The 72,089-nt window shown below is 37.1% G+C and overlaps 4 protein-coding genes across 8 annotated transcripts; all 4 read right to left on the bottom strand.

Moving 5' to 3' along the window:
• Positions 1 to 13,125: 13,125 nt before the first annotated feature.
• Positions 13,126 to 37,678, bottom strand: ppp2r5cb (protein phosphatase 2, regulatory subunit B', gamma b). 5 transcript variants are annotated; one of them, XM_007230735.4, is made up of 16 exons: positions 37,568 to 37,678; positions 36,094 to 36,153; positions 33,793 to 33,955; positions 25,843 to 26,042; positions 21,169 to 21,279; positions 20,985 to 21,077; positions 20,748 to 20,878; positions 20,609 to 20,668; positions 20,381 to 20,489; positions 19,531 to 19,584; positions 19,068 to 19,238; positions 17,961 to 18,088; positions 17,586 to 17,687; positions 17,422 to 17,494; positions 15,933 to 16,049; positions 13,126 to 15,682 (listed from the first exon to the last, which is right to left on the bottom strand). In XM_007230735.4, exons 1-16 carry the CDS (start codon positions 37,601 to 37,603, stop codon positions 15,548 to 15,550), a joined length of 1,743 nt encoding a protein of 580 aa, XP_007230797.2. In that variant the 5' UTR covers positions 37,604 to 37,678; the 3' UTR covers positions 13,126 to 15,547. The 5 variants fall into 5 exon arrangements, with proteins under 5 accessions (XP_007230797.2, XP_007230798.2, XP_049339024.1 ...); XM_007230736.4 differs by lacking the exon at positions 15,933 to 16,049; XM_049483067.1 differs by lacking the exons at positions 15,933 to 16,049; positions 17,422 to 17,494.
• A 3,589-nt stretch (positions 37,679 to 41,267) lies between these two features.
• hsp90aa1.2 (heat shock protein 90, alpha (cytosolic), class A member 1, tandem duplicate 2) lies at positions 41,268 to 49,328 on the bottom strand. Its single transcript, XM_007230732.4, has 11 exons — positions 49,166 to 49,328; positions 45,761 to 45,910; positions 45,232 to 45,598; positions 44,813 to 44,946; positions 44,329 to 44,658; positions 44,055 to 44,220; positions 43,713 to 43,903; positions 43,038 to 43,185; positions 42,681 to 42,949; positions 42,247 to 42,580; positions 41,268 to 42,116 (listed from the first exon to the last, which is right to left on the bottom strand). The coding sequence occupies exons 2-11, from the start codon at positions 45,908 to 45,910 to the stop codon at positions 42,007 to 42,009; spliced, it is 2,199 nt and encodes a 732-aa protein (XP_007230794.3). The 5' UTR covers positions 49,166 to 49,328; the 3' UTR covers positions 41,268 to 42,006.
• A 175-nt stretch (positions 49,329 to 49,503) lies between these two features.
• Positions 49,504 to 54,169, bottom strand: hsp90aa1.1 (heat shock protein 90, alpha (cytosolic), class A member 1, tandem duplicate 1). Its single transcript, NM_001291257.1, is given in 11 exon segments — positions 49,504 to 49,870; positions 50,243 to 50,576; positions 50,682 to 50,950; positions 51,046 to 51,193; positions 51,288 to 51,478; positions 51,626 to 51,791; positions 51,895 to 52,194; positions 52,307 to 52,440; positions 52,530 to 52,896; positions 53,029 to 53,181; positions 54,047 to 54,169. Coding segments are annotated over 10 exon segments (2,172 nt in total). The 5' UTR covers positions 54,047 to 54,169; the 3' UTR covers positions 49,504 to 49,760.
• A 9,375-nt stretch (positions 54,170 to 63,544) lies between these two features.
• Positions 63,545 to 68,734, bottom strand: mgat2 (alpha-1,6-mannosyl-glycoprotein 2-beta-N-acetylglucosaminyltransferase). The gene is made up of 2 exons (XM_007230734.4): positions 68,534 to 68,734; positions 63,545 to 65,271 (listed from the first exon to the last, which is right to left on the bottom strand). Exon 2 carries the CDS (start codon positions 65,017 to 65,019, stop codon positions 63,673 to 63,675), a length of 1,347 nt encoding a protein of 448 aa, XP_007230796.3. The 5' UTR covers positions 65,020 to 65,271; positions 68,534 to 68,734; the 3' UTR covers positions 63,545 to 63,672.
• Between the last annotated feature and the right edge of the window lie 3,355 nt (positions 68,735 to 72,089).

The following is a 72,089-nucleotide window of genomic DNA, read 5'->3' as shown; positions in this document are numbered from 1 at the left end:
CGCTCTGTTGTTGGGCAGAGTTCAGTGAACAGACCATCTCTGTGTCCTCAGGCTGCCTCCCTTCGGCACTGGTCGAGTGGCATGCTGCCTTTCAGACAGTCGCTCCAACCTCCCCTGTTGATTGGATTAGCGAAGGAGACACTGCAGGAGCTTTAGTGTTCTCCTTTCGCCTCAGATCATCTATGGCTCACCTTCCATCACCTCAACTGACCTCACGAGGCCAAACACACTGGATTCTCCTGACCTGCTCATCGTGCAGTATGCCGTCCTATCTTCCTTTTCCTTTTTCTGACCTCGACATCCAGTAAAAAAAAGATTTTTGTCCCAGTTACACTCTTAAAAATGTAGGTACCAGCAAGGGTTCTTTGGAACAATGAAAAGAATAGTTGTTCTCAGTCATGTTAAAGTCCTCCCGTCTCCTGGAACACCTGATGAACAAATGGTTCATTTGAAGAAGATTAATTCAATTAAATCTCTGCATAATTCAATCGCTAAGATGTAAACAAAGTCCTTCAGAGGGATCTGATGTGAAAAGCTCCATTCTAAAGAAATTTAACAGGTCAGAAATGTTCACAAAACGATGATAGACACAAAACACATAAGGCATTTTAAAAGGATAGTTGGGAAAAAAAAAACAGCTAATGTTAACAAATGCTGGATTTAGTATGTGGTGGCAATTAAAAACTCATTAAGAATGTCATGGGAGCAATGTATTTAAAAACAGATGGTAATGAGCAACAAAAGGCTGAAAAGGTAAGTGGTAATAAAAAACATGACTGGGTATAAAAAGAGCATTTAAAAATATATAGTCTCTCAGAAGCAAAGATGGGCAGAAGTTCATCAACCTGCAAAAAACTGCATTCGAAGATATTCATAAATGGAAGAATTTGGACATCCCATTACCTGCAGAACATAATATCAACAACAGATCTGGTGAAATCCCTGTGAGCAATGCCCTCAGGCACATCTTGATATCACCAAGTTCTAAATGGGATGATGTTTTTCATAAAATGGTAAAATGTCTCACTTTCAACATTTGATATGTGTTCTACATTCTATTTTAAAATAGTAAAAATATGGGAATAAGAGATTTGCAAATCAATTAATTTTGTTTTTATTTACATGCATTTCTATTACTAAAACAAAAAAATAGTTAATCAAAATGCTCCACCACTGGGGCTTGTGCAGGAGCTCAAGAAGCCTTAGCCAAGGCAGAAAACCCAAGTTAAGGAAAGAGGCTCAGAAACCTTAAGCAAAGCAGAAGAACTAGAGGTAATAAGGCAAGAGGCTTGGAAGCCTTAGGCAGGGCAGGTCATTGAAAAGCGTCTCACAAGTCTTATGCAGGTCAGAAAACCCAGAGGTCATGGGCAGGGCTGGAGGCTCAGCATCAGGTGACTGCCAACAAAGGGGCTGAAGCAGATGGGACCACTAGCATGGTGACAGGTGAGCTGGCACTGGAGCTGGCACCGGACCTGACGATTCTGAAACCCTGGTCAATTGGCTAGAGGCTCTGAGACAACAAACAGAAACAGACTGGACATCAGGCAACATGACAGGAATGATAGACTGTGAGGTGCCTGAATATCACTTGTCTGTAAATACAGACAATTCAAGTCGCTGGGGTTGTTGCTGCAGTTGGTCAGGTTTAGATTCAGCAACAGTAAGTGCTGAAAGAATGAGGTCAGCTGACTACCTGAATATACTGAATATAGACCAGGTTATTCCATCAATGGATTTTTTCTTCCTTGATGGTCACGGGAATATTCCAAGATGATAATGTCAGGATTCATGGGTCTGGAATAGTGAAAGAGTGATTCAGGGAGCATGAGATCATCATTTTCACACATGGATTGTTCACCACAGAGTCCAGATCTTAACCTCATTGAGAATCTTTGGGATGTACTGGATGGAGAAGGCTTTGTGCAGTGGTCAGACTCTACCATCATCAATGCTGCTGCAAGATCCTGGTGAAAAATTAATGCATCACTGAATTGAAATAAAAATTTGTGACATTGCAGAAGCTTATTGAAACAATGCCACAGTGAATGTGTGCAGCAATCAAAGCTAAAGGCGTGTGTTACCTTTTTTTGGTGGCAACTTTTTTTTTTTGGCCAGGCAGTCTAAATTGTGAGGGTGTGCTGCTACACATATAGATTCTAAAGACCTAAATGGTCTGCATTCTTAGATATCTTAAAATTAGATTTAGTGTTCTGTTTAAGTTGTAAGAGTTATTTTAGTAAAACTTGCTTTCATGGTTTAAGAACATTGGATAATTGAGTAAAAGTGTACAGATAATATATGGCATAGTTGCATCTTACAATGAGGACTGAAGTGTAGGCCTTTTATGTCAACAGAAAAGAGTCCAGTCTGGTGGCTGATGTCCTTTTGTGTCCTGCGGGTTTCTCTGGTTAAGAATAACTTATGCAGCCCTTCACTGTGGCTATTCTCAGCTTGGGTGCTATTCACATGCTCACATCACTCCTTTTCTTCTGTTTCTTTATGTGTCAGATTTTCGGGCCTGTCATTATGAGTGTAGTTCATCAGTAGGGGCAAATCTATGTTTATATTATACAGTGTTACCGTTACAGTGAACAGACATACACAGTTCTGTATGTCATCAGTATGGAACCCTTTAATAACCTAAACCTAAATGGGGACTGAACATAATCACTTCACTGTCAAATGTCAAGTGTCAGATATAGGGCTATGAAGCCCACCAGGATGGGGTTGTTGAGTGGCGGGACTGTGTTTTCTGTCCTCTGGAGTGAGAAAGATCAATCCAATACCCTTGGGGTGTGTTGGAGTGGTGCTTAGGATCCAGACTTGGGCCCAATCACATTTCACTCCTTGGCCCTACCACTTAGCCCTTCGCCTCTGTTTTGTGTGTTTATGCCTAGATAGGTAGGGTAGGGTGTCTTGATTTTTGTTAGGCTCGAGGATTTAGTGTAGCAGGAAGTGTTGGGGCTACATGACCCTTCAAACAGATATCAAACAAGTGACCAAAGACACCCACAAATTGGAGTATAAATGCACTTTATTACCATAGTTTCAATGTTTTATGGCCATTTTCTTCATAACAAGCATAAAACAAATAGCTAGAAGTTTAAAAATAACTAGCAGTTAACGCTGAGTTGCTGAACTTTAGCGCTCCACTGCTATAGCTATATCTGTATGGGGTGCTTAAAGGGTTGTCCCAAGGTTTTCACCCCTTCCTCTCTTTACTCTGTATCAAAGGGGAAGGATTAGACTCAAAATTAGGGTGTAATGGTACAACAGAGAAGTGGAACTGAGCTTTACTCTATCAACATCAATAACTGACTTCAGTAATGTTCTTGTGGCTAAATGCAATCAAATCTCAGAAGAGCAGAAAGACAAACTACCAATTAATACCCCTGATTTTAGAAGAAACGTTGGATGGATTGTAGGGTATTTTAGAGACGTGATATTCAGTCGGTAGAGAAAACTCTGCTGAAAGAATCATCACCATTAAGTTGAGGACTCGTGTCCCTAGTTGACTCTTTTTCCGCAACATTTTGCGTCAGTGATGATGAGAGAGGAGTGCACCAGCAGCATGCTGGCTTGCTCTTTAAGAAAAGTCACTGGCTTTGTTCTTTTTCCCCCCTCCTCTCTCTCCAGCTCTCTCTCCTCCCTCCCTCTTCTGCCTTCACCTCAGAAGAACCGCGCCAGTGTCGGGCCCAAATAACCATATCTAGGAGCCTTATCACATAAGCAACAAACAGAAAGTAGGTCAGGACAAGCTGAACTGACTGTGGAGCAGGGCTTGGTAAAAAGAAGCAGACCACTTTTTTCTCTGAGCAGCTGGTGGTGGCTGTTATAGGGCCAGGTCATACAGACCTGTGGGTGTGGAGAGGTATAGTGAAAGAAAAAAGAAAGAAAGAAGGTAAGAAAGAAAGAGAAAAGAAAGATGAAGAGAGAGAGAGATGGGAAAAGAGGATGAGAGAATAGGGACAATTATATGATGGTTTAGCTTTAACCTGAACTAGCTCTTCCCCAGAGCCACAGTGACTCATGCATCTTCTCCTCCTTCACTTTACTTTTTTTACTCTTCATCCCACCATCATCACGCCCCCCCACCCCCTTCCCCCCCTTTTAGTTCTGGTTAATGTGCACGTGGAATATGAGAAGTCACGGGGTGGAGAGATAGAAATAGAGAGCTAGAGAAAGAGAGAGAGAAAGAGAGTGAGAGAGATACAGACACAAAAAGGGAGGAAGAGGGCGAAAAAATGAAGGTGGGGTAAAGGAAAGCGGGGTAGAGAGATGAGGTGAAGAAGAGAAATGGAAAGGGGCGGAAAAAGAAAAGAAAAGAGACAGAAGGAGAGAGTGAAGATAGAAAAAGAGAGAAATAGAAGGAGGCAGAAAAAGAGACAGACAAATATAAAGGACTCAGGTGGTAAGAGAGGTAACAGAGAAACAGAGGTAAATTGGAAGAGAGTGAGAGGGATAGAGTAGAAAGAGATGGAGGAAGAAAAAGAAGGAGAATGGAAAGAGAGAGAGAGAGACATAGAAAAAGACAGAAAGAGAGAGAGAGGTAAAGAGGAAGAGAGGGAGCAAGAGAGAGAAAGAGGTAAAGAGCACCGAACAGCTGATATGTGTTGGTGGATTTGCTTCAACATGATTGGACACATTCGCAATGAGGTTGATGCTTAAAAGTTCTGATGCTTGTTACCATGGCAATAAGAGCTGACACCATCCCGGCGTGATGTTTTTTAGGATACAGAAGCTCCAGGTTTGGCGACGAGGCTTTTTAACTGCAGTGGTACCGAAGCAAAACGCAAACGAGAGAAAAAATGGAATGAATGCGGTGAAAAAGAAGAAGGGATGCAAGGAGGAGGGCGTTTCAGCTGTCAGTGCATGAATTCAATGAACTCATAGACCCAGCTGAGGACTGAGTCAGAAAAGGGATGGTGGGGGGGATTGGCTGGTAGAAAAAAAAAAAAAACAGTCATAGAAAGAGGCTGAAAGAGAAAAGAGGGTGGTAGCGGGGAAGACTGAAGCAGTGCAGATGCAGACTGAAACTAATATGAAGTGCCTTGGTGTGTGTGTGTGACATCCGATTTTCATCACGGGAAGAGTGCGCAGTATCTTTATCCATATGATAAACATTGATGTTTTTTGTTGAGGGCACTGAACACTTGAAAGGACCTCGATGAAGAGAGATTGATCTGTTCACATAAAGGAGCTTTTCTCCCCTCAGAACAAGCACATTTGTCTTCCCTGCCTGGAATTTTCTACTCTGTAACCATAAATCATTTCCCACACATGTGGATAACCCATCACTAATTGACTGTGACCACTGCCTCAAATGTGTTTATCTATGCAAGAGAGGCTTGCGCAGGATTTGTCCTGCCCTGAACCCGATTAGTGTTTGACGGCTCCTCTGAAGAGGCGGCCTACGGTGCTTCAAAAAAAAAAAAAAAAAAAGCAGACGGAGTAATAGACATGCCCTAGTTTGTCAACAAAATCACACTCTAATGAATGACGCACAAGTTTGAGCATTCCTGGATTCAGAGGCATTAAAGATTGATAGAGAGCAGCGAAATAAGAGCGAGCGAAGCAAACTCACAGCAGAGTCCATGAGTGGGCTGTTCATCTGTTCAAGGAGCTTATTATAATGTGTAATGCCATTGTTACTGAAACAGTGTGAACATATGCAGTGAGATCAGCTTGCCTGTTTTTGATTATTAATATAGTTAACAGAAAGCATGCCTTTGGTTTATCAGTTCATCTTTACATCACTGTGACCCAGCAGTCTCTGTTCCAGCTGGTTGTGCAGCGTTCAGTCAAGTAATGAGATAAACAAACACTTCACCACAATTGTCTACTAGTAATTAAAGGAACAATCAGCTAGACCTAAATGAGAACAAGTGTGTAAAAAGAAACATTACAACAGAATTTTAAAACACTGGAGAGGTTTTTTTTTGCCCCACCCACCCCTTTTCAGACACAAAGCTCACAATCTGGGTTACCAGATTGACACAGACAGTGGCAAGCGACAACGAGTGATCAGTAAATGTATATATTTGCAATGTTTTTATTGTTGCACATTATTTGCACATTTCACACTAACAAATGTTTTATATTACTTAGTTGGCTTGGCTATGAAAGCTTACTAAAGCTCAGTGATTATCTGTTTAAAAGAAAATAGTCAGCTTGAGTGTTTCCATGGCTGCAGCCCACTGTTTGTGTACTGCTGTGTTCTATACCTGGCAAACCGAGGTGGAAATGGGTCTGGGTGAAATAGCAGTAAAGCTCTGGAAAAATTTGAAAGAAATTGCAGGTAAAGATGCTGCTGCAAATGCATTTGGTGTACTTGCAGTGACAAATTTTGCCACAGCAACCCTACATCACTTCCTGTTAGTTCAAAACAGGTTAGTGCCTTATTATTTTGTTTACTAATATATGCTTACTAATACTAAACCTGAACTATTAAGATTAATACATCATCGCTGTCCTATAAAAAACACTTTTTTTTACCACCATTTTGTCGTTTTTAAGTTTACTACATAATTGAACAGACAAACTGTCTCTTATACTGTGCCAAAATTTCTTAATGAACGGACCAATAGAAACTCTTTAAAACTACCTGAAATAAACTCTTTTAACATTGACTTATATTGAAAGCTTACATGTTTTTTTCTCTCTCCTGTTTTGGTTGTTGCTGTTTTGGATATTAGTGTTTTTCATTGGACAGCAACGATATAGTCTACTAATAGCTTACGGAATTAGTGTGTAGTATTCAGTTTGAAATCTCTTTTCTACTGTAATAGCAATGTAGCAGACTCCAGAGTGGTGGTGCACTGTTCTACTGTGAAGCAACACCTAAACAAATACAACCTTAAAGGAAGACCCATAAAAAAAAAAATCCTGCTTTTCACAAGAAATTCAGCACCAGCACTACGAAGAATGTAATCTGGACTAGAGTTTACATTCTCTACCTAAACTGAACCCAAGGACAAAATTTCCCACCGTTTTCTCTGGCCCTGTCAGGTTGGGAGTCAAGAAAATTATCTGTGATGTAGACCTACGTTTTTTTTAATGTGATTGTTTTTATTATACAGAAAGCTATGGTGTGATAATCACAATATAGCAAAGTAACAAATAACACAGTGATCTTAAAAAACTTAGAATGATAAAATCACGCAGCTCTGGCTTGCACAGTGTGCACACACAAGCTCCTCCTCTTGCCTGCATTTCACTCAGTCAAACAACTCAGAATTGCAGATAAAAAGGTCAGTTGTCACCATCTAATGTCAGGTTTAATGTGTGCAGATTCGATGTGGTTGACCTGGATATTTGGGCCCAATGTAAGCTCACATAGATAGAAAAAGAACTTTCTTATGCAATCAGTAAAGGTATGTTTAAAGAAAAAAGGACAAAAACATTGAAGAACTGTAAAGCAAATATACAGCTCGGGAAAAATAAAAAAATAAGAGACCACTTTGATTTGATTTTAGCAAACCAAAACCCCCTTGCACCAGGAGTGGCATACAGTTATTCAAAAGCATTGTGTAAGACTGGTGGAGGAGAACAGGCCAAGATGCATAAAAACTGTGATTAAAAACCAGGGTTATTCCACCAAATATTGATTTATGAACTCTTAAAACTTTATAAATATGAACTGGTTTTCTTTGCATTGTTTGAGATCTGAAAGCTCTGCATCTTTTTTGTTATTTCAGACATTTCTAATTTTCTGCAAATAAATGCTCTAAAGGACAATATTTGTATTTGGAATTTGAGAGAAATGTTGTCTGTAGTTTATAGAATAAAACAACAATGTTCTTTTTACTCAAACATAAACCTATAAATAGCAAAATCAGAGAAACTGATTCAGAAACTGAAGGGGTCTCTTTATATTTTTCCAGAGCTTTATGTATGATAACACTTCGAATGTGTGTTGTATTTAGTGCTTGAGGACAAAAAGCCTTATTTTTTTGCTAAAGTATGGAAAAGTATAGATTTTTTTAACAGAAATCCTCTTGTAGAAAATATTATACCATCTGTAAAAAGTGGATGTGCTTAAACACACCTCAAAATCCACAATGAACTACCTTAAGAGGCACAGGCTGAAGGTTTCTCCATAGCTTTCAGCTCATTGACTTAAAAAAAGGCTGAAAATTCCTCGGCTAGACCTGAAAAGAGCAGCGCAGCAAGACGACTCATGTATTTTCACAGAACTGGAAGGGCTTTTCAAGGAAGAATTGATGAAAATCCTCCAAACAGTACTAGAAAGCTTCTGAGCTGCTTCAAAAAGGGGGGGGGGGGGGGGGGGGGGGGGGGTGTTACTAAGTAAGTGATTGTTTACTGATTATTGTCACCACATGACTTTAGCTTTAAGACCTTTCCCATGTTTGGAAAAGTTAATATAAAAAAAAAGAAAAAAAGAAAGATATGATCTCTGTTTTTATGTCTTTTGGAAATCATGTTATCTAATTTACTTGGCGTATGGTGATATTAGGATTATATTTTGTTTATGTCTACCTGTTCCAGAAAGTCCTATTCTTTTGCCAATGATTTTCTACAGGAACTGAACGAGCTGTGTGTGTGTGTATGTGTATTTGCTCATCTCTGTCAGCATGTAAAAATCCTAAAGTAGCTACATGCATTTATTAGAAGGGGTGTCCATAAATATTTGGACACAGTGTAGTAGTCAAATGTTTACAAAGAACTTTCACAATTGTTGCAGCCCAGCGTTGCTGAGAGTCTGATGTTTAGGTTAAGTTAAAAGGGTTAACTTTACCTAGCGCTTATCATTAACATATAAAAGATAATACATAAAACAGCTAAAAGGATTAACTCAATAATTATTACTCATAGATTACAAAAAGCTTAAAAACAGAAATTTTAGTTTATATATTAAGAGGATGTTAAAAAATTATTATTATTATATACTGAACATTTGATTTGAGGTGCTTCACTCGCCAATGCATTTTTTGTATATTTTACTAAGCAGAGCAATATACGTCACCCGATCTCCAGCCATACAGTCTGTAGTTTCTGTATGTGGAAGTGCCTCTGGGTACAGCAGGAAAACGGATCTTAAAATGATTGTCCTTGTGAGCTTTTACGATGGTAAAGGCCACTGGATGGCAGCACAGGGTAAACAAGGCACATCACTGGTCTTAGGATAATCATGCATCTTTTCTTCATAAAGATTTTAATAATTTCTAACGGGATTAACCAGGCCAATAACCATTTAAATAGTCTAATGGTTTTTTGAGATGTAATGGGATCTTATAGAGCCATTGCCCTTTCTTTTTTACAGGCACAGTATGGAGTAAAAGCAGGTAATGGTAAGAGTGAAACATGTTGAAATATTGATGGATAAAGTGAATGTGCTTATAGTCACTCAGCATCATTCTTAAAAACACATTCACTTTTGCGAATCACCAGCAGTACAGAGGAGGACCAAATGCCACCAGAATACAGGTAATATTGTTATTTAGAGCATGTATTTGCAGAAAATGAGAAATGGCTAAAATAACAGAATAGATGCAGAGCTTTCTATGGAAGCCCATTCCCGCCACCTAAAAAAAATAAATAATCCAGCAAAATGTTTTTTTATTATTATTAAGTAAACTGCTATCTCAATATTTTGAGATACTAAGTCAATATTTTGAGATACTAAGTCAATATTTTGAGATACTATCTCAATATTTTGAGATACTAAGTCAATATTTTGAGATACTAAGTCAATATTTTGAGATACTAAGTCAATATTTTGAGATACTATCTCAATATTTTGAGATAGTATCTCAATATTTTGAGATACTAAGTCAATATTTTGAGATACTAAGTCAATATTTTGAGATACTATCTCAATATTTTGAGATACTATCTCAATATTTTGAGATACTATCTCAATATTTTGAGATAGTATCTCAATATTTTGAGATACTAAGTCAATATTTTGAGATACTAAGTCAATATTTTGAGATACTAAGTCAATATTTTGAGATACTATCTCAATATTTTGAGATACTAGTAGGCTGTACAGAGACAGAAGCAGGTGAGACAAAGATGCAAAATGGATTGAGGACTACTTCAGACGTGGATTCACAAATCATGAAATATTGGAACTTTTAGAGGAATCACACAATATCAAAATAAGCCTCCGGATCTTGGACGAGGCTGAAGTTAGCTTCTTATTCGCCAGTGTCTTATTCAGATTTCCGTTCCACCTTAAATGCTGGCTGAACATTCATGCGGCCGCCTGTAGATGTCGCATTTTAACAGTAAAAAACAGCATGTAAGCAAAGTGCTGTGAAAACGCTCTGAATAAAGGGGAGAACACAATGCGAGGGACAGAGTTTAACTCTGAGTGAAATATAATGTAAATAAAATTAAATATGAATTAAAACGTTATTGCTCTCACTTTTGGCCTAATTCCCAGGTCATTATCTACAGGTGGCCGCATGTATATTCAGCCAGCATTTAAGGTATCTCAAAATATTGACTTAGTATCTCAAAATATTGACTTAGTATCTCAAAATATTGAGATAGTATCTCAAAATATTGACTTAGTATCTCAAAATATTGACTTAGTATCTCAAAATATTGAGATAGTATCTCAAAATATTGACTTAGTATCTCAAAATATTGAGATAGCAATTTACTTAATAATAATAAAAAAAAATTGCTGGAGTATTTTTATTTTTTAGGTGGCGGGAATGGGCTTCCATAGCTTTCAGACCTTAAATAATGCAAAGAAAATATTTGGTGGAATAACCCTGGTTTTTAATCACAGTTTCATGCATCTCGGCATGTTCTCCTTCACCAGTCTTACACCCTGCTTTTGGATAACTTTATGCCACTCCTGGTGCAAAAATTCAAGCAGTTTAGCTTGGTTTGATGGCTTGCAATCAACCATCTTCCTCTTGATTATATTCCAGAGATTTTCTATTTGGTAAAGTAAAAGAAACTCATCATTTTTAAGTGGTTATTTTTTACAGACCTGTAGTGTTGCTGTTCCCGGCTGAAAATATCAACTTTAGCTTTATTAGCTATAAGTACCTGTGTCACTCTCTACTCTCTACGTATGTTTCAGGGGAAAAAAAAACTTTTAAACTGTTTTAAAGTCATTGTCATGAAATCATTACGATAATATCACACCTTTTTGGCTTATGGCAGTTTTTATATTAAGTCACAATACAAATAGAATTAGTAAAGCTGCCATTTGTATACAGATGTGGAAAAAAGGCACAGAAACAGACTATTATTTTTTTTTAAGGACTGAATGGCTGCAGGCCTTCATTCTAAAGAAGCAAAAGAACATACAACTCTTAAACTTTAAACGGTACATCTGCTGAAGCTTGATTTTCTCCATTCCATCTTGATTAGAACAGAAACGTACAGCCACATACTGTCTCAACATCAGGTAACAGCTTTGGGTACTTGTAGTATCCAGCATCAGGACTAAGAACCACCGTTCTATGACCTTGAACCAAAGAATCCTTTATTGGCAGCTTCATTTTTAAGACCTAAGAGAACCTAAGTGGATAAGTGTCTGCAACCATGTGTTCATTCTATTCTCCAATTTAATGTACAGTTAGGGTTGATGTCTTGCCCTGTAATAAAACTATATTTTGTCGTCTTTCCTCACGTCTCATAGCAAAATCAATTAGTCATGGTAAGGGGACAGTTGGTGGACTAAGCTCCACAAGAAACTCCATGGGTTTTTAAAGGGATTAAGGTCAGGGCTTTGATCGGGCTACTCAAGGACATTTCCCTTTCTGTTGTTTAGCCATGCCACTGTTGCACTTACACCAAAGGTCACTGTCACTACAAACTGCGTTCTCAGATCCAGCACTACACCCTTACAAACAAATGTTCCTACATAGTTGGCTAGGCATATAGGTCTAGAAAATTCTGTCAATCACAAAAATGAATTGATGTAAAACTCAGGCAGATATTTAATTGAATACAGGTGTCTTGCCACAAGAGGGCGTGAAATGGCTTCACCTGCTGCCCTATAAAAAGCCTCTTCTAAACTACTTCCGGGGAGTGCACCTCTTGGTGAGAGATTGTTGACCGCTAAGCATTCCTCTATGATTTACGTATACATTTTGACCAGTTGAAAGACTTTTCCACCATCTTAGCCATCAGCCTACATACAGCAAGGGTTTCCCAAGAAAGAATATTGCGACACTTCTTTGGCCTGCCCAGTCACCAGATTTATCATCAATCAAGCATTTATAAGATCAACTGGGATGCCAACTTCAGCAACCTTCTATGTGGGTTATGGGTATGTGCCATACAGTACCTGTCTGCCTCCATCCCCAACCATATCTTGTTCTGTATCCAGGCTAGAGGCAGCCTAATACGGTACAGGAAACACTTTAAAGCAAATTTAAAATATCATAAAATAATAGCTCTACATTATCATTGCTGACATGGGCTTGGAATACTGGACAGAATCCATTTTTACCTAGAACAGGTGAAATAGTGCCAAAGCCACTGGCTACAAAACAAGCCCAAAGCATGAACATTTCATTCATACTCACTCTGGCTCAACATAATGAGGTGTAGCACCTACAATTTATATAAAATCTACATTTTCCATGTCAAACATTTACATTCATTAAACGTTATGAAAATGTATCAGTTTATTAAAGCCTCTCTATGCCGGATCAAAGCAACTATTTAAAGAAGCCTATAGCTGCTGATTGTTGAGACAAGGTATCAGTGTTAAAGACAAACTGTTATAACTGTCTTTCCTGTTTTAAGCTTCATTTGAAAAGCATTCCTGATAACTGCAGTATAAACAGGCAGTAAGAGGAATGGTAATTATGTATAATAGTTTGTTACAATATACCTTTTTTTCTATTGTTTCAGAAAACTATGGACTCCTGCACACCTGACTGTATACATGAGACATCCAAAAGTAGATCACATTTGCCAAAATTTTGCCTTAATATAACATTGGCAGGATGTAAATTATAAACTGATTCAGTCTTGCTCTTTTCAATAAATGCCAAATGACACCACCTACTGTTGTTTCAGGGTATAAAAACAGCAACTGGATCTTGCACTGATGAAGAAATAAATTATACATTTTGTTGACAAACACAAACACACAAGTATAAGTCATTGTGTTTTCTCTCTGAATGAAAATATAAATCTCACAAGTTTTCTTTATTTACTATACATATAGATGTACACCCACTCAGCATTGGTTAAAAGCGCACACAAACACTAACGTACCACAGATCTCATGACAGACTGCTGAAATAAAACGTTCTAAATTACAAATTCATAAAAAAGTGCATCTAAAGCTAAACCTAGATATTTCTAATGCAAACATGTACAGAAGTCTGTCACATCATCCACTGTCTGTTTCCTAATAAGCTTTTATCTGTACATGAGAATTTGTACAAAAGATCTACCATTTAATAATAGATAGATAGAACATAAAAGTACATATGTACAACTATACATGAAACAAGTTAGTAGGGGCGCATATTAAAAGAACACTTTGCAAAATGTGTATTTAATTAAAATAACAGAAAAATAGCCTCCAGAGATTTTTCATTTTAAGCCATTTAATCCAGGAAAACGGTCACCAAAACAAGCTGCAGTGTGCAGAGGAAGGGATGAAACGGGCTTCAGTAGTGCTAAAATACACTACATCTTGTAAAGCACTAGTGTAAGTATGGAAACAAATTAAATGCAGTACCCTTTAAAAACAGCTGAAAATACCTGGAGGAACACATGAATTATTGGCGATTGTTATTCTTTAAGACAATAAAAAAAAAGAAAATGTAAATCACGGTAGCTCTATTTACAGTCTGCACATTCAAATTGAACATTAACAAGCTAATGCAGGCAAAACAGAACAGAACAGAAAACAAAACTTTGAAAACGTTCAAGCATTTCAAGCACTTCACACAGACATACAAGACCCCCAGACAATAAGGAGCTCCACCTCAGCTCCAGTCACTTAACAGAGAATGGAAGTTCAAACAATGGTTCAGATTGATGACTACCAAAAGAAAAATGAAAGAAAAGTCAAAAGGAAAAAGAAACTAAAGGAGAACAAACACCTCTGTTAGAACAAAAGACGAAACATGCTGGAAAAGCTTGACCTGCTGTGCCCCTATTTCAACAGTCCCCCCTCAAGTTTCATCAGGATGTGCTTTCTCTGTTGTTTGTAGAGTTACTTCTGCATCCAGGGTCATGGTTTGATCCTTTGAGCCACTATAACAGACCAGCTATACAACTTGATCCAGCAGCTCTTGGTGCACTCTTGTAATGGTAAATTGCTTAAGAAGACTTTTGGCTATTAGGTAAGCACAGTTACAACCCTCTGCGCTGACTTTTTTTTTTTATATAAGTCCTCCAACATGTAAAAGGCACTCTATGCAAGTAAAGGCTTTTGTTTTTGTTTATCTGGACGCAGGTAAAACTGGACACGCATAAAGCACAAGTCTAAAAAGCATGAAAGTATACAAACTGAGCTTCAAACACTGTGATGGGAACTTTAACATGACTTTTTTTAAAGCCTCAGTGATGCTAAGAAATGGTTTGAGGTCAAAATGTATTGCAGTTCAGAATCTATACAGTCCAAGATTGTTCGGGTAACACAGATCTTAAGAGTGCAAAACATACAACAGCAGAGGAGGAGAAGCATCAAACTATTTACCATTGTTTGAACATCCACACTCACTCTGGGTGAACATATTGCCAGCTGTAATGTGTAGAATCTAAAACTTACATAAAAAAAAATTAAATTGGCACAAAACCTACTTCTTACACAGAAATTCTCTCTTTTAGAGATTCCTCATGGACAGAAACCTCCAAAACAGGCAAGCTTGTCTGAAAAGAAAAAAGTTCCACTGCCAGTGACACTTGGCTGGCTTACAGTCCCCATTGCTGGAGAAGATAACACTCAAAACAAATGTCACACATAAAATGACACACACCACCAGTCCGTGGGTCGAAGCTGGAGGCAATAGCAGCTGTGTCCTAGCATTGAGGAAAAAACAATATTAGAGATGTACACACGCTTCCACCCAAAAACTGTGCTTCCCGTCATCAAACGAACAGAGGCTTCCGCTCAACTTAACACAATGGTCAGCAGTTGTACTGCAAGTGCTCCCTTGTCAAAAACAACCTGTTCATGTTTACCACCCTAGCACCTACATTTTAATCATGAATAATGACAACTACTGGTGAGGAGGGATTTAAAAAAAAAGCGCCAGTGCAGGCACATGTCAAGAGAGGACGGGGGGAAAAAAAAGAATATTGTGGAGAAGAAAAAAAAAACACAAAAAAGCAAAAGCACACCTGAGAAGGTCTTTATAAAAGAGAGAGAGAGAGAGAGAGAGAGAGACATGACAGATGACCAGCATAGGGGTCTGGGCAAGAGAGGGTCACTGAGGCTGTTCATGGGAGCAGAGCTGGCTGTTTTCAGGGCACACCAAGGCTGTCCTTGCTGCCGCTGCCATCAGTGCTATACTGGGGCACTTTGCACTGGGCGTGCTGTGCCTGGCCACAGGAGCCTGGGCTGTGTCTGGGCTTCTATGATCCTTTAGTGTCCATCGTGAGTGGTTATCATTTCGTCCGCCCGCCGGTGCGTTTCTAGAGCCTTTACTGTAGACATGTCCTGAGGCAGCTCCGATTTGCGGCGCATCAGGGGACGCTCTTTCCTCTGGTCCCTCTGAATCTAAAACACAAAAACATTCATGTTTGTGACTCAGCGATTAAAAAGCGTTAACAAGAAAGTAAGAATAAAAAAAGTCACAAGTCATATCATGAGATTTGCCAAAATACAGAAATAATCCTGCCCTCTAAAATACCAAATCACACATTCTGAAGCTCCAAAATAGTCATTCCTTAAACAGGCACGACCATGAGACCATATAAACAAAACCACAAAAAAAAACCCTGAATTAAAAGTACACTGGGTAAATTACCGGAGTAGCTTCCTCTTCTACTGTCTTTTTAAGCATCATGACATCATCCATCATTGTACCATCTGTTTCTATCTCCATTGGGCTGCTCAAGCTGGAGGAGTCAATATACATGAGGAACTATATAAAAAAAAAGCAAACAAAAACAAAACAGAAACAAATGAATAAAATTAACAAAATAATTATAATCCTACATTATACTAAAACAGATGGTATGTTATGAGCTTCTTCTATTTTTTATTTTAAGACTACAAAACAAAACTTTGCAAGTGTTTGTAAGTTACTAACTGAATTTAAACTTGGAGCTGGTTTACACTTTTCAGATTGATATTAAATGGAGTGTCTGCCATCTTACAGCTTCAAGAAGGAGTTTCAGAAGCTACACACACACACAAAAGTAGTGACACACCTGGTAATTCATTGTTTTTTACAAAACAAAAAGGTATCAAAAAAAAAAATCAGCTTTTTTTGGAGTAACTGTCCATTTTGTCAAGGGAAGGATTTTTGTTAGGTACAGGAACACAGTATACATTCAATAACGAAAGCATTAGTGAGGTCAGGATGTTAAATGATCACCACTCAACCTCAACCCAATAAAATTGGATGAAGCACTATCCTTCCAGTAAACACAGTTCCACTGCATTATACCTTAATGTTTTAACCCACTGCTAGCATTCTCCTTTGTATATGCTAGTGCACAGAAAACAGTACAGCCCACTTAAATATTTTGTCTGTTCTAGTTTAAATGTTAAAATCTTGTATTTGGATTGTAACCGAGTCCTACTGTTTGCTATTCCTAATAATTGACTAAAGCCTAGGCAGATAACATTGACAGAATTAACATCCCCTCTTGCGTTGGTTTCTTCTCAGGTATTTTCAAGCTCAAGAGACTCCCATTTTGCTGGTACTGTTAGGGCCCTATGAAATCTTTAATTTTAATCTTTAATTCTCTTTAAGAAATTCTGTTTTTTTTTCTCAGCATTTTCAGGAAATTCTAGGCTACCCAAATATGTCAAAGAGTAACTACAATCCAAGTCATTACATTTTTACATTAACAGCTGAAATATATTTGTGCTTTTGAACCAAAAATTGGTGGATTAGCTTATGGCTGATGTTTGATAACTGATGGATGTCACTGGCTGGTTTTATAAATAGGTTCTGTGGTTTGATGTGATATTAGGATTACGGTTTTAGTTCACTTCAGTCTTTAGGTATTGACCTCAGAAAACCGGAATGCAACTAGCAGCTCATTGCTAACTAACCGCTGTACTCAGCGGTAAGGTTTGGTGGGTGTTAGCTTGGATGCTCACTGTTTGAAATAAAGTTAGATTTTATCTAATTCTGTGCATCTGCGTTTATATATGAATTCCAATTTTGCTCTTCAATTATTTTTTTTTCACATAGCTGGCCCTTATACTGGCATTTAAAAGCTTAGTAAATGACAAGAGAAACAAACTATAGCGTCATATTAGGAACCAACTCTAGACCCCACCTGTGGGTTTGACTTAGCAAGGTTCTCTATCTTTATCCATGCTTCCTCACGCTCTTTCCATTTCATCTTCTCTCTAAAGGACAAAAGGAAAAATATAAGTTTGAGGATATGTATATACCAAAAAAAAATAATAAGGAGCTCAAATTTAAGGAACATTTTCATACTTGTTTTTCTCTGCTCTGAACTGTTGTGTGCAGTCATCAAAGAGCTTCTGATTCATCTCCATGAAGAGCTTCAGCGCATTGTATATTAACCCATGGATTGTCCTGAAGAAAATAGTTCAAGAGAAAACTTAAAAGGTTGTAATGCAACTTAACACCACCAGCACAACTTGGTTAAAAAAATAAAAAAATAAATACTAAAGTAAAACCAACAATGTGGCTTATTGACTAGGTGATTTATGACCACAGTAGCTGAACTTTCCTATATGTTCTTTAGAAATTAAGTCTACAGAGGATTCAACTAAACATTTCTGTCTTCAAAAGAATACTTTGACACCTTTCTGATGAATTACGAAGTGAAGTTAGAATCTGACTCACTTGTTCCAGTGGGTTTTGGAGTTCCGGTAAAGAGAGGGGAACATGATGGGTAAGATCTTGGCTGCATTGTCGCTGATCAGACTCATAATGTACTCATTGTTCCAGTAGTACAGAGCCCGTTCTGCAACCTGTTGTAATACAGAATTTCAAAGTCTGGCAAACAATTTGGAATGTAAATTGGGACTGTTGATCCGCAAATGGCCCTTTATAGCTAAAAAAAAAAAAAAAAAAAAAAACCTTGGTGGTCTAGGAATACACATTTAACAAAATAATTAGCTCATACAAATACTTCTTAAAACTGGCATACTGCATAACTGAACTATGCTTCAGCATAGGTCTGCAATTAACAATCCATTTTAACAATTATGTATAATTATACCACAGTTAGGTCCGACCCTGCAATGTGATTGGCTGAGAGGCATTTTATGAGTGCCATTATCAGTCGGTAATACACGGTAACCGAAGCTCTCCATGTATTAATCTCAGGTTTCTCTCCTAAAAACGTTTATTTGGGTGAGTAAAGCGCTTGTTTATTTACAGTATGCTTAGATTTCCACAATTTTGACTGAAATGGCCAATAATGCAGAGTTTACAGTGCAGCTACAGCAGAGCAGTAATGGAACTATTTTAACTCGCGGAATGTTTATAACCAAACCGATCGAATTTCTCATCCTGTTTAACTCAAAACCTTTTAATAAACAGCGATAATGGAACTGTGATACGACCGCAGCACAGCAGTGCCAATATGACACATTACAGTACTGCCTCTCGTGTATTAATGATTAATTAATTAAGCACTAACAGATTAAAATCTGAAAAGTATGTATCTAACAGTTCTATTCTCTTTGATGCAATTAGTATATAAAGTTCAATTCTGTACAACAAACCATACTTTATGATTCAGCAAACCCACATTTTCATACAAGTTCTTTAAACAAAGTGTCTGTGCGTTGCTCACAGATCTTATTCATCTCACTGATATTTTTCATTGGACATAATGGGGGTTGAAAGTGAAATGCAGAAAAAGAAAACTCTGCTAACTCATCACCTAGCATCACCTAAAGTGGTTCCCTTTATGCAACCATTTTAAAAGCAGTGTTGGCTTACCTGAAAGTGTGGACTGGAGACACATTTAGCTAACTGTCTGAAGAGTGGCTCCATTACTTTGACAAACTCAGAGGGTTCAATCACATCCAGAATCTCCTCCAGCTCATTGAGGAACATCACCTCCTTAGGACTATGGGTCTTTGGCCAGTACTTCAGAAGAGCCATTACCACCTGTAAAGAAAAAAAAGAAAAGTTATAAATAAAAAAAAAAAAAGAATGATGAGACTCACTAAAAGGTATGAAAAGCCTTAGAAATAGCTTTAGAGCTAAGCTTAGCTTAGAATGTGCTTAGAAATAAAGATGACAGGCTGCCATGTATGCAATAAAATCACATTTTACATATAATTTCAGACATACTCAAGCTTTTAAAAGACTGTACCGCAGTACAGCCATGCTTTACGGCTTATTTATAAAGTGTCAAACAGTTGGCGAGTAAAACTGTGAACAAAGAGGCAGAACATACCGGCTCAGTGAGGGTGCTGTCCTTCTCCAAAAACTGTACCACACAGTATGCCAGCTACATGAAGAAAACAAAGAGGGAAACAGTAAATGTTATGCTAACAGCAGCAGTAATGTGGGTAGACACTGTGGTGCACCAACATTATTTCTATTCTCTAGGTCCTATCATTTGGGATTTGATAACAGCAAGTACATCTAATATTAGACTACAGGTTACAGTTCTACAGCTAGGTTACAGAGGATTTTTCCTGTGCCATTTCTGCCACCAGTTAAGAGGACTATGATCAGCCAATTTTATTATCACTATTACAAATAAGAAGGACTGGATATTTACATACAAAACATATTTGATATAATAAAACTTTGGTGTAACTTTTTTAAATCCTTTAAAATCCTTTTAAATCCGCTGATTAAATAAGACAGTGAGATACTAAAAGGGAAACTCTAATAATACATATGTGAATTAATAATTGCAGTAAAACAAATTGAGTATATCTTTTGTAGACATAATTAATATGCTGGTTTATATTGCCATGTAAATAAGAACGAAGATTTTTTCTTTGTATTGAGCAGCAAAAAGCTTTAAAAGTTTATAATCTACACACAAAACATTGAACATGCACACAGTACATGTATACAGTATTCTGTTGCACTACTTTAAATCCACACGTAATTACAAATACAAAGCTACTCAGAATTTACTCAATACCCTGTATGGTACTCTCCCACACTGTGTGGGTGGTGAAGATGTTTTGTACACTACTAGTGTTGAAACACCCAAAATTCCATCATGTAAGCAAAACTAGAGCTGCTATCTGCAGACAGCACAGGCTCAGATGACACATAAATCATACCTGTGGGTGGTACACACTGAGAGACTTGACTTTATGCAAAGGCAGCAAAACTTTCAACAGGAAAATCTTGTGCTCTTCTTTTAACGGTAAGGCAAATCCATTGATTATGCTGAAAAACAAGGTGCAACATTTCTAACTAATCATCTGAAAAGATTACAAACAAATCTAAAAAAAATGATAAATGCATGGATAAAACACAGAAACACCTTTATAAAATGAGATGCATACCTTCCTAATATTTCCAGTAACTCAGCAATTCCATTATGATGTTCAGTTTCATAAATGAACCTGAAATTAGAGATAGAGAATTTAAGAGTTTGCCAGATAACAGATAACCTTTGATTTATGCCATTTTCTACAGCCTTACCTATAGAATATGTTATTAATCTGCTTCCTGATGTAGGCTCTAAGGCCCAGAAATTTCCCATAAATACGATGCAGAGTGGTCTTCAGGAAGTCTCTTTCTCGAGGGTCTTCACTGTCAAAAAGTTCTAACAGCTGAAAACAAAACATAACAAAACAAATTAGAGCTTCTATTTTTTATTTTTTTTTTAGCAAATAACTCTAGCAAAAAAATAAAATAAAATACACTGATTAACCATACCTGCATTACAAATCTCTGGTCGATGTATTTTTTGGCTATGTTTGGTTGGAAGTCTGGAGATTCTAAAAACCTCAGGAAAAATTCGTAGACCAGCTGTGAAAGGAAAGAGACAGCATATAATGAGTAAGAAATGATGTGTGAATGGGTGTTGAAAATACGAGAGCATGCTTTTATGTATATATACCTGCAGGTGTGGCCATGCAGCCTCTAACGTAGGCTCATCTTCCTCTGGGTCAAACTCTGCTCCGGTTGGATTGGACGAGGGCGGTAACGTCCTAAACATGTTGATTGCAAACTGCAAGAAAATAATTATACAATAATATGAATTCCGAGGAAATCAAAAAGAATAACACTTTTAAAACAATGCATATGAATAGAAGAGGGGCAAGTGGTAAACTACTTAGTAAAGACATTTTACACAAAGAAAATGTGAGGTTGGAATTTAAAAGCCAAAAAAAATAAAAAACTCTTATTACAATTTTTTTTTTAATTGTACCCCAATTCAGTAGGACTCAATTAGCTGGTCAGTGTCCTTTAAGTACTAATGACCAATGCTTTCACAAGCATATTATGAATTTCCTATCAAAATTGCCGAATGCATCTCCATACACAGTAAGTAATCTGCAAACAGCCTACCTGTATAAACACACCAATAACAAGAAAAAAGAAACTTTTTTTAAAATGAAAAGACCCTTAATTTTAAAGGCTTTATAAAAGGCACAGACAATTTACTTCAGTCCTGATAAGAGTTTTTAATCTTAGAATTTTGAACACTGCATGTTTACTAACTACTATGTAGGTTTGGAAAAGGGAAACTCTTAAAATGTGCAAGACTTGTGCAGTCTAGGAAGATGTACTGCAAGACCCAAAGCTTTGTCCAAAGCCAGATTCAACTCTACTACATAAACTTCAAGTGCACATTTAATAATGGTGTGCCATTTCAGACATAGTATGGCTGTATGCAGTGTTGGATGCAGCCTAGAACTAAGAACAACTGTCCACAACACATAAGAAGTTGCATATCAGTTGAAAATTTGCATACAAAATGAATCAGGATGCACCTGTAGCATATCCCATGGTGTTGAGAGACAAAGAAAACCAACAACTTTAAAACCTTAATAAATCAAGCAATGCTTGAACACGGAAGATGGAAAGCACCAAACTGTACAATACAGCGCTGTATTACTATTTTAAACTTACACTAGGTTTCAATATGCAAACATAATTCAATGTGAACAAACTTTACAAAATAAAAATAAATCAAAAAGCTTCATAAACCATCACAGAATGTAAAAAAAGCCATTCTATTCTTTAGATTGTTACTTCAGTTGTCGAATGTTAGCTTCACACCAGATAGCATGGACTGTTTTGCATGGTAAGAATGCATGGTCAAATGTAAAAGCCCCTCCCTCCCCCAAACAAGCCCAGAATAGACCCTGAGTACTTGAACATCAGTAAAACTGCTGCATCATAAAAAAAATCAATCATTAAATGCACACAACTAAAATTATATGTTGTAAAAACTGTATAAATAACAATTTCCACATGATTATAGTTATAGATTATAGACTTCACAGCATGAAATGGCCACTGCATTAAATGCCAATATTTATCCTTAAGAGGATGTGTTAATGTTTCAGCCGTCTTTTTAAATATATAATGAAATCTATTTAAGGGGAACCTCTTTCTCTCTGCAAAAGTGCATTACATTCTTTTTCTGCATGCACTTCAAATGAAAAATCTCTTCCTGCTTGATGTCCCAGTTCTGTTGCAAGTGGCTGCTTGTATAACATGGATGAGACATTCTTCTGAATGATAAACAGACGTTTGTGTAAGAATCCAAAACTCAACAAGACTTTTGTTTGTGAAAAAGCTCTCAAGGCTTGACTCCATGTTATAATTAGGCTAATCTTATCTGCATGATTAAGCACATAAAATAACTGCATACACAGCATATATATATATATATATATATATATATATATATATATATATATATATATATATATATATATATATATATATATATATTAATACACACATACACACACACATTCTAACAGAATAACTGCACATGAACTGACTTTTTTATCTGCACAAACATTAAAATTATTATTTTTTTACTTTATGAATTTCTATTTGACTCTACAAAACAACCCCCCAATCATCATGTGACATTTCGGAAAAGTTTGGGTTAATTTTATTACTATACACTTTACAGACAAAGTAAGCCCATTATCTCAGCATCTAATAACTGGCTTGTGTTGAACCACAATAAACCTTAATTACTGTCTGGTCTGACAAAGACAACAGTGTACCCACAAAGAAAATAAACAGAAGATTGCACTCTTCAGGGTTCAGGCTCATCTCTACACTTTGATGATAAAAGCAGAGAACTTCAAAGTGTCTATGTTCTTAAGGGAATGGGATGAGGGAACTCTAGGGTAAGAGTATATTATCATGCTGATTTTGCTGGGCTTTGCATTTTTTATTCTCCTGCACTGATCAAATATGAGCAGAATCAGAAGAATGAGTCAATTTGCACTTTTGATCAGCAGTGCTTTCCTGCTGAACAAGAAGCGCAGTCTTTGATAAAAATCAAAGGGATATATTCACCACCGAAATGGCTAGCATTGGCATTATGAAGCTTTGGCTAGGTACACTAAAACACTCCAGCTAAACGAAAAGCCCTTGGCCAAACAAAAAATAAAGGCTCCATAAAAGGAAAGGTAAGAAAAGATTTGAATCATGGTTCACTGCCAATACACTGGCTCCAGTTTTTAATATCCCCTTTTTAGGGGCCTGGAGGGCCACAGTCCAGCACAGAGTCCAGAACTCCCTCCTTAAACGCACCTATTAGAAAGTGAGATGTACCAAGGAAGCCAGAGCAGGGAAATCATAAAAAAAAACTGCCCTACGTAGGCATGTAACATTAATTACATTATTGACTTATAAAATATACAGATGTGACCTGCTAACCTCCATATTACCATTTTTTTTTCTTAAAATGGAGAGCCTATTAAATGCCATACAAAAAGCAACTAATTTGGGGCCTGTTTTAACAACAGAATATATATTATTCTAGTATGATTTTATAACAATATGTCCGTGGCATAAACTGATGTTAAAATTACAATAAAGTTTCTGGAACAAAAGTCATCATGATTGGCCTAGCCCTAAGTATTAACGGAAACAAAAGACAATCAATAAAACATACAAAAAGCAATCATTAGAAAAGGCAATTTGGAAAATGTGCTCAATCCACCAAGTATTTAGATCCTTTATTATGACACTTGCAAGTTAGCTCTGGGGCATCTGACTTCAAGTCCACAAATGTTTTCACAAATTGATTGGATTTCAACTGTGCCAAACAGAATTTGATTAACATAATAAAAAAGCCACAGACCTGTAGCAATTGTATGCGGTTTGGTAGGATGACATTTACTCTTAAAGGAATGGTCTAACAACCATCTACTTTTAAATCACAGTATACCAAACAACAGTTTACTGCTGGAACACTACTACCTATACAGGCCATTGTACCAGAAACGTTATATGTCCTTCACTTTTTAAAGTGAATAAGAACATTTTGTGAACTGTTTTGTAATGAAATGTATAATTCACATACATTTACAAAATACACTGAATTCATATTATTTTGTTTATTGCGTGTAATACACATTTTATATCAGCTTTTTTGCTGTAATAGAATAGTCTAAATATGCGCTTACTGCCCAATACCATTTAGCAGGATGTTGCTTGTATTTCTTATTGGAATTACAAGACCATAGTCAGAAACATTCAGGGAATTTAGATCAATAAATATTTTAGCAATGCAATGTGTATAAAAACATACTTTATTTAAGCATAAAAAACACGCTGATATTGCACAGATTGCACATTTCTCAAAGATTAACATAAAACCACAGAGATTTTCCTCCTGTTCTTTTTGATCTGACCATCCGGCCTATTTGAGCAATCACGTACAAAGGGCCTTGGTCAGACAGGTAACCAAAAACTGAACTATCTGGTCACAACTCTCAACAGCATGTATGGAGGAAACCAAAAACTGGGCATCACCTCATTAATCTCATCCCTGCAGCCACGCTCCTTGGTGGCATCACTACTGCCTGACAATGTTCATCAGTGAGACCAGTCAGGACACAGAAAACCCAGACATACAGAGCCATCCTTAGTAAAAACCTTCTCCAGAGTGCTCAGAACATGAAAGTTTACATTTAACAAGACAGTGGCCAGTAAAGATAACCTAGTTCAGCTTTAACAATTCTGCCTAGAAAAATTGAAGAAACTTTCAAACACACTGACAAGCTTGTCAGGATAATTTCAAAGTACACTTGAGGTGGTCATTGGTGCTTTAACTAATTACTACGCTAAGGGATTAAATACATTTATATTTTATAAGACATTTACAAAACACTCCATTTTTTATTTATTTCTCTATTCTGTATTATGTATGTACTATGTAGCACCAAAATATGCTTTCTGCTGAAACAAGGCAAAGAACAACACTGAGCAATTTTGACACAAATTTTCAGGGCCAGTTCACAGAGGTTCACAAATGGAAATCCTATTGGACTTGAGCACTACACTGCACGTTATTGATTTTCTGAGAGTCTGTCCTACTTCTTTGCATTTTCTGACATGATCAGTGTCTACAATTTATGGGAACAGTCCTGTGCAAATGTATATGTATGGAACAATGTGGAACACCACTGCACCACTCCATTATTACAGAATTTACAGCTGAGTAGAGAATGCGAAATTAGATTTCCAACACAAAGTAAAAACATAATCCTTTACATGCTTACTGTACTGCAGAAGATGGTAATTCACTCACCATGTGTACCACCTCTGGGTAGATTGGCTCAGTGATGACATTTCTGTTGTGCGTAATGTATTCCACCATCTCACTCAGCGCTGCCCGTTTCACCTCCTTCCATTTCAGGTCACTCAGCGGGTCGGATACAAAGTCAAAGAGCACACAGCACTGGCGCAACTTCTGCACAAACAGCTTCTCCTGCTCCGCGGGGGGCACATCTACAGTAAGGGGGAAATAAATCATAAAATGAAAATGTATTTTAACCTTTTTTCTATGTTCACGAAGTAATAGTCAGATTATACTATACATGTTCAAATCGCCTTTAGACAAAAAGCTTCTAATAATCCTAATAATGCCAGAAATAAGGCTTTAGGGCAAAGGTATTATGCCAATACTCATGTTCAGCCTACAAGCAGAGAGTTTGCACAATGTGGAATTCACTGTACTTGTCGAACAGAATTATTTGCAGATGTACAATCTCTTTGTTTTACTTCGCACTGGCCAGAAAAGGTCATGCGACTCTCACAGGCTGGGTTAGACATTCACACTTCTGACATGAAAGTGGGTGTGGGTGAATGTGTTCCGCTCAGTGATTGGAGAGGCAAATATTATCTTTCTATATATATATATATATATATATATATATATATATATATATATATATATATATATATATATATATATATATATATATATATATATGAGAGAGAGAAAGATAATATTTGCCACTGTATACAGCTCTGGAAAAAAATAAAGAGTTGCTTTGATTTTACCAAACTGAAAACCTCTGGAATATAATCAAGAAGAAGGTGGATGATCACAAGCCATCAAACCATAGTTTGGCAAAAGTCATCCAAAAGCAGTGTGCAAGACTGGTGGAGAAGAGCATACCAAGATGCATGAAAAATGTGATTAGAAAACAGGGTTATTCTGCCAAATATTGGTTTCTGAACACTTAAATGTTAATGAATATGAACTTGTTTTCTTCGCATTATTTGAGGTCTGAAAGATCTGCATCTTTTTTATTTCAGACATTTCTCATTTTATGCAAATAAATGCTCTTAATGACAATATTTTTATTTGGAACTTGGGAGAAATGCTGTCCATAGTTTGTAGAATAAAACAACAATGTTTATTATACACAAACATATAGATACAAGTAGCAAAATCAGAGAAACAGATTTAGAAACTAAAGTAATGAAAAGTGGCTTTATTTGTTTACCCAAGAAGTCAACACAGGAACCTAAGCACTATAGCTTGACTTTCTGAAAAAGCTTCTCTGGGTTCAGTCTAGCTTCTGTCACATACCTGTAATTTGCCATTAACAATAATGTAGTACAGTGTAAGCGTTATTTTGCTTTTAAAATAACATGATCACAAATGCAAATGCAGTAACTGGCTTTAAATGTCGAATCTCATCAGGAATCTGCTTGCTGATCAGTCTGCTACTCCAGTTTTGGCCAATCCTGCTCCACTAAGACATCAATCATCTTGATCATTCATGAGAAGCATTACTACTGTGTATTAAAAACATCCAGAGTTCCACGTCCCTTATTCTTTTCAAATGCAACACAAAGTTATCCAGCTCCTGTGTGTTTTGTGTACAAGAATAGAATGTGTTATTTTTTTAATGCAGAGCTTAACCAAAATTCAAGCTTCATCCTGCAAAGCTAAATCATTTTTAAACAAGACAAAGCTTTCAACAAAGTTTGTGTGCAACAGGTAACGTATTAAAGGAAGTCCAGCTGCATGCACAACAGTATAATATAACTGTCCTGTGTGAGATGTTTTATAATCCCTGCCTTCTGTGTTTTATTGCCCTCTTTACTTGTGCTACTAAATATTTAAAAGTTTTGTTAGCCAACCAACAAAATGCCGCCAGCCACCTTTATTTAGCTAGGTTTATTAATAAAGCACATTTTTTGTACAGAAGAGAAGAAAAAAAAATAAATACACAGTATAGTACAATAAATGAAATAAAATTAGAGTAATTAAAAACTTAAAAGATCTTATATATTAAATTGATTATAGTTAACTAATTAAATTTAAACCAGACTTGGTTCAGAATTTTGATCTTTAAATATTCATAAAGTCAAAACATACAATGTAGTAACTGCTTGTCCATTCATATACCGGGGGTTACATTCTAGTTCCTGAAAAAAGGAGCCTAAATTGTTGTACAATCTGACTCACATTTACACAGACATGAATGACATTGTTTTGCACATTTTTCCACTAACATACAAAAGTGTAGGACATTTAATACAACAAGTAACTTTATTGGTAGCCCTATTTGTAAGATAAAAATATACTGAAGGGACTCATCAAACACCTGACTGTCTTTCTGACTGTTTTGGAAGAAGTTAATAAGCACTACACTATACTGACTGGTCATTAAAACCCTGCACTATGTATTTTAACCCATTTAAAGTTGAAGCCTCTGTTTTCAACACCTTTTCCTTTTTTGAAAAAGAAAAAAAAACCTACAAGGGATAGTCTCTCCACACACACACACACACACACACACACACACACACACACACACACACACACACACACACACACACACACACACACACTTCCCCAAGCTGTGACCTCACTTCCTTTGACATAGGCAGTCTCAGTGGGGGATGGGAGAGGCAGAAGACAGTAAAACAGCTCCTACCCCCAACAGCACCTCCTTGCTCACACTTTCAGCCGTGCTACAACTGAGGCTTCCTCGTTTGTTTATTTGAAACATGCGCTGCACTCTCAGCCTCTCTCACACACACACACGTATGCAGTATCTAACAGACAGACACACCTGGCTTTTTCCTTACAGACCGGTTATAACGAAGTACATTATCTTCAGCCTACAACAAAATGAAATCCTCTCCACTACAGCAAACACAGAAGGAGCATAGCAACATTCTTAGCTCTTCCTCCCCACCCTCTACCCCCTTCACGGACAATGAAACAGCACAGCTCACCTCTAAAGTGCATGAGGGCCACGGGCTGGAAAGGCCCGTTTGAGCTTTGAGCGTCCAGAACCATCCTGCTCTCCTCTTTAGAGCATGTTAACATCTATCTGTCCACAGCGGCGGGAGAGGGCTGCTCAGCTAAGACGAAGACCGAGCCTCCATTTCAGCACCAGCACTCTCAGCAGAAAATGAAGCCCCGCTGCCGCTAGAGGGAATCAGCTAGCCAGTGATGTCATTCACCAAACGGACACCAGCCATTGGCTGAGCACAGACATGTGACTTGGCCATAGGCCTGCCAGCTGAAAACGCATGCTATTGGCTGTCTAGTTTAAAACAGGGTTGAACGTATGCTATGACTGGGGTTTATTAATAAATAAATAAATAATAATAAAAAAAAAACATTAAAAAATATATTTAAAGAAAGCAGAACAGGCAATCCACTATACTCTTCCACAGTTATACTCTCAGGTAAAAAAAAAAAAAAAAAAAAAAAAAAAAAAAAAAAAACTCTCATTTTAGTAAGAATTGTGCTGGACATTTAGGCAAAAAATAATAATAAAAATGGATGCATATGCCAGTATCTAATATTTTCCATGTACATCTCATTTTCCACTTTGACATACTTGGTCATTTGTTCCTGATTTGGGTTAGCTCTTCACATGTTGTCCAAATTGCTTCTGTCATATAGCGTTGAATAGAGATGAATAGAAAATTGCTAATGTGGAAAATAGTTATCTTATAGCACCATTTTGAGAGGGAAAAATAATTACACTTTAAAATATTGTAAAAAATAAATATATGTATTATATGTATATTTATTTATTTTTGGTATGATTGATTTTTCGGTCATTTTGGCAGAAGGGGGTGGGATGGGGTGTCAACATCCTATACTTACAAATGCATTACATTACATTACATTTGGCAGACGCTTTTGTCCAAAGCGACTTACAATAGGGGTGGGCAATATTATATGGTATATAATATATCATGACACAGAAATATCATGATATTAAAAATCCATATTGTGATAATAGGGCTGTTCTGTCTTAAAAAAGTCTATTATTTACTGTGAAGCTTTAGGTGTATTTATTGTATAATTGTTTTAGTTTGCAGTTTATATGCATGCACTAAATATTCTGCAATATTATTTGCTGCATGATATTATTTTATGCTATATTATTTATTTTGCCACATTATGATTATTCTGTTATACTATTATACTATACTCCTGAAATGAACAAATTATTTTAGTTTTCCTATATCGCCAAGTATATCGTTATCGCAAAAATACCCTGAAATATTGTGATATTATTTTAGAGCCATATTGCCCACCCCTAACTTACAATAGTGAGGTACAAAAGTAGTAATTGCAAAATCCAATCACATGCTCACAGCACTCCAAAATCTACTAGTAACTTTTTCCCTGGATAGCAAAAATAAGCAATGTCCCAATATTTTTATTTGATATAGTGTATAGAACGTCAAATGAATGACAGCATGATGGGGTTTAATAATTTGATAGGCTTCAGCTGCAATTTAGGTTGAAAAACCAACACCACACACACACAAACACCTTTTAGCTAGTGATGATGTTGCAGTCAGTAAACTGATAATGTTTTCACACATGTGAAGAGAAATACCTCAACACATTTACCGCTAATTGTAGAAGAGAGAGGAGAAAAAATATATATTTTTTTGCTACTGGGCCACTGTGACATAATTTCCCCACATGTACAATAAACAGGCAACCACACTGAAAAGTTAAGTGCTGACAGGAAACCACATATCAGCTTGCACTCAGAAGCGAGCCTGCAGCTGCCATACGCCACCTCATCAGAGCAGAGACACAGGTAATGCTGTGCAAGAAGAGGAAGACACCCGCTTTCTGCTACTGAGTGACAAAGTAATTTAGGCCACATCACAGCCTGGAAGGTTGGTTTCAGATGTATTTGTAAGAAGACAGCCTCCTTTATTAAGAGTGAAGTCTAAAACATTAAAGAAAGATTTGCTTATTTAAGTGGGACAACTCTGTTTACAGTCATTACTTATCTGGCCTGTTGAAGAAATAGAGCTGCCACATTACAAGCAGTTTTCTTTTCTTGAGAGCAGTTTTCCAAACTGTAAGAGCAATATACTACTGCAGTTCTAAAGGATAACCCAACTTAAAGAAGCAAAAGTACCGGTAGGTGTTTGTACAATGATAAAGAACATGGCTTCTTCAACAGCCAGCATTCAACAAGTTGACTTGTAGCACAGCCCATTCCACTCTGTCTGACGCACACACTGACTGGAGTGGACTAAAAACAGCACTGAGAGAGTCATTGATCTGCATTAAAGCATATGACCTGAACATAATGTTTCAGAGAGTGTGTGTGCGAGAGAGAGAGGACACTGCAATCTGGGGTCGTGTATTAAAAGAGACTCATGTCCACAGGGCCCCCCTCATAAAAGGCTTATCTGTGCTGTAGCCCGTTTTAAAGGAGCTCCTGTTGTTCTAATACTTCACTACGGGCATTAACTGCTCCTGTGATAATTTTGCTTTGTTTATAGGCACATTCAGTACCAAAACAGAACAGACTTAACAGTCTATCAAACTGTACTTACTAACACCCCAACAATAAAGCCGACCATATAAGTATATACCGAGCATTTGAATCACATTTCCTTTGGTTGAACTGCATACAGTTAACTGCAGTTAAACTTTAAATCCAAGCAAACAAAAAATATAAGTGAAAATAAATAATGAAACTTTAGGAGTGTAAAAAAAAAAAAAAAAGTCAGCAAAAGCATAACTCACATACAGTTTTTCCACTCTGAACACTTCATGCCTGGGCCACACTGCAGGATATTTAGGCAGTTTCTCACCTCTTAAACTGAAGGGCTTGTGATACAAGGCTAGAATTAAATCATTGTTTTCTCAGATCATCTTTTGGTGTGGGGTATAAATAACCCCTCACAGATGCTTGCAGTCCAGCTGTGGCCTCGGTCATCTCAAAACTTTAAATGTTTTACCAATAATGATTTTTTATGACCGTTTTTTTTTTAATAATCAAACTGCAAATACATAAGAACAAACATAATTGAGATTGGCATAAACTAAGGACTCGCAGTGTGTATGAGGCACAAGTTAAGGACATTTGCTATCAGGACAAAGCACATCTTCACCACTAGAGGGAAGCATCTTAAGATGTGGTCTGGTCCAATGGTCAATCAAACTAATTTGTTTTTTTAGTTTGACTCTGTAAAACTAAGTTTTACAGAGTCAACAAGGCATGCTCTTCTAGCTGTCTTGGCATCAGCACAGCCAGAAACATAAGGACCAGAGAATTAAAGTTATCTCAGGATTAGCCCTAAATATAGCCACTTGGAACAAATCCAGGACAACATCTCATCCACTTATGTCTATGTTCGTTTCCATTATTTTAGATTGCATAAATGAGTTTCAAGTCCCCTTACATACATTATCTCACAAAACTGAGTGCACCCCTCACATTTTTGTAAATATTTTATTATACATTTTCAAGGGACACTTTGATATGACAAAAAAATAAATAAATAATTTATAAAAAATGTAAGGGGTGTACTCATTTGTGAGGTACTGAATCCCTTCAGCATAACCAAAAAACAAACAAACAAAGAATAAAAAAATACTATCTTCCTTTTAGTATTAGCCTTTAACTGTTCCAAACTGTTTTTTGTTCTGCTTAATTCAAACACATTAACTCTTTGTCCAACATACTTTGTAAACATGTACAAGACACTCTAATCACCTTAGAAAACCCTCGAGAGTGTTTGGTAAGACTCTGTTTGAAATATGTCATAGGTATGATTTCAGAGCAATATGCAAGTATACAGTCTACTGCATCATAATCATAGTGTTACTAAATATTGTGCAGAAATATTAATATTCCACCATTTAGAGTTCAATACAAATCAAAAACTATTAATTGAAAATGCATTAATTGAATTCTGGAAGTGTTTAATATTTACGTGCTGCTAGCATACTATGATTTCTTAATTTTACTGCACCTCTAACCCAGATAGACAGATAAACATCAGATATATCTGTAATACTAATTATAATAATAGCACCAAATTATTCTAAAAGAAATTTCTAGATTTTATATGCAATTGTTTGTGTCCATATTTAACAGGTCACAGATTAATAGCCTATAACAAAGAATAGTACATTTTTGTAAATTTACTTTTATCTCATTATACCATATGCACTTTTATTCTAAAATGAGGGTCGCATTGTCAAATTTCAAATTTAGTTAAGCCTGAATAAACCATATTTTAAACCTGAGTTATTACATTACTTAGTAAGCATCTTTGTTACAATGTTCCATTTAGCTGTGTTCTTGATTTATAGATTTACTGCTTAGCTTTTTTTAAAGCTAAGACATGTACACAAGCTTGGTTTGGAACATCTCGTTCACTGAACAGATCTAGAGGCATGCTCACATTAATATAGGGATTTCAGCAGCTCTGATAGGAACAATATGCAGTAAGCCTGCATAGTCAAACCTCAGCTGTCCTTTGTTGATGCTGCAGAGAAGGCTATCTGCAGCCAGACTTCAGCCTGCAGCAGTATGCTTTCTGAAATCTTTGATCAACAGAGGGGTATACCATAAAACAAGATTTAGCAGTAAGTCAGATAACTTAAGCCCAAAATCAAGTTGGCACAGTATAAAATGATCTGAGGAACACTGACTAATATTAACTAACTGATTAACTAATTGATATTAGGCTAACTGAGAAAACTGCTTCGTGTTGAACCCCTCAGGTCATCAAACACAAAAATACATGTATTAAACTTTCTGACATACCATTAAAACAAGTTTTCATTCATAAAGAAATACCACACTGCAAATATAAGTATATTATTAGTTAAATGCTCTATTTTAAATCTATCATGTGCGGTAAGCAGTGTGAGTGGGTTGTTTTCACTGGTTGCCTGCCTGCATGATTCATTTATGTAGATCCACATAAACCTATTGAGCTTTACCTTTGAATGCAGGCAGTTTCTGGAGCTCCCTGTTATTGCTGAGGCTAAAGCGAGAGGAGCTTTGTCTCTTTTCCTTTTTGACAGGGGCTTGGGATCCAGACTGCTTCCCCTTCAGCAGCTGCGTGGTGGGTGGCACACTATTGCTTCCTTTCCTGTTTGATCCCTGATGGGAGGAAAGGAAGAGAAGAAAAAGAGAGATCAAGTTGTTTTTTATTGTCCATTTTTTAGCTTTTTATGCCCTGTGTCTTCTAAAAACACTATTCAAACTGCGTGCAACTGAACGCCTCTGTCAGTAATGGGTGCATCTCAGCTGCACACAAGTAAGTATAAAGAGACTGAATATTTTGACGTCATAATGAAAGTCGTTAAAACTACATAAGCAGAAATCTATGGGTTGCATGATTCAGCCATAGGCATGCATAGCTCAGATAAAGAAAAAAACATTCCTGTGCAGTGGTGGCCAAAAGCCCATTAACACTAACTCTTGGCCCACACATCGACTGCCCACTGCTCTAGACGTGTATTTACTGTTTCTGTGTGTGCATATGTTCACTGCATGGATGGGTTAAATGCAGAGTTCAAATTCCATCTGTGTCCAACATTGGTAATGCAGGCTATTAAAAATTACCTTCAAGTAATGAATCAATTAAAAAACCAAGCACCCACAATAGCAGTTATCTTTGCAATTGAGACATTTGAATCATATGTGCTAGGATGAGGGTGGACGTCAGGTATAGCCAAAAGGTCCTTCAGCAGCCAAGTTTCCTTTACTTGAACCTGAAGATGTTGCTGTTTGAAATATATAATTTAAACTTGCACACTCTCAAATGATACTTGAATTTAGCATACAAAGTATAACTTAAGTACTTTCTGGATCTGAACCTCAGACCACTTGTAATACAGAAGAAAATGTCCGAATTGACCTTAGAGACTCACCTGAAAAAAACCTGCTCGGTCCTAGAACAAGATTCTCCATACATAAATAAAAATAGATTTATTTTAACTGAATTTGGATATTGGTGATTGGCAGGATTTATAGTCCAAAGCATATCAAAATTATCTGTCAAACATGGCTATTTCTCCTTTATGGGGGGTTCTCTGTGATTTTATTCCCATTCAGAATGACCATGTTTCTCTTAGACGTGCGCTGAGAAAATTACAGGCTAAATTATCTACATGCACATCTCTGAATCACACACCTCGCATTCAATAAAATAGCTATTTGTCCACTGCCACGCACCGTAATTACACTTTGGGAGCGTGTTTCCACCAAAATCCACGTAAACACAACAGCGAGCAGAAATGGAAGAACTACTGAACGTGATATCATGTGACTGAGAAATCCAAAAAAAAAAAATCCCTGGTTCTCCTGATTTTTCAGTTGCAGTCAGGATGCAAGAGTTTTATCACTGAGTAGAAGAGTGAAATAGTTTTTCATAGACGTCCCCCTGAGAAACGAATCCTGTCCGGATAAAGCTTTAGCCGAATACAAAATAGGTTAAAAAAAATTCCTCCATAATCAAACTGTGAACACTTGAGGATTTGAGGACATTACTAAAAAGGATCTTCGTTTGAAAATTGCTGCAATTGGACCATTTAATGCACACATTGCACTTTTAATTAAAATTATAATTATCTTCTCTTAATATTTTTACTTTTCCGTTGTTTTGCTATTCCTGAATGTAATTGCAGCAGTTATAGTACATTCAAAGTTGCCACTTGCTTTCATTTTTTTTCATTACATTTATCTAAAGAAAATAATAAAAAACTAAAAATCTGAAGTGTGCCAAAAAAAAAAAATAGTAAAAACAAAAACAGAAAAATTAAAACGGAAAGTCATAGGGCCCTAACATCTTTTGATGGACACCTTCAGCCTGACAGTGAACCATGTCAGAAAGCAGAAGTAAAATTGGTTTTATGAACATGACAAAGAGTTCAGAGTTCAGATCTCTGCCCAGCAGGACACATTTGGGATGTGGGAACTGTAACACAATTATGTCAATGTAGACCAGAATCACACAAGAGTGTTTCTAACATCTTGTGGAATCAGTGGGTACCATAAAGATCTGAAACCGTTTTTGAGAAGAAAGGGAGGACCTGCACAGTGTTACAGGATCGTTTCTAATAAATCACTTGTTCTGGTCAAGTATACACACAGATAGCGTTAGACAGTATAGACTGGAGTATATAGACAGTTAAGTGACATGACATTGACCAGTGCTAATCGGAATCACTAGCTTTATCTGTATAAATCACTGTTTAGTTAAAAATGTGTCAAATATTATATTAAGAGAACTTTACCTCATGATCCGAGTTTTCCTGTCCTGCAGTTTTGCCGACTTTGCCAGACTTCGGCGACTCCTAAACACACAAATATGTTAAGAGTCTTTCCCAATATACTCAAATAAAGTTTTAGAAAAGACACAAAACTACATATTTTGATCAACTGTATGCAAACCAGAACAGTAAAGTAAATTATACAACCATAACAGAGATAAAGGGGAGGTAACCTTAGCTATTTAGTTACAGCAACGATACTCGGCTGCTGTCGCTATGAAGTAGCGGTGGGTAACCCAGGTCCAGAATGTAAAAATCCATCCCAGGGTTTTGTACCAATTGCATGAGCTGCTCAAGGCAGCAGAGCCGCCCTGGCAGTTGGTACAAAACCCTGGGATGGATTTTTACTTTCTGGACCTGGGTCAGCCACCTCCTATGAAGCTAGTAATAATAGCATAGCCGAAAATGTAGTTATGGTAAAAACATAATTTTAAGTAGCTAAAGTAGCTATCCATCTATCTAAACTAGCCATACAGCCTCAACTGTACAGGTAACATAGTTAACTAGCTAGACAACCCTGCAGAAATGGTGCAAATGTCTAATTTTAACAACAGCTACACAGGCTAGCCAAGCTGTTCCGCATCAGAGGACTACAGCTAGCCAACAACCGACTTAGCTATAGCTAGCTAACCTAGCTAGCTGATTTAACCCCACAATAGGCTTTATAAAACATTGTATTAAATTGTTTCATTTTTTAATTTGGAATCTCACGATGTACATTAACCCCTAGCCAACCGCCCAGTTCGTTCAGAAAACCTATAAAGTGCAGAAGTGTAGCTATAAGTTTAGACTTGGCGTTAGCAGGTGTTCTGTCGAGTTATGCTACTCATCGATATGTGCTTCTTTACGGCACTGCGCATGCGCTGACCTACATATATTTTTTATTGTTTTCATGTTTTTCATGATAACTGCTTGTTTTTTTAGAAGCATTAAATAATCCGCTTAAATTATAAAAAAAACGTGAATAGTAGTTAAAAATAGTAATAAACTATAAACATACAAAAAAACTAATTAAGTTATATGACCTTAACTTCTTCACTTTTCACTTTACCAGAAAACGTTACAGTGATTGAGCCTATCCACATATCCTACCTAGTCTCCTGCTGGGAGTATTTTCTAATAAGGTTTTTTTGTACTTTTTATCTTTTTTAATACATTAAATACTAACGTTACTATGGTAGCACGGTTTGACAATGTAACACAACTCGACACAACACCGGTGCTAGAGCTACCATTAGCGTTAGCATTAGCGCTAGCACTAGCTAGAGCTACGCCCCGCCGTCCTGTGAAGATGAAGGAAGCCCACTCACTCAGTGGGCAGTGTTTGGGTGTTTGGGGGCTGTTGTTGGTTTGCTGACTCACTCGTCTAAGAAACGTTTACCACGAATCGACACCGAGCGCTCAGACCTGAAGAGAAAACGCGGAGAAGATAACTTACCTTGTCTTTCTTGGTTTTGTTCGGCATCGCACTCATGAGTCCAACCGACCCTACCCTACAGACTGAGACTCGCTCCGTGACAGCAGAGAGCCAGCCGCTCGTCTTCCCTCATATCTGATAGGCTGCTGATAGCCAGCTCGCTCGCTCTCACTGTCAGTGTCACACAGCTCTGTCCCTCGCCTGGCTGGAAGGTGGACTACTACTACTGATCTAGCTTGTTTCTTTAGATTGGTGAAGTTACTCAACTCAAAACATAGAGCTGGTTTAGTTAAGCTGAGTTAGAAAAGGAGGTCCAAGTACTGCAAGTGCGCTTTTACTCTTATATCTGGACCAGTGTTCACACACATCCCCTCAGAATAGGAGAAAGGCCTAAAACCACACCACTCACTGCCTAACTCTGTACAAATTATAATTATTTATATACTGTAGCTACTAGCATTTTAATATATGATTGAAAATTAGCACTATGGAAGTGTTCTTCAGTTAAGAATAACTTTATCAGAAAACAATATCTAGTTTGTAGAAGCAATCCTAGATTTTAGCTTACACCATAACATTACCTGCACTAACCCAGTATTTATGAAACTACTCAGAGCAGCAGCCCTGCTTTAGGGTCTGTTAATGGCTGTGAATTAATCATTAATTAGAAATTAATCAACCTGCAAACACATTATAATCTGATTTATGCGAATACATTGCCTAGCAACTACCTAGCAACCATCACAGATACCATAGCAAAACCTTAACAACCACCCAGCTACACCTTAGCTACAACCTAACAACCACTTAGCAACACCATTGTTACCATCACGGATACCATAGCAACACCTTAGCAACCACCTATCAACCACTTAGAAACAAACTTAGCAACCACAAAGGGCGCTATAGCAACACCTTAACAACCACTTAGCAACCAGCGGAAACACCATTTTAACCAGCCAAGAATTGACTCTGCAATCTAGTTTCGGATTAGTACCCTATGGCAGTGTTTCTCAACCAGGGTGCCGTCTGGCTTCATCGGGGGTGCCGTCAAAATATTGCGCCTCACGTGCATATTTCCTTTCCAGAGTCAGCTCGTGTCGGGGTGTGTCCCAAATCACAGGCAGCACTAATCGCGCTAATTGTGACGCGCTATTTTATTTCATATTCAGCCAGCAACACCCCCCGTTCTCACCTGAAGTACTGCGCCAGCACCCCCCCCCCCCCCGTTCTCACCTGAAGTACTGCGCCAGCACCCCCCCCCCCGTTCTCACCTGAAGTACTGCGCCAGCACCCCCCCCCCCACTTCTCACCTGAAGTACTGCGCCAGCACCCCCCCCCCCGTTCTCACCTGAAGTACTGCGCCAGCACCCCCCCCCCGTTCTCACCTGAAGTACTGCAACAGCACCCCCCCCCCCACTTCTCACCTGAAGTACTGCGCCAGCAAAACCCCCCCCCCCCCCCCCCCCCCGTAAACTGGGGTGCCTTGACATCTCGCATATATTTAAAGGGTGACGTGATAGAAAAAAGGTTGAGAAACACTGCCCTATGGTAAGCTTAAAACAACACTAGCAATACTCCATACTCTTTTTTTACCAGTAAAACTTAAATTACACATTTTTGTATTTTTTTTTTTTTATCCTTCATAAAAATATCAAACGTACAGTCTGACTACCCCATAAGAGCCCAGACCCAGTTCTGAATATAGGTACAAAATGTAAAATGAAATCTGTTAAATGAATTGAACAGCTAATTTCTGTTTTTTTCTTACATTTTATAACTCATATTTAAAAACTTTGCTCTAGAAGTCATGTCAGAACTAGTTATACGGAACATAAAACATTTTATTAAAGTGTTTAATTTGTGAGATACATATGTCACAATGGACTACTCATATTATCAGGACCACATATCCTAATGCAGTTTTGACTAGTCATAGTTATTGATTTATGAACAATTTCACTCTTTCACATTCTTTGATCTGTAATTACAGTTTAACTAGTAAAAAAAACCAGATATCTATAATTCCTTTTTAATAATAGCAAATCATATATAGTTTTAGATATCAGCATAGCTAGTTATATAACAAAAATCCTAAATTGTACATATGTGAAATTGTATTATGGAAATCTAAAATTGCATAAATTGCATATATCCTAAATGTACATGTTTACTGAAACATTTAAATTTTTTACTGGTCTGTATTACTGCACTCTAAAAAACAGAGGTACGAAACGAGTACTTTTTTGTACTCAAAGGTACACTCTTCATAATTGTACCCACAAAGGTACAATATTGGTCTTAACAGGGTCAGATTTGTTCCCTCTGAAGTACAAAGTGTTTTCTAACAGCAATCAGTACAAATTTGTACCATTTAACCAGCCAAAGGTACATTCTGTATTCTGTACCACTGTACTAATAAACAATATATATTTTATTTGCAATTTTTTTTATTTGAAAGCCAGACAATTTTGCATCATTAAGTTCTTGACACATATTTAGTTGATGATAATGTTTATAATCTATATGATCTATACTTGCATAAAAACCATGGGTACAAAAAAGGACTTTCACTGAAAGGTACTTTTTTGTACCTCAATATAAGGTACAGCCCCAGCGACAAGCTTTGTACCCTTTTAAGTACAAATCTGTACTTACTTTTCTTAGTGTGTGTGGAAATTTCTGGAATTACAATTTATACTGGTAAAAAAAAGTAGTTGCAGATATATGTGACTGACGTTTTTACTAATAAACATTTAACCATATACAAGATTCCATGTAGATCAACTGTAACATCAAGATCTGTAAATATGATTATATGATTTGGATATGATATATATTTGAAATTAGTTTCTTGTAAAATACTGATCTATTCTAGTAAATGACTAATCTGAAATTAGATTAATAACTTATTAATGATGAATTCACAGCCAGGAACAGACCCTAAAGCAGGGCTTCTGCTTTGAGTAGTTAAGTAATAAAGTAGTTGAGTAATAAATACTGGCTCAGTGCAGGTAATGTTATTGTGTAAGCTAAAAGTTAGGATTGCTTTTACGAGCTGGATATTGTTCTTTAATAAAGTTTTATTGTGTTCTTGCTAAGTCTTCTTTTATATTATAATGCTACAGGTAGCATATACTTAAATAATAATATTTTATAACAATAGTTTTATATGAAAGACACACTCCTAAGACAAAAGGAAAGCAGAACTACATACAAAACCATATTTATTGCAGTTGTTTAACCATGGTCCTGGAGAACCCCCTGGATTGGAGAATTGTACTTCAGTAGAAAGAAAACTAGGTTCTGGTGCCACCTGCTGTTTAAAATAGTAGTCCTCATGGTTTATTTGACTGAAACGGCTGACATGCCTTTAATTAAGCTTTAATTGTGGTATGTGGGTATTTGTGCCAATTTAGTATTTTATTTAAGTTAAATTGATGTTTTACTGAACCTGTGTCAAAGCAACATTGTACTGTAAATTGTTGTGTTGCATGATATGGTACTTTTCCAGAATGGTGACATCAAGAACTTTTGGATAAAATCTTGTACGTGTCAAATATTGTTTTAAATTATGTAGAAAAGTAGTAATTGAGTAATCTATAGATATAACTGATAAAATTATTGTAATGCTAATAATTACACTTGTAATAAGTTAAATGCATTTCAGATTTTTTGGGGCAAAAAAAGTGTATGATATTATCACACCAAAACCAAAAAGTTTGATATGGCAAAGTTTATTTTAGGGTCCCATTTTTGATGTCACATCATCTGACATAAAATATAACTTAGTCACACTTAAAAAACAGGGAAGAAAAAACAAAACAGTAGAATGTGAATAAATAAAAAAGTGCATACACAACTCAATACAAAAAAGAACAAAAAGAGGAAATGTGGGTTGGAAACTGGTGCTCTGAAACAAACACTAACTCTGGGAATGGATCTGAACAGCCGTTTAACAAGGCTAGAAGTACATCAACATTAGATTCAGGATTATTGACATTATGTGGGCTCAATTTGCACCCAGGCACCAAGCCAGGTATGGCTTTACAGGGCATGGACAGCTTAAAAGAACTGCATTTTTCACTTAACTCCTTTTTACATGTATGTTCTGTGTCTGTGATTAGTAGTTTCTTTACTTTTTGCATCTGGATTTACAGACACAAGTAAGATGTTGTTCTAAATTAAAGAGAATCCCAGTCAACAATGTTATTGAATAGCAAAAACAAAAAGTCAGTGCCTGGAAACCCGTTACTTAGAATTTTAAGCTTTGAAAACAAACAACTTTGCCATTACATACATGCATCTTTCTACACATGGAAAATCATGTGATTGTGCCATTGATCTAGACAAACCGTCAACAATAACAGCAGCCACCCAGGTGCAAGTCAAGCCCACCGATTAAACCCTGTACATTTTTACAGAACTATGAACTGACAAAAACTAGCAAAGTTGAGATTCTAGTCCACCTCCTCCATGCGAGATGTGTCATCATCCCCTTCCAATGGGGGCATGTCTTCAATTGGAGCAGATGAGGGCTCTTCAGTGGACAGGTCATCTTCATCAATGCCTGAAAAGGACAGGAAATGTACGTTGAGAATTCTCATAGCACACAAGTCTAAACATACAGAGTAGGTTCATTTTCCAGATCAATAATACTAAACTAAAAGTACACTTTCATACACAAACTGCTCACTTACCCAAGCCCAGCTTGATCATTCTGTAGATGCGGTTAGAGTGTGTCTGTGGGTCATCGAGCGTGAATCCAGAGGAAAGCAGCGCCGTCTCAAACAGTAAGATGACCAGGTCTTTCACAGATTTGTCATTCTTGTCAGCCTCTGCTTTCTGCCTGAGTGTTTCAATAATAGGATGATCAGGGTTAATCTCTAGATGTTTCTTGGCAGCCATGTAGCCCATGGTGGAGTTGTCCCTTAGAGCCTGGGCTTTCATAATCCTCTCCATGTTGGCTGTCCAGCCATATGTGCTGGTTACAATACAGCAGGGGGAGGACACCAGACGGTTTGAGACAGTAACCTGGGAGACAATATGAGAGAGTTAGTTAAAAGCACTCCTCACTTTCAAATTTAATCTCAGATTCTGAACCAAATTTTTCAACAAATTCAATTTCTCTTACCTTTTCAACCTTCTTCTCAAGGATGTCCTTCATGATTTTGCACAAGTTTTCAAACTGTGCCTTCTTCTCCTCCTGCTTCTTCTTCTCCTCCTCATCCTCAGGAAGTTCCAGGCCCTCTTTGGTCACTGACACCAAATTCTTGCCCTCAAACTCCTTCAACTGCTGAACACAGTACTCATCAATGGGCTCGATCATGTAGATCACCTCTAGACCAGCTTTGCGTAGACGTTCCACAAAGGCAGAGTTGGCCACCTGATCTTTGGTCTCACCTGCAAAATTTTTAATACCAAGTTTAGATATTCAAGCAGTCTGAGTGAAGTGCTAAAACCCTTTACCTCTAAACTTTAGAGTCCTTACCAGTAATGTAGTAGATGTGCTTCTGTGTGTCCTTCATACGGGTGACGTAATCTTTAAGGGACACCATCTCATCCCCAGAGGCAGAAGTGTAGTATCGGAGCAGCTCGGACAGCTTTTTCCTGTTCTGAGAGTCTTCATGGATTCCAAGCTATTGAAGGAACACAAAGTAAGACCCTTTAGACCACTTTCACAAAGTTACAGTTTCAGCTTTCAGCAAGCTACAGTTTCTCGAATTTCTAAACTCTTTTGAGTGTTTTATTAGGATAAATATACACTAATCAGCTTTGGACCGGTTTACTGGATCAGAATGAAAGACAAACAGGTGGCAAGCAGGTGACATGTGGCTAGCAGGGCATATGGTAGTGTTCTCTAATTCCACTCTAGCAGGATCACAGAATTGCAGTTAAGGGTTTCGCCTTTTCAACCACATTTAAGGAAGGCCTTCATATTGGTACACACAAAGGTACACTTAATAAAGTGTATTTTCTGATATTTGAGACACTGTATATGTGCCAAAAAATAAATTAGTCATCAAATCTTTAATGATTGACAATCTTGTACAAGCTGTATACAAAATATTTTAATACAATGGTGCCAACATTTAAAAAGGAGGATTCACAAACCTCACTTATCTGTAGTCTAATAATTTTTACAAGATTTAACAACATAACCTACCTTGATGTTCTTGGAGAACTGTTCATAGAACTTCTTGTAGTTGTCCTTGTCCTCAGCCAGTTCAGTGAAGAGCTCAAGGCATTTCTTGACCAGGTTCTTTCGGATGACTTTAAGGATCTTGCTTTGTTGCAGCATCTCTCTGGAGATGTTCAGGGGCAGATCCTCAGAGTCTACAACACCCCTGATGAAATCTATAAGTGCAAATATAACATTTAAGTTCAACTGATCGAGCAATAAATGCATTATAGTTGTGGGCATCCCTCTAGGTTGCACAAGACATGCTCAATACAGTACTAGTGCTCACGATGTGGCTAGAAATAAAAATGATAATTGTGTACTTACTAAGGTATTCTGGAATGAGTTCATCACAGTTGTCCATGATGAAGACCCTGCGCACATACAGCTTAATGTTGTTCTTTTTCTTCTTGTTCTCAAAGAGGTCAAAAGGAGCTCTGCGAGGTACAAAAAGGAGTGCACGGAACTCCAGCTGGCCCTCCACAGAGAAGTGCTGTAAAGACAACAAGTATAACAATTTAGTGACCATTTTTATTTTAGATAATTTATAATACATATTGTAATCACCTCTCACTTTCAATTTATATTATAATACACATACCTTCACTGCAAGGTGATCCTCCCAGTCATTTGTCAGACTCTTGTAGAATTCCCCATACTCCTCATTTGTGATGTCATCAGGGTTACGAGTCCACAGAGGCTTGGTCTTATTGAGCTCTTCCTGGTCAATGTACTTCTCCTTGATTTTCTTCTTTTTCTTCTTCTTGTCTGCATCCTTGTCATGGTCATCATCATCTGAGCCAACATCCTCAATCTCTGGCTTGTCTTCATCTTTCTCTTCTTCTTCTTCTTCTTCTTCTTCAGTTTTTTCCTTTTCCTTTTCTTCTTCAGCTTCATCGTCACTCACCTCCTTGTCACGTTCTTTCTCCACCTTTACAGTCAGAAAATTTGCAAAAAAAACAACAACTTATAAACACTAAAGTGGTGCCTCTTTGGAAAATTAACTGTATACAAATTTGCACATTAACAGAGAGTGCTGTAAATGTGTGTGTGTGTGTGTGTGTTGGGGGGGGGGGGCTACTTACATAAAGAGTGATAGGATAGCCAATAAACTGTGAGTGCTTCTTTACAATCTCCTTAATTCGCCTCTCTTCAATGTATTCGGTCTGATCCTCCTTCAGATGTAGAATCACTTTTGTGCCCCGGTTAACTGGCTCAGCTAAAAGAAGAAACATAAAGGAAACATGTAACAGACTGATAATGCATACTACAAATATATTGTTCACAAATAGAAGCACTAACAAAACACATTTAATCCTATTTAAACTATACATAAGCAATAAATAAAACCTTAGAAAGGTAGGATTCCCTGAATGATGTTTGTAGTACAATTATATATTTTGTAACGTGGTATCTTTAATGAAAAACTACATGAAAAATACATGTTATCAAAATTGTTTGTTATATTTATGTTTAAATAATTTTCAGTATTTGAACTACTTACAGTTGTCCACCTTTACTGTGAAGGAACCTCCAGCAGAGGATTCCCAGGCATACTGCTCATCATCATTGTGTTTGGTGATGACTGTGACTTTCTCTGCTACCAGGTAGGCTGAGTAGAAACCCACACCGAATTGGCCAATCATGGAGATGTCAGCTCCAGCCTGCAGAGCCTCCATGAAGGCCTTGGTTCCAGACTTGGCAATGGTGCCCAGGTTGTTGATGAGATCGGCCTTGGTCATGCCAATGCCAGTGTCAATGATAGTCAGTGTGCGCTCCTCTTTGTTGGGAATGATCTCAATTTTTAGGTCTTTTCCAGAATCCAGCTTGCTTGGTTCAGTAAGACTTTCATATCGGATTTTGTCCAAAGCCTTAAAAAGAGAAATCCACAATTCAAATTCTATATAGTAAATTTAGCTTTTTTTGTTATGTAACCTAAAGAACATTTTTATATTGCTTTTGCACAAAAATGCAAACAACACTTCTACATAACTATTTTATTACTGTTTATTACACAAATCCAGCAAGCTTACATCTGAGGAGTTTGAGATGAGCTCCCTGAGGAAAATCTCTTTATTTGAGTAGAATGTGTTGATGATCAGGGACATCAACTGGGCAATTTCTGCCTGAAAGGCAAAGGTCTCTGCCTCGTCCTCCATTGGTTGGTCGTGTGCTTCAGGCATCTGTAAGAGACACACAAGGCCAATATTTTTTTAAATTAAACATACAGCTAAAATTAAGTTCAACAATTTAATAAACATTTTATTACATTTAAAAAAGCAGACTGTTGTTTCTGTCAAATGCAAAAGTACCAACACAGTACCCAGTCTACTGTAGTATCCTTCAAGAGAGAATGTTTTGTACTCAGTGCTTAAAAATATATGAGCTCTTGCTTTCATCAGAACCACAAGTCTTTTTCTATGCACCTAAAACTTTCACCTTTTTTTTTGGAAGGATTTACTGATATTTACTTTAATCAATCGTTCAATCGTTCCAGTGCAATAATCCCTGTGCCACAAGCACCAAAATATAAGCAATAAGGCCTGTCACAATAAGCCATTTAGGACAATATAATGTCTCACTGAAAACCATTTAATACCAATAAAGTACACATAAGAGTTTAACAATGTAATAAAGCATTTATATATTGTTTTAGAAAGCACCGTACTTTAACTACTAAGAACCTTCAGATATGGGCATTTTAATGGCTTTATGTTTTAATATCCTAAATAAAAGATAAATAATATAAACCACTGTTTGAAATAAAGTTGACTGAACAGCTCATTCATGTAAATAGGCTTTTCTTTCCAAGTAAACACATACTGAGGTCTGCAAAAATGACTTAAGGTTATGGCCATACATTATACAAGTATTTGATGATGTAATCATCATGATAGGCATATAATCAATACAGCTTGTGCTGAACAGTTGGAAGGGTGTTCTTTTCATCGTTTTTTGCAACAGTAGGTTTGTTCATCACTGGATTGGACTGTTTAGATAGCAGGTGCTTTGAAAACTTTAAACATTGACTTTTGTAGTGAAGACACAGGAAAGGTTTTCCTTGTATTTGTGCAGGTGTCACCATTAATATGATTTCCTAGAATTCCTACTAATTCTTCTACACATAATGTACGCATGTTTAAATATTTTATTTGCATTATGTGCACAATCGTCACACCACAAGATGCCCGATGTCACATAATGCAACTACTTGCTTAATATTTAAAAAAAATACACTATAATATCTTGTCATGTTTGGATTCCTGATTTCTGGAGGAATCCTGGTAAAAATACCTATATTTCCCATTTCGGTGTCAATTTCAGTGCCTGTACTGAAGAACAGCAAAATAATGCAATGATTTTTAATTATATACATTTTGACATCAGTTAATCTTAATCTATAATGCAGACATGTTTGATAATGGGAGCCTAAGGTTTTTGCATGACTTTTTTTTTGCATTACCGTGTTAACACATGCAGTTAATCTGGAAACTTATCATGATTTAGTCACAGAATATTGTAGTGATTAGTATAATTATTTTTTAAGGGATTGGCACCAATAATACTAATCTAAGTGTTTGTAATACTTATTATTTTAACACATTTAAATACCCATTACGAACAGCTTAGTCTTAAGGAAGAAAAGTGTGTTAAATCATGATTAATAGCTATTATTTTTTAATTAGTACATTTTTTTTAACTGATTGACATCACTTATAAATTACTAATACTGCTTTGACTAAAGAACTCTTGTAGAACCACATTTTCAATTGTGTGCTTTTAATGCTGTTTACAGTCTTATCAAGCCATTGTATTAGTTATATAGAAATGACATAATCACTAAAAAAAGGATTAAAAGCTCACGTGCAATGCTGCGTGTATAAACCCCACCCGCCCATACTCACTAGCTATATTATTCATACTACTCTCACTACACTGATGAATGCAGCAAGGCCAGCGCCGTGTGTAAACTAGCTATTCACACTATTATTAATCACTACACCCTGTCTCCTTATCGATCATTTCTCAGGACAGGTCTATGGCCACATGGCTTAGTGATCCGATGGCAGAAAGGCGCCACCTGCTGGTCAGAGCGATGTACAGCACGCTTCTAGAACTTACCAGCCTCGCGGCGCAGCAGCACATGCATAACAATCCATGGAGAGCTGTGGCTCTCAAACACTGCTATCCTATAACTGTGAGCATGGCGGCCACATCAGGTCCTGACAGAGTGCATTAATCAGACTAGATAAGATAGACAGACTCCTAGCTGTGTAATCTTGCAGTATAGTCAACAGCACAGTTTTATTATTTAACCTAAGATAACATTGAGTATTTCCAGCAAAGGTGCATTAATGTCTGTTTTCTTACTGTAACAAGTTAGCTAGAGTTATATAACCTATGTTAGCTAGATTACATACACTTTATGATGAAGTCTATTCAATTTAAATGGCTTTTATTGTGACGATTTAACGAGGTTAAGTAGGTTAGATGTTGTAGGGCACAGTGTTCTTGTAGGATGCAGGTTGTATCGATGTGAAAATCATACTAATCTACACTAGCTTAGGGTAAAATAGCTGAAGCCAAACTTTGCAATGGCCATGGTCAATTAGCCTTCATCTCTCTCTCTCTATCTGTATGATCAGCCTAATGCCGGTGATGCCTAGGAGGCGATATTCACTTAGCTTAAGTTAGCCTGCCATCTGTCCAACCGGGGGGTGTTCTGTCGAATTGTGCTACCTTGTCAAACTGTGCTATCTTAGGATATATTTAACTGTAAAAATACAAAAGAAGCTCTATATTACAGCATGGTTCCTGTAGAAGTCCCAGTAGATGCAGAGTTAATATAGTTGGACAGCGTAAATCACTCTATCATGGTAAAGTTATGGCAATGAGAGCGCATTACAAACTGCTTTTGTATTTTTTTTTAAATAATTTAATTAAATCATAATTTTGTATTTATTATTATTATTATTATTTTTATTACTATTATTATTATCTAGGTTGTTTATTGCACAAAAACACTCAAAATACAGATTTATTATTAACAAAAAATACGAGTAACGTTAATAATCACAAAAATGTACGTCAGCGCATGCGCAGTGCCTTTAGGAAGCACGTATCGATGGGTAGCACAACTCGACAGAACACCGGCGAGCTAACGCTAACCTGCAGGAACATTTCCATTCTGAACTAACTGAAGAAGTTTAACACTAGAGTTAATTCATTATTATTAACAGTATTAGTACACAGAGCTACAGCTGCCATCATGCACAACGTTAGGTTAGCTAACCCAGATTATTCAAACCAAACATACCTAGTTAGTTAGTTATGTTAACTGTGTCTCCGGATTTAAATATATGTAGGCTACAGTTATAAATTTAGCTCCTCCTTGTTTTATTTATCTGACTGATAATCCATGCCTCGACCCGTCTTACCTCGACAGATCCTGACACAGGGTCGTGCTGGAATGCTGCTGTGTGTGTGTTGGGTACGTGTGGTCCTCTCCGCGGCTCTGAGCGCTGTAACACTGTCAGAGCTGTGAGAGCCGGGCTTATAAAGCGCTGGGCTCGGACTGTTCCAGAAGCCCGCTGATCCAGAACACTCGAGAATCTTCCCTGCGCGCGCTCTGTTGCAGGAGCGGGGCGGGACTAAGCTCTGTCTATCAAGGCACTGAGAAAGAGGGACTGGTCCTATGTAGCTAAATGTTCTTTAAAAATTGTTCTAAAAAATATTAAATGAACAACAACAAAAAAAATCACCACAACTCATTTAATTTCTGCACAATATTTTATTAGAAAGTTGCTTTGCTTCCTTAAAAAAGTTACACCATAAAAAAAACAAAATTAAAAATGATATATTTTCTAATCACAAACTCCGACAAGGCACAACATATCTTCCAAAACAAAACTAATCGAAAGGTTAAAGAATAAATAGACTATCTAGCTAGGCAATGTGTTTCAAAATTAAACAGTGTTTAAATTAAACAGATTTACATTTAGATTTGTTCTGTGCTATTTCTACTTCAAAATCTTAGTCAACTTCTTCCATTCTTGATGTGTCATCGTCTCCCTCCAGGACAGGCATGTCCTCCTCAGTGGGCTGAAGAATGTCCTCAACCGCCGAATCATCATCATCAATGCCTATTAAAGAAAAATAAGGATGAAAGTATTAGAAATGTAGCTTTTTCCATGTCATTTGTGTGCCACTGCCTCTGAAGCATGGGTGTGACATCTGATATCCCTGCTTTAAAAAATCCAGCTCAAGACCAGCTGGTCATCCTATACTGATCAAGAGCTGGTTAACGAGCTATCCTATCCTGTCAGCAAAGGGTATGTTTTACTGGATGACCAGCTGGTCTTGAGATGGATTTTTATAGAAGCATTAGCTGCATAGGGCTGTTATGACTGCAGGTTTTTAGAAAGAAAACCTGCAGCCACAACAGCCTTCTTTAGGTAAGGTCTGACACCCCATATCTAAAGTAAGCATACACATGTTTTTGGCTTGCAACTCACCAAGACCAAGTTTAATCATTCTGTAGATGCGGTTAGCATGTGTCTGTGGGTCCTCCAGGGTGAATCCAGAAGAAAGTAGGGCAGTCTCGAAGAGCAGAATAACAAGGTCTTTCACCGCTTTGTCATTTTTGTCAGCCTCAGCTTTCTCTCTCAGGGTCTCAACGATGGGGTGCAGGGGGTTAATCTCTAGATGTTTCTTGGCAGTCATGTAGCCCATGGTGGAGTTGTCCCTCAGAGCCTGCGACTTCATTATCCTTTCCATGTTGGCTGTCCAGCCATATGTGCTGGTAACGATGCAGCAAGGAGAGGCGACCAGGCGGTTGGACACAGTAACCTTAATGGAGATGAAAGATTGGTTATTATACAACAGTTTTAATCTCAGGTTGAGGGCACTGTGTGCATTATGTTTGTTAGAGATTTAAGTATTTTTTGTGTTTACCTTTTCAATTTTCTTATCCAGAATGTCTTTCATAATCTTGCAAAGGTTTTCAAACTTGGTTTTCAGTTCATCTTGCTTTTTCTTTTCTTCTTCATCTTCAGGAAGCTCCAGACCTTCTTTGGTAACTGACAACAGGTTTTTGCCATCATATTCTTTAAGCTGCTGAACACAGTACTCATCAATGGGCTCGATCATGTAGATCACCTCTAGGCCGGCTTTGCGTAGACGTTCCACAAAGGCAGAGTTGGCCACCTGATCCTTTGTCTCACCTGGAGGAAAGGGGGAACATATGTTTTAGTTAAGTGATATTTAAGACCAATAATGGGTTTTTGTGCTATTTAATAATGAATGCCAAATAACTAACCAGTAATATAGTAGATGTGCTTCTGGCTGTCTTTCATGCGGGACACGTAGTCCTTGAGAGACACCATCTCATCACCAGAGTTGGAGGTGTAGTAGCGCAACAGCTCTGAGAGCTTCTTGCGGTTCTGAGAATCTTCATGGATACCAAGCTGGAAAAGAAAAGGAAATGTGAGATGTTTATGTTTCTATTTTTTATTCATGTTATTTTACCAATTCTTATGATTATGATTAATGCAAATATACCTTGATGTTCTTGGAAAACTGCTCATATAACTTCTTGTAGTTGTCCTTGTCCTCTGAGATTTCAGTGAAGAGCTCAAGGCACTTCTTGACCAGGTTCTTTCGGATGACTTTGAGGATCTTGCTCTGTTGCAGCATCTCTCTGGAGATGTTTAGGGGCAGATCCTCAGAGTCTACCACACCCTTCATAAAATCTAATAACATAAGAGGATGGTAATTTAATTAGCAGGCATTAAATGTCACATTTACAGTACAATGCTTTTCGTGGTGTCAATCAGAAGTAAAATTCATATATATATTTTCATGTTGGATATCGGTTTCAGGAAAATTGTGACACTTACTGAGATATTCAGGCATTAGCTCCTCACAGTTGTCCATAATGAAGACTCTGCGCACATAGAGTTTAATGTTGTTTCTCTTCTTCTTGTTCTCAAAAAGATCAAAAGCTGCCCTTCTTGGCACAAACAGCAAAGCACGGAACTCCAGCTGGCCCTCCACTGAGAAGTGCTGTATGATGGAGTAAAATATGTGTGAGTATTTGAGAAAAAAAAAATCTAACAATAGAGGAAAACATATTTTAGATTTATTTTTAATACTTAAACCAACTCACCTTGACTGCAAGGTGATCCTCCCAATCATTTGTAAGGCTTTTGTAGAACTCGCCGTATTCTTCATTGGTGATGTCATCAGGGTTACGGGTCCAGATAGGCTTGGTCTTGTTCAGCTCTTGGGCATCAATGTACTTTTCCTTGACCTTCTTCTTCCTCTTGTTTTTGTTACCCTTGCTGTCCTCATCCTCATCGGATCCCACATCCTCAATCTTGGGCTTGTCTTTGTCTTCAGCAGCTGGTACCTCCTCCTCCTTCTCTCCCTCTTCCAGATCAACCTCTTTTTCTCTCTGTTTCTCCACCTATGCAATGATGGTTAAAAAATGTTTATAAAGAATGACACCACATTAATGTTGTGCAAAACATTTACTGAATTACAGAAAAAATCCTGTCAAATATATTAGTAGCACTTACAAAGAGAGTGATGGGATAGCCGATAAACTGTGAGTGCTTCTTCACAACTTCCTTGATGCGCTTCTCCTCTGTATATTCAGACTGATCTTCCTTTAGATGAAGAATCACCTTTGTGCCACGACCGATAGACTCACCTGCAAATCCAAAACACAAATGTAATACTGTACAATTTTTAAGCCTTTTATGTGTGTGTGTTTGTCAAATGTTTGTTTTGATATCCTACCATTGTCTGGCTTAACTGTAAAGGATCCCCCAGCTGCAGACTCCCAGACATACTGCTCATCATCATTGTGTTTGGTGATGACTGTGACTCTCTCTGCTACCAGGTAGGCTGAGTAGAAACCCACACCGAATTGGCCAATCATGGAGATGTCAGCTCCAGCCTGCAGAGCCTCCATGAAGGCCTTGGTTCCAGACTTGGCAATGGTGCCCAGGTTGTTGATGAGATCGGCCTTGGTCATGCCAATTCCAGTGTCAATGATGGTCAGTGTGCGGTTCTTCAGGTCAGGAATGAGCTCAATCTTCAGGTCTTTGCAGGACTCAAGTTTACTTGGGTCTGTCAAGCTCTCATATCTGATCTTGTCCAGGGCCTGTGAAGTGGAACGAAGGGTGAAACATAGAAAAATACATTAAACATTAAAAAGAGCAAAAAGTGTAATTTCTATCAGAACAGTAGCTTAAATCTTGGAGCGTCGTTGTCCAAATAAGGAGGAAGAACTTACATCTGAGGAGTTTGAGATGAGCTCTCTGAGGAAGATTTCTTTGTTGGAATAAAAGGTGTTGATGATCAGGGACATCAACTGAGCAATTTCAGCCTGAAAGGCAAAAGTCTCCACATCCTCCTCCATCACAGGCTGGGCAGCTTTCTCTGGCATCTGAAAGAAGCATAATGTAGTTATTAATAATAGTAGTAGTAGTAGTAGACCTTTTATGCTAAGAGTGCATAAAGGCGTAATTACATATTATTTGTATGTTATGTTACAAATACCTTCCTACTTTTTCCTACATTTTAATTGCTATGCAAATTCAATGTAATAAGTGTTTAAGGTTATTACTGCTTGAAAAGTGACTAAAGATTAATTGTTGCATTCAAGATTTTTTTTTATTATTAATTTAAAATTTTATATTTTTTGATAATGCAAATAATATTTTTTCTCATTTAGCTACAAGAATGCAAATTTTTGAAAAGCAGGGCTAGTACAGAAAATGCCAGCTGCTCACACTCCTCTACACATTTGGCACCAGCTGCTCTTACAGCACCTGTCAGGCCTTTGATTGGGGGAGGAGTGTCATATGTTCTTCATATAATGTAAAAATAAATTGGTGAAATTATGACTTGAATACAATAGACTAATTCACACTAGTTCTAGCAACTCAAGCAATCTAATCTGGTCTCCTCATGTTTCACGGTCTGTGAAGGTCTTGGTACTGCCTGCAGCTGCCATGTCTGCTACCATGCTGTTTGCCATGTGCTCCCTGACTGACCTTTTGTCATGAAACTACTGAAGACAGATACAAGCATTGCTTTTTGCCCTGATAATTATAAAAGCACTGCGATCTTATCAATGCACATAATGTGATTGTTTATCTCACATTAACAGTAAGGCAAATATTTCCTATCAAAGAAATTAAATATCTATCGTCCTTAAGGATTTAAAAAACCTGTGTCTAATTCAAGTACAAAACTTCTGGTAAACGTAGTGATGGCTCTGGTAAGTTAATATCTTGCATGAATCTTACCTTTGGTTTTGTCTTAAAGTCTTCTATTGGAAATGATGGACAAGTCTTCTGGTGTATGGAGGTTTACTCCACTTGGTGCGAGTCTTCTCGTAGTCTTGTGTATAGAGCTATGCTCCTTGCAGTTCGTCTGTCTGCTATCTGCCGAGCGAAGGGCCTACGTCTGTCTTTTTATACAGGGAGGACACGTTTCTCGAAACTCCCATTCAGAAGGTTCCAGAAGGAATACCCACAGGAGTGGATAGGGGAGACAGGGTTGGGTGTGTGTTTGGGAGGTGTCCACACCACGTTTCCTTTTAGGGCCACAAGAGGTGTCTGTCAATCACAGCAAGAACCTTCCGGATGGTCAGCAGCACATGGCCATGTCGGCGTCACGGCTGGGGCAGTGATTTTCTCCCAGCTACACAATGGTAGCAGCCCAATGGCCACACAGGTGTTATCACCAATAAACTCTCATTGGTATGTGAATCCAAAGTGCTGAAATTCACTGCTTGAACAAATGCCAGGCCCAAGCCTACAGGAAATAATAAACCCTCCTGGACAGTTAAGACAAATGGGAAATTGCATTTCAACTGACTTTCATTGTTTGATTTGTAGGTAACACATTGAGGAGGTTAACTCAAAGCTTGCCCTAGTTTTAGTCATACTTAGTTCTTGCTTTTATTTTGGAATGGTTTTCTTTTACTTTAACTGATGGTGGGCGATATGGCAACACTATATCACATACAAATATGTGATATTCAATGTTTTGTGTGTTAAATACTGTACTGGAATAAATGTGACTAAATATAGTAGACTCTAAAAATAAAAAAAACTTTAAAAAATACCTTAATTAATCATTGGTTTAATAAAGGTTAAACAAAAATAAAAGTATTTTATACAACATATTAAGTAGAACAATATACTTTGTTTGGTATTTTAAGTCCTCTTAATAAACTCTACATGCTCAGAAATCCTGTTCTGGTCAAATGCCACAATACCAATAACAATACCACAGGCTTTTTTACATAAAGGCATGCCTACAAAAATATTATTGTATTGTATTTTATTAAACTTTTATTAACCTGTTATTATAATTTATTACATGAAACGGTACAAACTATAGGTTATATAAGAATGCATTACATTGTTTCACCAACTTTTCATTTAAAGATTTTTGGGACCTGAATAAAAACAGTTAAGTTGCCTGTTACCACATTACAATTGTACTGCATAAATCCTACTGTTATTATTTTTCCAAACCATCACATCTCTATATTTGTGCAATTTGTCCAGTTACCATGAGTTAAACTGATTATTGACTAGAACAAAGGAAAGACAGAGCCTGGGTCCGTATATAAAAAGGTTAGCATTAGCATGATAGTGTTTTAGCCTATGACTATCTTGGTTTCTCCCAAGTTTAACAGAAGACTCCACATCCAGCAAACACACATATTTGTCACAGGGTTTCAGCATTTTTACCACTCTGCTACAACATTGGACTGTTCATGTTTGATAATGTTTTGACAATAATGTTGTCAAAACCGCATTAATAAGTTTAAAGCGTGTCTTGGCCAATTCCCAACTGTCCAAATTACAATCATGTATCATTGTCTTTTATGAGAAAACAGAACAAATCATACATTTTAAAACATGTTGCATTTCAATGTTGTGGTGATATGTGAAGAAGATATGCTTCTCAATCAATTAGAGCTATATTTCAGAAAGAAGCCATAGTGAGTTTGGAAAAATGTTATGGAAAAACTTGATAAAATTTGTTGCATATTGATATTGGATTTTCTTTGTACAGGTTTTGTTTTTAGTAAAAAACGTTCAACATAAGATAGATCAGTATTATATCATTAATTATAATTTTAGGTACATTTTATATTTATAGATGTAAAGTTAAAATGAGCATCATCCCACTGTTTGTGTTTTTTGAAATTGAAATCAAAATGTATATGCAAATTATACAACAAATAGAAAGGCTGCAAAGACTGTAAATATTTGCAAACCCCTATTTTCATAAATATCCCCCCATTTTGTTTGTAAATATATATACATGTACTTGGTTATGCTGTGCTCTTAATTGAATTGTTCATGTGATTTTTTTAATTCGATAAAAGATTTAAAACAGTATAGGGTATGTTTTTTTTTTTTTCTGGAAGACCAGCAGGTCTTTAGCTGTATTATTTTTTAGCAGGGTAGAAAAGTCGAGAGATTTCTATCTTTGCTCCTCCTCCCACCTGAGGATGGCGCTCTGCAGTCAGCCCCCCCCCCCTCTGCTGTAGCACTGCTGGGGCTTCCAGAGCTTCTCCGTGTTTCCAGACCTGCAGGGAGGGGACTTATCGGGGGTGAAACGAGTAAAGCATGCCTTCACTCCTTATGTAATACAGGGGTACAGTACTAGCTCTCAGAGCTCGTTGGTACATGTAGTTTGGGCTGTATGATACAGAGAGCTCACAGCGTTTATCTGTGGTTTAGATAAACTAGGGGTTGTGGTTACTAAACCAATCCCACAGACTTACTGCCAGCTAGAGACTCGTCTGTCTGGGACACAGCCATGTGTTGAGCAGCAGCATCAGGAGCAGGGTGAGCAGCTCCACGGGACACGAGCGGGTATTAACCGGTTCAGCGTGCAGCGCGTAGCTTATCTAGTTAGCTTTATCTAGTTAGAGCAGCAGCTGTTCGCGGGTCAGTGTAACGTTTATTTATTTGTTTATTTATTTTAATGCAAAAAAAAAACACTTGGATGTAAAAAAAAACATATTTTTTTCCATTTTTTATGTAGTGCTGTGTACAAGAAATGTTTATAGCAATGTTTCCAATTTAATTTTTTTCATCTCTGCCCCTCACAATCAGAATTTCAGGAAAAAAAATATTTATTTTGCATTTTTTTTTAAAAGTTTGATTAACATCAGATATGTGTTACAAGACACAAAAAAAGACAAATCTATAAAAATCGAGAACTTCAACTTTAAAATGTTTTTGAAATTCTGTCTTCGAAAGGCTGAAATGAAAAACTAAATAATTTAAAAATTGGATGAAGAACCATTGTATTTTCTCTATACTGAATGGAAAAAAATAAATGATGATTTATACCCAATTTTCTATTTTCAAATTTAGCTTGATACAGTCAGAAAATTCAACTGCTAAACGCGACTCAAAGAACCCCTGAAAAAAGACACCTAGTCATGTCTGAATCAAACTTTAGGAATGTAGCTTTCTATTTTATTAGGTAATATGCTTATAGAAAATGACAACACAGATAAACACTCATACCCAATGCTGCTACCTACCGGTATGTGCTTCTTACAACCTTTATAACGCTTTTATATGTTTTTCAAGAAGATTCTGTTTTTTTAGGTGCATCAAACAACCTGAGTTCAATTTTCAAAAAATCTTTAAAGTGGCACTAAACCCCTCAGCTTACATTTAAAAAAAGGCTAGGGAGGGAGGGTCACTGGGTAATGTATGGGTTTAGAGGCAGGGCAGAAGGGAGAACTGATTGGCTGAGCTGCAGCTGCAGCAGTGTGCCTCTGATAGCGTTTATAGCACAGTTGAATCTAAGAGGGCGCTGCAGATTTGGAAATGACCACAATATGGTTTTAAAAATGTTAAGCAAGACTGGTATGTTTTATTACTTCAAATGAATACATTTCAGCTATTAATGGAAAAAATATGGTTTAGGGTTTAGTGTCTCTTTAAAGTAAAAAAAAAAGTAAGCTTTTATGATCTAATTTGTTTTAAATATGTTGTCATTCGACATCCACAATATATATTTTTTATTACAATAGTTTTTTTTATTTGAATATTGTTGCTTAATGAAACATGTCAAATGAATGTGCTTATTATGTTCAGTGTGTACTTTTAAAGTGTTGTTGGCATTTTTGATATGACAAAAAAAAGTTTCTTTTCTCCTTGTTCTATGAGAAAATGACTGCTAGAGGGAGCCATGTGAGTCCAAACAGTGGGAGTGGTTTGAGTTAAACAACTAAAACTCAAATTTAAAAAAGTGTAACCACTTGTCCAGTTTATTCATTTAATGTAAATAAAATATAAACTTGTCTGTATATTTCCATTTTTCCACAGCAAGGCCAGTATCACTGACTCAGGTGATGCTGGATTACAGCCAGAGCATATTTAAAAGGCTGAAGCTGAACTGAGGCTGAACTTAATCTAAAAAGCTTTAAAAATGTCTGTGGTGCTGAAACATTTCATATTGTTCTGTACTGAGGAAACGAGAACATTTTCCATTAGAAAAATGATCACACATTTACCAACCTATGATTTTCAAACACTCCAAGTCCTCCATATGAACCGATTCGTTTTAATCTACTCGAGAGTGCCCTCTAGTGTCTGACCAATCCCGGAACACATTCTCTGTTCTCCTCTCTTGAGAACTCCTGTATTCGATTATGGAGTTATTTCTGTTTGCTGGCAGGAAATCATTATATCACAGTTTCTTTTGAACATGGTTATACTTTTTATGAACGCTGACATGAACGACTCCATTTACAAATAATAACCAACTAATAACCAAGCTAGAAAGTGATTAAAGGAAAATGACTATCAGCCACCAGAGGGAGCTCACGGGCGAGTCCAAAGTGAATGGGAGTAAATAGAGCTACAGTGGTATGAAAAATCTTAGGCACCCCTGATAATTTTAATGATTTTCTTTTATAAATCATTGGTTGTTCCAATCAGCAATTTCAGTTAAATATATTACATAGCAGATGAACACAGTGATATTTGAGAAGTGAAATGAAGTTTATAGGATTTACAGAAAGTGTGCAATAATTAGACAGGTGCCTAAATTTGGACACCTCAAACTAAAAATGACATCAATATTTAGTAGATCTCTAACTGCTTCCTATAGCTTTCAATGACAGTCTAGATGGTGGTGTTGAGGGGGGTATCTACGCTAAGTAAAGCCAAGCTAAGAAAACAAATTTAATTCTTAATTATTTAATTCTTTAAAAAAAATTTTTTTTCAAAGTCAAACAAGCACTGGATGTTAATCTACACAGATTTCTCACATGACAACTGTTTGTGTTTATTTGCGTGAGCACTTCCATTTGTCTACAGCAGGGGTGTCAAACATTGGCATATTGGCTGTCCTCTGAGGGCCAGATGTAACTTATAAATGTAATAAAAAGTAACCAAATGTAATATAAAATGAATGTAACTACTCCTTAATGTTAAATAACTCTCAATATATTATTTATTCAATCAAACATTACAGTTGCATGGAAAAAATATTTGCTTGTTGCTCTATTAACATAAATCCTTTTAATTTGTCATGTTATGAAATCCAAAAACTCCATCAATCAAGAGCCAAACTATACAAGTGAATAGAAATGACATCAAATACAAGTTATATTAACTTTGATCAAAACGTTTGATACTGAAAAGGCTTAATAAATATAAAATCAAAAATTGTGAGCTGCTAAGAACATGTGACAGCATTTTGCAAAAAAAAAAATAGTGCAACAAAATCTGGATATTATGGGATAAACATTTGTATGTCTCAATTCCACCCGCGAAGTTACACCTTCCCTCCGGCAGGGTTTTAGGTGCTCCTTACAGTGCAAAACGTTCTGTATGTATTTATTTTGGAATAGCAGTTATTTTGGGCTGATGATGGATGGGTAGAAAGGGGTTCTATTGAAAAAGAAAAGCAATAATGAAAAAAAAAAGTGAACGTGAACTAGTTTATTTAAATTACTATTAAACTACTTCATTTTAAATATGAACTAGCACAGCAGAGCGACGGTCACTGCAGGGTGTCACTGTGAGCTTTTGGAGCTGGGCCGTTTGATCCGACTCTGTGAACGGAGCCTGTCCACAGGTGATTCCGAAGATGGCGACAGAGGGCGGGTAAAGGAAATGAACCGAATTAAAACTCACATCAGCTCATGATAGAAGAATATTCATCTTCATTTACAGCCCTGAACAGAGAGTCTGTCAGCTCTCGGTCCTTGTCAAATGTCCAAGATCAGTGTGGCTGTGGCGAGAGTGTGTCTGCCTTAGTGTGAGACTGTGTGTTAAAGATACTCACGCGTAAGAAAGGCAACACCTGGATATCTGAAATTTCTACACATATAAAGAGGAGAGCTAAAGCTTGGTCAGTATGTTGAATGTGTTGCACACAAACACTTTCACTTGACCATGGGTTAGCTAAATTAAGTAACTCCAGTGGTGTTTGCTGTTTAAGTTAAAGTTGGATCTGTTAAATATGTAAAATCTTAAAATCTAGCCTGGACCCTGGGTGCTTGTTGTACAGTCCAGGTACATGAAAAAGAACTGTAAAATTGTGAATTTAGCCTAAATTTACACAGTTATTTTCCCCCTGTTGTTAGTTGCATTTTTCACAGGCTGCCCTTTTCTTGACCAATACCTCGTATTATTAATTTATAGGAAAATTTTCAAACAATATACTTACTGGACCAAAACAGCAACAGACTGGCCTTGCATTAGACTGCAGAGGTATGTAGTTTTTTAAAGTTGGATCTGTGTGGTCCTGACTAAAAATAACTATATATACAGTAACCAGTGAATCCACCCTATGATACAGTCACAGTCACACAGTGTAAAGATTTTTACCGAATCCCTGTGCATTTCTCTTGTTTATATATGTATATATAACTTCTTCGGCAAAAAAGTAGTAGAAGTTGCCTAGTTTTTGGGTGACAAGGCTTGCTACTTTAGCAGTTGAGCTACAAGTCTACTGATTGATCTGAAAACCATAACTCAGGAGTGTCATGTGCTGTTCCTGTAGACCTATCCCTCACCAAACCCAAGATAATCTTGCAAAAAATGTTTTGCATCCTTGGCCAAATTACCCAATTTGGTATACAAATTCTAATGCACTTTTGTAACGGAAAAATTTTAACCATCAGTGCGGTTTATATAAATGTTGGGATACTATACAGAGTCAGAAGATAGTAATGATGCTTTTGGCAGAAATAGTGATTTTGTAGCAAATGAGGTGAAGTTATGAGGTTTATTTAGGATCAATATTCTGTTGTAGAAATCCATGTGAAAAATATTGAGGGAGAATTAATGTAAATGAGATTTTCTGACTTCGGCCCTGTTATTCATCTGGCAGTGTTAATGCCTGAGTGTTTTGGAACGGCTTTTGTTTTCACAACTTACATAAACAAAGGAAAATCTTAGGCCTGCCAATTACCCATCATAGTTCATCAAATTGTAAATACTGTTAGTTCTATGTAAATGATTGTACTAAAATGTTAGGAGTTGGAGTCTAGCTATTCAACTGAGTTGAATACAGACAGTAAAGGCACAGTTTAAAAAAATGTTAGATGTTTTCATGGATCTTTTGGCTGCACGTAAATAAATAAAAGAATGACCCCATATCATTGGCCATAGTTAAAATGGCTTCTTTTAGCTCATTAGTACCTCACTTTTGTGAGGACTGTTTTAACATGTGGGTGGCTGACCTTTTAGCCCTTAAATGAACATAAGACATTGACTACATGGTGTAGTTTCTGTGCCCTAATCACTATATAGTGCATTGCTTTTGATGGTTTGCCTTTTTGCGGTGATGCTGAATGCTGCAGTATTAATTTTACATTGGTAATGCAAATGACTACCAGTATAATGCTCTTATACATGTTTCACATGGGCAATATTTATATATGTAAAAATTGTACTATTGTATATTGTGTTAATTTATGTGACGAAATACCAAAATAAAATGTATTTAAAAACGAATTAATTGTTTTCACTTGTTATGTCTTCCCATTCTCAAACGTTGCTATTGAATTTTTTTCAGTTTGTTCACCAAAAATACTTTGCATTTGTGATTGGTTTCTAGAACTTGTACAAAATACTGACACCGTATTACTTCTGTTTGATGATACAGAAGTCACTTTTTATCTTCATTATTGTTCAGTTTTCAGTTTTAAATGACATTCCATAGGGGTAACCCATAATCCAGTGAAAGAGTCCACTCTGCTATCCTCCTTTCTCCTGGGCAGTTAGCTGACATTTCAGCTGCTAAGAAGGTGCTTAAAATCAATACTATTAGTGTTAAATCCACAGGGATGGACATGAGGCTCCACACAGCTTTGTACATGACTGACTGTATCATTATTATCCATTTGTGTGCCTGACAAGTAGCATCCACAGGGTAATTATGCAGGCAGCTATTTGAACTGCATCATTAATCTTAATATCTAGGCCTGGGCCCTGAGTGCTTGTTGTACAGTCCAGCTATATGTAAAAAAATGTAAATTGTGGATTTAAGATTTAACCCCTTTAAGATTACACAGTTATTTCCCCCTGCTGTGCATTTTTCACAGTCTGCCTTTTTCTTGACCAGTACCTCTTATTATTAATTTATAAGAATAGTTTCAAACAGTACACTTACTGGACCAAAACAGCAACAGACTTGCTCTGCATTAGACTGTAGAGCTATTAAGTTTTCTTCAGATTTGTGCTAGTTGCAAAGCAGTCCTTTAATTACATAACCGATAGAACAGCAGCACTGACATGTTCATAGTTGTTCCTCTTTTGCCCTTTTGTTTCTATGAAAATATGAGGTGGTTTTCAGCTTCGAAAACAGATATGCAAATCTCTACAATGCACCACATATCTGATTAACAAGTATGTGCTAACCAGTTATGTTGTACTATAAATATCTTAGGATATACACATGACCTACAGGTGCATAAAAACTCATTGACTCTTACTATGAACTTGAACAGCTTTCTCGTATTCCAGATTTGAAACAATGAATTCTGTACAGTTCAGCTTAATGCTTAAACAGAAGCCATTTGAATTCTTTGCAACCTTGGAACAACAAAAAAAAATCAATACCCCCTCTGCTACTGTGCTGAGACTTAAAAGTGCACACTTAAAAACACTAATTCTCTCAATTGAAGCACAGCAGCAGCAGCATGACATACCTTCATGTAGCTTAGCACGATTAGTCTATTAAAAGGCATGTAATTGGCTGGGTTTTACCTTTTCACACTTGGCTAGAACTATGAGGACGCGAGTAGTTCTGGCAGGGCTAAATGATAGCTGCTGAAAATGGGGCAGGATGTCTCAGAGGACCTTGTTTAATTGCCAGAAACCACATGGGATTTAAATACTCCACTATGCAAAATCCTTTTCCATCAAAGAAGATATAAAATGTTGTTCAGACTATATCATTTAAACAAAGTTCAACAATTCATTTATTCAATAATTCATTGATCAAATGTGCTTATGGGACAAAAAACTTTGAGATTTTTCCTCCATGACTGGACATCCTAGACTTTACACTAAATCGATGAAATTAATTCACAATACACATTCATGCTTTTGTTATCTGAGTGATACAATTTATGACTGATTGCACTAGTACATGCCTAAATTCATTACATGATTTTGCATGTTACATAACTAAGGTTTTCTGTTGTATTAAAATATAAGCTGTTTTTAGCAGAAATCTACCAATTTAAAACCTTATTCTGCCTTGGTGAGGAGGACTAAAGGAAGCACCAAACCCAAAACCCACATACGTTTTTATTTGGAATATTTCAACAAAACAGGCAATATAAAGATATAGTCCGTTAAGAATTTGTAAAGGCTTTCATTAGAGGATGCAAAAAACAAACAAACAGTAAAAGAGAATAAGGTCACTGTAACCGAAGATAGCTCTTGCAGAGTTCATGGTCCCTGATATCTCCCCATCCACCATTTTTAACATGAGGGGCCACTCCCCCAGCACCTGATGCAGGCAGTCTCTTTGTGATGAGCAAAGTTTTTGGGAACAGCTGGTTGGAGCTGCTCTGAAGAATGTTTTCTATCTTTGTCTTCTGAGTGTTGGGCATGCAGGTGGACTTCTTGTGGTGCATGCCACAATCTCCAGCATGAAAGATGCGAGGCGCTTCACTCACCATGACCTTCCAGAATGTGGGCAGGCAGGCTACGGTGAGGTGCTGCAGGGACCAGTCCCAGTTGTAATCGTCGTAAGTGCAGAAGTTATCTGTGCACTTGATGAGTTTCTCGTACGTCTCCCGATTCATTGCCATGCCCATGTTGTGCTCTGTGGATTTCCAGGCCTTGGCCTCCACTCTGTTGGCTTTGCTGGCATAGCCAATGTGACCATAGCTTCCTAGAGAAAGGATGTCACAGTCGGGGCACTGATCTCTCTTCAGAGAGGACATCAGCTTGAGGACATGGTAGAAATCTGGGGCCAAGTAGTGGTCCTCCTCAATAAGCAGCACTAGTCCTTTGTGATCCTTTAAGACACGTACTCTGTCCCACACAAAATGCAGCTTCCACCACCAGTGGTGTTTGGTTTGAGAGAATTTGGCTTCGCGGTAATGGCCAAATGAGTCTGGGTACTCTGCATTTATGCAGCCAAGTTTTAAGGCGTCTTTCTTGGAAATGTCTCTGGGGCAGTCTCTGGGGTCATTACCAGGGAACTCGTGAGGGTAGAGCTGGATGCTGAATGGGAAGAATATTTGAAGAACAAGGCAGAAGTCAATGGATGACACAACTTGGTTAATCTCCTGGGACCAGAAGTCATGGCTGAATATTAGCAGGACATTTTCAATGCCTTTCGCTTTTCTTAAGCTTTCTACCAGCAGCCTCAGGTACTCTGGTCGGTTATGAACTTGAACCACTATCACCAAGTCATCCTTCTGTCGCACTGATCCAAACTTGTCTTCGTTTCTCAACGTCTGGTCAAAGTTGATCTGGAACACAATCCCCCGGTACACCAGTGTGCTATTATCTGACTCAAGCTTGAGGGCAACTTGTTTTTCTGGAAGGGTTACGTTTCGTTCAACTGGTTTCCGGGTTACTGGGATTGTGACCTGAGCCTGGCTGCTAACGCTGCTCCTCCTAACAGTCTCGACTTCCTTTGGAAAAACTGCACTTTCTTTTTTCTGTTTCCCGCTACTCCAAAAGGCAAATCCGCACACAACCACCACCAGAGTCAGTATTACAACTTTCCTCTTGTAGATTCGGAATCTCATGATAAGCCTTCACCCAGTGGGATAGTAGGACAAAGGACAGTAAAAAAATAAAAACAAACAAAATCCCAAAATGGTAGAGAAAGTATTAAAATATACTCTGCTCCAGTTTTATTATGAAACGTTTTGTAGAAAGTTGAGCTTTTACTTCAGGTCTCCTATAATGGAATGTAAACTTTGATGGGATATCAATGTTGCAAAGGAATAATCCCATAAGGCATGCTGATTAGAGGCAGGAGAGGGGCATCTTAAAACCTGTGGAAGAGAACAAAAGTTTAGATTTAAATTTAGATGTATTTAAAGTATATATAAAATATACTCTGCCTGTTTAACCATCACTATTGTACAACTGGCAGTTACAGATAATACATTAACATTGAAGCAATTGTTGAAAAGCAAACAATATTGCTGTTCCACACACATTTTTTTAACTGATAGTTTAACAAACACACTAATGCAGCGTTTCTAAATCCTGGTCCTGGCACCTCCAGCTCTGCACTTTTTTTTTTTGAGGTTTCACTGCGTTTACATCACTACAATTACAACTGGAAAGGAGCGTGAATGTGCTGATTAGGTTAATGAGGTGCTTTGAGAGAAGGGAAAGCACTAAATCTGTATTACAGATAACAGTGTAAAGATTATATAGTGAATCTCTTTACATATTTAAACTAAAAACAAACAATATTCTGTCAAAGTCCAAAAGAACAGCTGCTAGTAAGGTATAATATCTATTAATCTATTATGAATCTAACTTTCTACACTGCATTTATTAACCTGCTCTGGCTCTGAAGTCTGCTCTGAAGGCCACCTTCAAAAACATTTCTCTCTGTCAAAAAAAAAAGGAGAATGACTGCATGCACAGGGTTCGTGAAAGTTACGTATTTGAAACATGAAGCAAAACGAGGCTGTCTGGATTCACTGAATCTTCTAACATGCTCATATACAGTGGGGCTTGATTTAGGATAGTGTTTTGATATATATTATTCACTAAGCACTTAATTAAGAAGACCATTAAACAAACTTGTTCATGCAATCATCTAGTCAGTTGATATTGTGGCAGTAGTATACTGCATACAATTATGCAGATATGGGTCAGCAGCTTCATGCAATGTTCACATTAGCCATCAGAATGAGGGAAACAGCATAATTTCAGTGAATTTGAGTGGTACATGAGTTGGTCTGAATATTTATAGAACTGATCTCCTGGGATTTCCAGCAAAACCCTCAAAGTTTACAGAAGCATTAAAGAAAGTAGAGAACATACAACAAGTTCTGCAAACAGGAACACCTTGTTGCCGAGGAGACAGGTCAGCAGATAATTAACCAGACTGTTTTAAGTTAATATAAATGCTACAGTAACTCATAACGAATATGTTCAAATGTGGTGAGCAGAAAAACATTCCAGAATGCACTACATATCGAACCCCGGGGGCGGCTGGGCTACAACAGCCGCTGATCCAATACAACACCTTTGGGATATGGTAGAAGAGGTGATTTGCAGCATAAAAGTGCTCCTGAATTCTATCAGATGATGCAATCTTGTCAACATAGACCAGAATACCCAAGGAATGTTTTGCAACATCTTGCGAAATCCACAGCTTTACTGTATTGAGGTTGTTATTAGAGAAAAGGGAGCTCATATCCAGTATAAGGATAATGTGTGTAATACACTGCTTAGGGAGTGTACACACTAAAACTAGCAGTGTGTATCAATTTTCCAATTTCACATTGCCTTGCCATAAAGTACCCTGGCCAGTCTCTTTTCTAATATTAAAAGTGTATTATTTTTTCGGTGACTTAAAAACAGTGATCTGTTTTGTGATGTTACACGTAAGGAAAGCTTTGTATGATACTGTGAAAAAGTCCAAAGCATCAAGGAAAATGATATGCAAAGCCATTTATCTTTAACACATTAAGTGAAAAAGCATTAGCATAATTTTAAAATACTGCATTAATGCACTAAAATTTCAAAATGGGATAATGGAGATTGTTTGCATATAGAAGCTATCAGCCTGAATCTCAGTAAATACACATTATGTGGCAATATGATTTTCATATTTTACATTTTTCCTAAACTAACTAAGATCTTTAAACTTTAAAACGGGCCAATTTGATTTAGAACATAACAGAGGGTTAAATGATTCATTTCTCTGTAGCGCTAACTCTAGGGCCTAATCTATGTAGCTATCTGCAAAACTGACGGAAGTGTTGACTGAAACCGCCAGCCCAATATTTCCCTACTGGTATCTACTTCCGTGAAATAAACAGACTGACGTGGTGTTAAGAGCTTTAACCATTTAGCTAGTTACCTAGAAAACCTCGCCTCGATAAAAACACCTACATTTATTTTCAGTTCTAGTAAAAAGTGATCTGCTGGTAGATTTGAAATCAAACCAAATCCCCAACTACCACTAGCTAGCTAACTAAAAATCACAGATATATATATATATATATATATATATATATATATATATATATATATATATATATATATATATATATTATATCTATATTAATATGCTTACAGTAAAAACACAGGTAACATTATACAAAAACTCATTTTAACCATTTTCCTCACGGCCTGAGACCTGTAGATAGAGAGTAGTAGCTAATAATTACGTTAGTTTACGTTAGTTAGCTACTTTAGTTTAGGAGACAAGTCAGTGATCGTCATCGAGTTATATAAGCTCACTCTAGTTTATGTTAGAGTTGGAAGCCTAGACGTTTCAACCAATACATTTTCATGGCTTTTCCATGCTTTTTCGGCCAATTTTAATGACCATACGATATTTAAAACATCAGTAAATACATTACAAGAAACAAAAAACTACAAATTCATGTAAAAACTGGTTGCTGTAGTTGGAAAATGGTATTTTCAAACTTTCCAGCTATTTTCACGGTTTTTCATGACCGTGTGAACCCTGTAAATGTGTTGGTGGTGGTGTTTTTGAGCAGGTCTAAAGCTGTTGTTAGCTAGATGTGTTGGAGGGGTTTGATCACACCGAGTTCAGTCCAGCTGCACAAACTCTGCCCCAGCGCCCAACAGCGTCAGGGCTAGCTCACACAGCGCTAGCTGCTCGGCTAACGCGCTAACAGGAAGCGCCGCGCTCAACGCTGGCGAGCCGCCCGAGACAGCCTCGTACCACAGGCGTGAACTTTAGACTACAGGCTGGTGTTCCTCCTGGGTTCGGCTCCGAGCTGTTCCTGCGAGCCGTGTCGTCACGGCGGTCAGTGGAGCAGCGCTGGAGAGAGACAGACAGACAGACAGACAGACAGCGCTAGAGATAGATAGCTTAGCCTGTAGCTAGGCTGGGTTAGGTTGGGTTAGCTGGCAGCTCCAGATGTAGCTACGAGCACGACGCTGCGGGGAGTTAGCCAGGTTAGCGTTTCAGCGAGAGAAAACCGTGTCAAACCGTCAGCTTAACGTGTCGCAACACGTCCGAAATCAACGCGTATCGAGCTTCTCTCACAGATATACACACAAACACTGAGGTTCAGTACACTAAACATTACTTACAGCTCGCGCGGTTCAACACTGCGGCTCCCAGAGCCCGTAGAGTCGGTGCAGCACAGCTCTGATAAATTATTCTCAATCCATTTCTGTTCCAGCGCCTCTGTTCCTCCAGATATCGAGAAAATAAAACACACACACGCGCCAGGCTGGAGCTGGAGCTCTCTCGCTCTCTCTCTCACTCACTCTCTCTCGCTCTCTCTCTCTCTCCCTCTCTGAGAAAACTGGACTGCTGACGACCTATTTCCCATAATGCATTACACCTCTGGGGTTTATGGTGTTATGACAGGATATGTCACTGACAAGCCCACTCCTTATGTAGCTACATACATACACCACAACACAAGCCTAATAAAACCCACAGAATAGAAGATACACTAACACTAATATTATGCTTGTCTAATTCTTTATTCACAAACAAACAAAAACCTCTCTTTTTGATCAGAATTAAATCACTTATGTATTATACAGACAACAAAAAGTCGAAAATTCTTTAATTATTGTGACATTCTTTTTAGGAAGGGGACCATAATAATGGTTCAGTGTGCTTTACACCTGTCAGATTGGATCGTTTTTTTTTACTGTATTTTAGTTTTTCATAGTAGTTTTGATGCGTTTTAACTAGAATATTGTAATGTGCTGAGTTACTAAGTGTAAGTGAGAGTTCTTTCAATGGTGACAATATATGCTATTGTAACTCCATATTCCACACATTCAACAGCTTGAGGAAAAAGGAAACGAGAAAACAGCTGTTTTTGTGTGTGAGAGAGAGAGAAAGAGAGAGAGAGTGCATACACTTTAGCATAAAAGGTAATATACCTTCTGAACTCAACATTAAGTGTTGCTGTGTTGTATTAAAAAAAAATAAAGCATTGAAGTTTTCAAATTAACTGCATTACTTATTATTATGTATGCCTTTCATTACTTGTGTTCCATATATTTGTCCCCATTCATGATTTATGCTGTATCTTTGTGACTTTTTGGACCTATCATTTGTAGGTTTTTAGTTTACTACATGATTTGAACACAAAAGCAGTCCTTTACACTGTCAAAATTTCTTGATTCTTTTCTAAAATGACCTGAATTAAATTATTTTACCTTGACTTTCATTGAAAGTTAAGAACATTTTCTCCTGTAAAGACGCTGTTTTTAGATACATGTATTTCATTGGATAGTGGCGATATATGTTGTGTGTGTGACATAAATTGTGTACTTGTATTATGTCTGCCCAATAAAAAAGCAAAAAACAAACAAAAAGCATGCACTACAAGATACTTTATCTAAAAAACCCAGAATTAAAAATATTCAAAAATTGATAATATTCAGAAAAACTTCAGATTGCGAAACTATACTTATTCCTTAGTTTTACACCAGCAAACAGTAATGTGTGTTTTACATTTACAATACATTTGAGTTGTGATAATTTTGGGTTAATCTGATCTACCTGCATGACTAACATTACCAAGCTGCTCTGCAAATAAGTCAGAAAGACCAAATAAAAAAAAAATAAAAGTATAAAAATAAAAATATAGGGACAGTATTTAGAAATAAAAATATATGCAAAAATATATTGAACCAAAGTGTGGTAATCAGCAGTGTGTTAAATGTGCAATGCAAAAAATAATGAACTTATCATAGGCTGGTCATCTTGGTCAAGTTGGCTGTGCAAAACTGGCAACTCAAACAAAAGCATAAGAGCTAAGCTGGCAAACCAGCTTTTCCTGCTATTGCCAGCTTCAGCTGGCTAGACTGGTTATTCCAGTAGAAGTATAGCCCAAAGTGTTCAATAAACAATCATTGTGTTACAGTGTACACACTCTAAGAGGCCTTAATTAGCCTCACAACACAACCAATCATAATTTACCTAACATGGAAAAAATGTTTTTGGTAATATGGTCTTCACATTAAAAGTCAAAATCATAGATCACTTACAGTTAACTCCAACCAATAATGCTGATGCATGTTGGTTTATGACTGGAGAATGACTGACACTATCTGTCCAGCTCTGGTAAATGTGTGCTGTTTGGCCTACGTCCTACTGCGCTGCAATGACATTTATTGCAAATTACACTTCACTTCAACCAAAGGTTGTGTAAATGGTGATTGTGTTACATCCACCAGGAATTTAACCTGACACTAAGAACTAATATTGGGTGTTTGATGACAAACACTATAAAAGCATTGATTTAACCCAATAAAAAAGGTCAAATCTTTGTATACTCTGAGAAAAATATGAACTACCCAAGGTGTATTGTTGGGGCTGTATTTGGTTGCGAACTAAACTACATATCCACACTTTAGTCATGTTGTTTAATCAGTAACTACAGCTTAAACTACAGTACACATTACAGCAGCTGGTGCCCAAGTTGACAAAAATTATAACTGAATAAGCATGTGATTTTCGATTTACTAGTTATTCTTTTTTTGGTTTGTTACATAATAAGAACATTATGGCCAAACACTTGGCTTTGAAATCTACAAGTCTTCCAATATACAGTAGCAACAACCATATCAGGTTATTATTTAAACCTGATTGAAGGCTTATGGTCTGAATTAGTGAGAGTGGTTTTATATTAGACTAAAGCTATACAAATAGAATCAGCCTTTGCAGATTTTAAACCCTATTAGACCAAAGGCCTAATGTTTGGGAATACTACTAAAACACTGGTAATAATGTGACATTTATTTTGGGAATACTTCTCCTTGGTTTGCACTATGTAGTTATGTGTTTATGTTCTGTTTTGGACTTTGGAGTGATCTCACCAGACAGTTTCTGTTTGTTTTTGGTTACAGCAGTGAAAATCTGAGATCAATATTGAAATTCTACTAAAGTAAAACTGCAAAACTATATGGCAAAATTGGGCCGGAAAAACACTGTAGAAGAAAAGTAAACATAAAGTCTCACAGAGCTCTTAATTCATCTATAATTGAGTTCACATTTAATGACATAACTGTATTTTAACCTTTTTTAGAATATAAGTATTCACAAATGCATTTAAGCTATTCAGAATCAGTATACAAATGTATGGGTGTTCTTAGCTCTCAGAAGTCAGTGGTGTAATCAGTTTCAATGTGGTGCATAAGTGGCTGTCTATAAAACAATTTAATTAAACATAAAAAGTAATCAGTAATTAATGTTACTGACTAAAATGCCTGCAGTCCTGGTGCACACGTTAAGTTGTGTCTGCAGGAAGAATAGGACAAAATCTAAAACACATAATTGCTTGGTGACCTTGTTGAGAAGGAATGGCAACCACAAAATGAAAAAAGAAGGAATTACAAAATGAGAAATATTTTACTGTCCCACCTCTTTTTTGGAATGTGTAGCAGGCCTGGAATGCAGGAATGGATTTATCAACAAATGAAATGAACTTGAACAGACAAACCATAAAATATTTGTGGATGTCAATTCCTATCAATATAAAATAAAACTTGCTAATTCAAAATCAGCAGTATTACCCAATAGCCAGTAGCCATGTCATATCAGTTTTAATTAATAGTGCTTAAACTCTGCATGTCATCTACTTGAAAATTCTATATTTAAATGTGAATAGTTAACATA

The sequence above is a fragment of the Astyanax mexicanus genome, chromosome 1 (genome assembly GCF_023375975.1).
Source record: "Astyanax mexicanus isolate ESR-SI-001 chromosome 1, AstMex3_surface, whole genome shotgun sequence".
Classification (NCBI taxonomy): Eukaryota; Metazoa; Chordata; class Actinopteri; order Characiformes; family Acestrorhamphidae; genus Astyanax; species Astyanax mexicanus.
Note: the sequence above shows the minus strand (reverse complement) of the source record. Positions and strands in the feature narration are given on the sequence as shown.

Bases quoted from the DNA above. Each gene is read 5' to 3' on its own strand.
- mgat2 (XM_007230734.4), bottom strand. From the start codon at position 65,019: ATGAGATTCCGAATCTACAAGAGGAAAGTTGTAATACTGACTCTGGTG.
- ppp2r5cb (XM_007230735.4), bottom strand. From the start codon at position 37,603: ATGAGTGCGATGCCGAACAAAACCAAGAAAGACAAG. The intron at 20,490-20,608 runs GTATGCATCTCA...CTTGTTTTTCAG, and splicing joins TTACTGGAAATATTAGGAAG to CATAATCAATGGATTTGCCT. The intron at 19,239-19,530 runs GTATGTTCTGCC...TTTTCTTTACAG, and splicing joins ACAGCACCCTCACTGAGCCG to GTGGTAATGGCTCTTCTGAA.
- hsp90aa1.2 (XM_007230732.4), bottom strand. From the start codon at position 45,910: ATGCCTGAAGCACACGACCAACCAATGGAGGACGAGGCAGAGACCTTT. The intron at 44,659-44,812 runs GTAAGTAGCCCC...CTGACTGTAAAG, and splicing joins GCTATCCTATCACTCTTTAT to GTGGAGAAAGAACGTGACAA. The intron at 43,904-44,054 runs GTAAGTACACAA...TTGCACTTATAG, and splicing joins ACTCATTCCAGAATACCTTA to ATTTCATCAGGGGTGTTGTA.